The sequence below is a fragment of the Rana temporaria genome (assembly GCF_905171775.1).
Source record: "Rana temporaria chromosome 8 unlocalized genomic scaffold, aRanTem1.1 chr8a, whole genome shotgun sequence".
Classification (NCBI taxonomy): Eukaryota; Metazoa; Chordata; class Amphibia; order Anura; family Ranidae; genus Rana; species Rana temporaria.
In genome coordinates, this window is record NW_024404473.1 from 44,169 (window position 1) to 106,236 (window position 62,068).

Here is a 62,068-nt window from a genome sequence, read left to right on the forward strand (position 1 = left end):
AAGCCATTCCCTTGTTCCTTCTGTGAAAAGAGCTTTTCCACCGACAAAGGCCGCGAGATCCACGAACGGCGGCACACCGGCGATAAACCATTCATATGTTCTGAATGCGGGAAAAACTTTTTATTCAAGGCGCAGCTGGAGACCCACCAAATGATCCACACCGGGGAGCGATATTCGTGCCACGAGTGCGGCAGATGTTACCGGACCAAACCTGGCCTGGTCCTACACATGAGGATCCACCAAGGAGACGTCCCTTACTTCTGTCCCGAGTGCGGGAAGGGCTTTGTCCAGAAGAGCAACCTGAAGAACCATCTACACACCCACAGCAAGGAGAAGCCCTTCACCTGCCTAGAATGTGGCAAAGCTTTCCGCCAAAAGTACAACCTCAAGCAGCACATGAGCGTCCACGCCCCCAAGGAGCGCGAGAAATATTCCTGTCCCGAGTGCGGGAAAAGCTATAAGCGTAAAGCAGATTACAGGTGGCACATGCTGATCCACCTGGGAGAAAAGTCACCAAATGTCACCAAAATTGGACCGTCTGGACTTTGACCCAAAAAAGCCGGACATTTTCCTTCAACACTTTAATATCTCGCACACAAAACCCAATGATATTCCCAATAAATTGACTTTGTACCTTTTATAGTTTATGTCTGTAAATCTGTAGCAGTGTTTATGCAGCTTCCCGACACGTTAGGAAGTCTTTAGGAGAATGTTTGGCATTGTCTCTACTGGCCGCAGCAGAACTCTTCCCAATATCCTTCCATGGTGGTGATGGAGGCTGGCCGCAGGGGGGTTCTTCCCATTATCCTTCCAAAGAGGAGTCACTGGTGGGATCAACCAAAGAGAGGTCACTGGTGGGATCAACCAAAGAGAGGTCACTGGTGGGATCTTCCCATTATCCTTCCAAAGAGAGGTCACTGGTGGGTTCTTCCCATTATCCTTCCAAAGAGAGGTCACTGGTGGGATCAACCAAAGAGAGGTCACTGGTGGGATCAACCAAAGAGAGGTCACTGGTGGGATCAACCAAAGAGAGGTCACTGGTGGGTTCTTCCCATTATCCTTCCAAAGAGAGGTCACTGGTGGGATCAACCAAAGAGAGGTCACTGGTGGGTTCTTCCCATTATCCTTCCAAAGAGAGGTCACTGGTGGGATCAACCAAAGAGAGGTCACTGGTGGGATCAACCAAAGAGAGGTCACTGGTGGGTTCTTCCCATTATCCTTCCAAAGAGAGGTCACTGGTGGGATCAACCAAAGAGAGGTCACTGGTGGGTTCTTCCCATTATCCTTCCAAAGAGAGGTCACTGGTGGGATCAACCAAAGAGAGGTCACTGGTGGGATCAACCAAAGAGAGGTCACTGGTGGGATCAACCAAAGAGAGGTCACTGGTGGGTTCTTCCCATTATCCTTCCAAAGAGAGGTCACTGGTGGGATCAACCAAAGAGAGGTCACTGGTGGGTTCTTCCCATTATCCTTCCAAAGAGAGGTCACTGGTGGGATCAACCAAAGAGAGGTCACTGGTGGGATCAACCAAAAAGATGTCACTGGTGGGATCTGCAAAAGAGAGGTCACTGGTGGGATCTGCAAAAGAGAGGTCACTGGTGGGATCTGCAAAAGAGAGGTCACTGGTGGGATCTGCAGAAGAGAGGTCACTGGTGGAGTCTGCAGAAGAGAGGTCACTGGTGGGGTCTGCAGAAGAGAGGTCACTGGTGGGATCTGCAGAAGAGAGGTCACTGGTGGAGTCTGCAGAAAAGAGGTCACTGGTGGAGTCTGCAGAAGAGAGGTCACTGGTGGGGTCTGCAGAAGAGAGGTCACTGGTGGGATCTGCAGGAGAGAGGTCACTGGTGGGATCTGCAGGAGAGAGGTCACTGGTGGGGTCTGCAGAAGAGAGGTCACTGGTGGGATCTGCAGGAGAGAGGTCACTGGTGGGATCTGCAGGAGAGAGGTCACTGGTGGGATCTGCAGGAGAGGTCACTGGTGGGATCTGCAGGAGAGAGGTCACTGGTGGGATCTGCAGGAGAGGTCACTGGTGGGATCTGCAGGAGAGGTCACTGGTGGGATCTGCAGAAGAGAGGTCACTGGTGGGGTCTGCAGAAGAGAGGTCACTGGTGGGGTCATCCAAAGAGAGGTCACTGGTGGGATCATCCAAAGAGAGGTCACTGGTGGGATCATCCAAAGAGAGGTCACTGGTGGGATCATCCAAAGAGAGGTCACTGGTGGGTTCTGCAGGAGAGATCATTGAAAGACAAGTCAGTGACCTTCCTTTCTACCTCCAGGTGGGGTCAGACCACTACCCTAGGCGAATACTTAGACCTCCCCTTCTAAGCACCCCAAAGGGATTGTCCTCCATTGTCTGGACATTGTGAGAGTTCTATAGGGAAGACAGGTTCTCTTTTTGTCTGGTTTTCAGGTCCTCACAAAAGGGCATCTGGCTTCAAAAACACTATTTCCAGGTGGATAAGAACTGATTTGAAGCGCTAACACTCTAAAGTATAAGACCCAGTACACTGAGCAGATTGGTGGGTATTTGGGCATTGCCTCCTCTTTATAAGGCCACCATCTGACCTTCCCTTTGTATCTTCTCCACGTTCCACCAGCTGGAAAAGCCAATCCTCTGCTGATGACACAGGGTCACGCTGAGGTTGGCTCTGTTGCCCCTGGTTATTGTGGTGGTGGTTGTTGGTTGGTGTTGTTGTGGTGGTGGTTGGTGTGGTGGTGGTTGTTTGGTGGTGGTTGGTGTTGTTGGTTGGTAATGGTTTGTTGTTGTGGTGGTTGGTGTTGTGGTGTTGGTTGTTGTGGTGGTGGTTGTTGGTTGGTGTGGTGGTGGTTGTTTGTTGTGGTGGTTTGTTGGTGTTGTGGTGGTTGTTGGTTGGTGTTGTGGTGGTGGTTGTTGGTGGTTTGTGGTGGTGGTTGGTGTTGTGGTGGTGGTTGGTTTGTTGTTGTGGTGGTTGTTGGTTGGTGTTGTGGTGGTGGTTGGTTGTTGGTGTTGTTGGTGGTTTGTTGTGGTTGGTTGGTGTTGTGGTGGTGGTTGGTTGTTGGTGGTTTGTTGGTGTTGTGGTTGGTGTTGTGGTGTTGGTTGTTGTGGTGGTGGTTGGTGTTGTGGTGGTGGTTTGTTGTGGTTGGTTGGTTGGTGTTGTGGTGGTGGTTGTTGTGGTGGTGGTTGGTTGTTGGTGGTTTGTTGGTGTTGTGGTGGTGGTTGGTGTTGTGGTGTTGGTGTTGTGGTGGTGGTTGGTGTTGTGGTGGTGGTTGTTGTGGTGGTGGTTGGTGTTGTGGTGGTGGTTGTTGTGGTGGTGGTTGGTGTTGTGGTGGTGGTTGTTGTGGTGGTGGTTGGTGTTGTGGTGGTGGTTGGTGTTGTGGTGGTGGTTGGTTGTTGGTGGTTTGTTGGTGTTGTGGTGGTGGTTGGTGGTTGGTGTTGTGGTGGTGGTTGGTTGTTGGTGGTTTGTTGGTGTTGTGGTGGTGGTGGTTGTTGGTGGTTTGTTGGTTGGTGTTGTGGTTGGTTGGTGTTGTGGTGGTTTGTTGTTGTGGTGGTGGTTGGTGTTGTGGTGGTGGTTGTTGGTGGTTTGTTGTGGTTGGTTGGTTGGTGTTGTGGTGGTGGTTGGTTGGTGGTTTGTTGGTGTTGTGGTGGTGGTGTTGGTTGCCTCCCCATGAAGAACCTAGCCCCTCCCCATGAAGAACTTACTCCCCTCCCCCGTGAAGATACTACCCACCTCCCCATGAGGAACCTAGCCCCTCCCCATGAGGAACCTAGCCCCTCCCCATGAGGTACCTACCCACCTCCCCATGAGGAACCTACTCCACGCCCCATGAGGAACCTACTCCACGCCCCATGAGGAACCTACCCACCTCCACATGAGGAACCTAGCCCCTCCCCATGAAGTACCTACCCACCTCCCCATGAAGAACCTAGCCCCTCCCCATAAGGAACTTACTCCACTCCCCATAAGGAACCTAGTACCTCCCCATGAAGAACCTAGCCCCTCCCCATGAAGTACCTACCCACCTCCCCATGAAGTACCTACCCACCTCCCCATGAAGAACCTACCCACCTCCCCATGAAGAACCTACCCACCTCCCCATGAAGAACCTAGCCCCTCCCCATGAGGAACTTACTCCACTCCCCATGAAGAACCTAGCCCCTCCCCATGAAGAACCTAGCCCCTCCCCATGAGGTACCTACCCCCCTCCCCATGAAGATACTACCCACCTCCACATGAGGAACTTGCCCCTCCCCATGAGGTACCTACCCACCTCCCCATAAAGATACTACTCCCTGCCCCATGAGGAACCTAGCCCCTCCCCATGAAGTACCTACCCAACTCCCCATGAAGATACTACCCACCTCCCCATGAAGAACCTAGCCCCTCCCCATGAGGTACCTACCCACCTCCACATGAGGAACTTACTCCACGCCCCATGAGTAACCTAGCCCCTCCCCATGAGGTACCTACCCACCTCCACATGAGGAACCTACTCCACGCCCCATGAAGAACCTAGCCCCTCCCCATGAGGTACCTACCCACCTCCACATGAGGAACCTACTCCACGCCCCATGAGGAACCTAGCCCCTCCCCATGAGGTACCTACCCACCTCCACATGAGGAACCTACTCCACGCCCCATGAGGTACCTACCCACCTCCACATGAGGCACTTACTCCACGCCCCATGAGTAACCTAGCCCCTCCCCATGAGGTACCTACCCACCTCCACATGAGGAACCTACTCCACGCCCCATGAGGAACCTAGCCTCTCCCCATGAAGTACCTACCCACCTCCCCATGAAGAACCTAGCCCCTCCCCATGAGGTACCTACCCCCCTCCCCATGAAGATACTACCCACCTCCCCATGAGGAACCTAGCCCCTCCCCATGAGGAACCTACCCACCTCCCCATGAAGATACTACCCACCTCCACATGAGGAACCTAGCCCCTCCCCATGAAGATACTACCCACCTCCACATGAGGAACCTACCCACCTCCCAATGAAGATACTACCCACCTCCACATGAGGAACCTACCCACCTCCCCATGAAGATACTACCCACCTCCACATGAGGAACTTGCCCCTCCCCATGAAGTACCTCCCCATGAGGTACCTACCCACCTCCCCATAAAGATACTACTCCCTGCCCCATGAGGAACCTAGCCCCTCCCCATGAAGTACCTCCCCATGAAGTACCTACCCAACTCCCCATGAAGAACCTAGCCCCTCCCCATGAGGTACCTACCCACCTCCACATGAGGAACTTACTCCACTCCCCATAAGGAACCTAGCCCCTCCCCATGAAGTACCTACCCATCTCCCCATGAAGAACCTAGCCCCTCCCCATGAGGTACCTACCCCCCTCCCCATGAAGATATTACCCACCTCCCCATGAGGAACCTAGCCCCTCCCCATGAGGTACCTCCCCACGAAGATACTACCCACCTCCACATGAGGAACTTACTCCACGCCCCATGAGGAACCTAGCCCCTCCCCATGAGGTACCTACCCCCCTCCCCATGAAGATACTACCCACCTCCCCATGAGGAACCTAGCCCCTCCCCATGAGGTACCTCCCCACCTCCCCATGAAGATACTACCCACCTCCACATGAGGAACTTACTCCACGCCCCATGAGGAACCTAGCCCCTCCCCATGAGGTACCTACCCACCTCCACATGAAGATACTACCCACTTCCACATGAGGAACCTAGCCCCTCCCCATGAGGTACCTACCCACCTCCACATGAGGAACATACTCCATGCCCCATGAGGAACCTAGCCTCTCCCCATGAAGTACCTACCCACCTCCCCATGAGGAACCTAGCCCCTCCCCATGAGGTACCTCCCCACCTCCCCATGAAGATACTACCCACCTCCACATGAGGAACTTACTCCACGCCCCATGAGGAACCTAGCCCCTCCCCATGAGGTACCTACCCCCCTCCCCATGAAGATACTACCCACCTCCCCATGAGGAACCTAGCCCCTCCCCATGAGGTACCTCCCCACCTCCCCATGAAGATACTACCCACCTCCACATGAGGAACTTACTCCACGCCCCATGAGGAACCTAGCCCCTCCCCATGAGGTACCTACCCACCTCCACATGAAGATACTACCCACTTCCACATGAGGAACCTAGCCCCTCCCCATGAGGTACCTACCCACCTCCACATGAGGAACCTACTCCATGCCCCATGAGGAACCTAGCCTCTCCCCATGAAGTACCTACCCACCTCCCCATGAAGAACCTAGCCCCTCCCCATGAGGTACCTCCCCACCTCCCCATGAAGATACTACCCACCTCCCCATGAGAAACCTAGCCCCTCCCCATGAGGAACCTACCCACCTCCCCATGAAGATACTACCCACCTCCCCATGAAGTACCTCCCCATGAGGTACCTACCCACCTCCCCATGAGGTACCTACCCACCTCCCCATAAAGATACTACTCCCTGCCCCATGAGGAACCTAGCCCCTCCCCATGAAGTACCTCCCCACCTCCCCATGAAGAACCTAGCCCCTCCCCATGAGGTACCTCCCCATGAAGATACTACCCACCTCCCCATGAGGAACCTAGCCCCTCCCCATGAAGTACCTACCCACCTCCCCATGAATAACCTAGCCCCTCCCCATGAGGTACCTACCCACCTCCACATGAAGAACCTAGCCCCTCCCCATGAGGTACCTACCCACCTCCCCATGAAGAACCTAGCCCCTCCACATGAAGAACCTCCCCATGAAGAACCTAGCCCCTCCCCATGAAGTACCTCCCCATGAAGAACCTAGCCACCTCCCCATGAGGTACCTACCCACCTCCCCATGAATAACCTAGCCCCTCCCCATGAGGTACCTACCCACCTCCACATGAAGAACCTAGCCCCTGCCCATGAGGTACCTACCCACCTCCCCATGAAGAACCTAGCCCCTCCACATGAAGAACCTAGCCCCTCCCCATGAAGTACCTCCCCATGAAGAACCTAGCCCCTCCCCATGAAGTACCTCCCCATGAAGAACCTAGCCACCTCCCCATGAGGTACCTACCCACCTCCACATGAAGAAACTAGCCCCTCCCCATGAAGTACCTAGACACCTCCCCATGAAGTACCTATCCACCTTCCCATGAAGCACCTACCCACCTCCCCATGAGGAACCTAGCGCCTCCTCCCCATGAAGTACCTAGCCCCTCCCCATGAAGTCCCTAGCCCCTCCCCATGAGGAACTTGGCCCCCTCCCCATGAAGTCCCTAGCCCCTCCCCCGTATCCTGCCTGTCAGGAGGAATGGGGCTGACCGTAATGTCCTGGAGAGGGGACTGGAAGGAACAGGGGCAGTTTCCGGTTAGTGATGTCACAGGGGGCGGAGTCTTTCGGAACATGGCTGGGGTCAGATTTTTCGGGGGTGTCCGCAAAATTACAGAAACTGCAACACAAAAAATGTTCTAAAACGTCAGCATTTTTATTGTGGCTGAACCTCTTCCTGTACATTTCATCTCTTCTCACAACAAGGAACACTTGGAAGGCTCCGCCCAGCCGTCACACTTTCTGTCCAATAGGATTATTTCCCATCATCCTCACCTCCCTCTAGTGACCAGGATTCTCCTCAATCAGGAAAATACTGCATTGTGGCCACTAGATGGAGCCGAAGAGATTCTAGGATTGTGACATTCCTCCGAGGGATTGACCCCTTTGGGGGGGTTTGGATTTACTTTTTATAACAATTTACATATTGCTGACCGTCTTGGCTACAGGGAGGCCCCGCCCCCTACTGAACCTTAGGGGGGGGGGGCTTATCAGCAGAGACCAGGCTGCTGGAATACCCCCGCTCTCCATTGGCTAATGTGGCCCAGCAGTCATACCCTTCGTCAGGTTCCTACTGGTGTCCCCAACGGGAAGACGTCATTTCTGAGGGAAGAGTGGATGTGGGCGGCCATTTCTGGGAATGCTGGTCGCCTGGCTGCTCTGATCAGGAGGGTTTAACCATTTCTGCATTACTTGGCCTCAAAACCAATATGCAAACGAGTTCTCTGATGGGTCAGCCAATCAGAGCTGAAGACAGCCAGGGACCTCCGCATTTCTCCCAGCACCGGATCCCTGGCCAGACTGGCAGATCTATTGGGTGTAAGATCCGAGTATTCTCCTCGCTACAATGTTCCTTCAAAATGGACCGTACCATATTTATGGGCCGTACCAAATTCAGAAATGGACCGTACCATATTTATGGGCCGTGCCATATTCATGAATGGACCGTACCAAATTCAGAAATGGACCGTGCCATATTTATGGGCCATGCCAAATTCAGAAATGGACCGTACCATATTCATGAATGGACCGTACCATATTTATGGGCAGTGCCATATTCATGAATGGACCGTACCAAATTCAGAAATGGACCGTGCCATATTTATGGGCTGTGCCAAATTCAGAAATGGACCGTACCATATTTATGGGCCGTACCAAATTCAGAAATGGACCGTACCATATTTATGGGCCGTACCAAATTCAGAAATAGACCGTACCATATTTATGGGCCGTACCAAATTCAGAAATGGACAGTACCATATTCATGAATGGATTGTCCCATATATATTATTGGACTGAACCATTTTTATGTTTGAACTGTACCATAGCTATGAATGGACCATACCCTATTTATGGGCTGTGCAATATTCATGAATGGACCATACCATATTTATGGCCCGTGCCATATTCATGAATGGACTGTACCAAATTCATAAATGGACCCTACCAAATTCATAAATGGACCCTACCAAATTCATAAATGGATTGTCCCATATATATTATTGGACTGAACCATTTTTATGTTTGAACTGTACCATATTTAGGTTTGGACCATACCATAGCTACAAATGGATCATACCATATTCATGGGCTGTGCAATATTCATTAATGGACCATACCATATTTATGGGCTGTGCCATATTCATGAATGGACCATACCATTTTTTTATGTTTGGACCGTACCATAGCTATGAATGGATCATACCATATTCATGAATGGACCGTACCATAGCTATGAATGGATCATACCATATTCATGAATGGACCGTACCATAGCTATGAATGGATCATACCATATTCATGAATGGACCGTACCATAGCTATGAATGGATCATACCATATTCATGAATGGACCGTACCATAGCTATGAATGGATCATACCATATTCATGAAAGGACCGTACCATAGCTATGAATGGATCATACCATATTCATGAATGGACCGTACCATAGCTATGAATGGATCATACCATATTTATGACCATCAGTAGAGATTTCTGTGGCTATGTGCCGTCATTACCCGTCCATGTGGCGCCATATCAGGTACGTCCCGTATAATCACTACAGACTGTCCTAACTTCCCGGGGGGCTTTGTGCACCAAGACCAGCGATTGTCCATCTAGAAGCAGCCGGAGTCTCTCTTGTGAATTTTGACGTGGCGGTTGAAGTGACTTTTACTGCCGAAGCGTTTTCCGCATTTGGCGCAGGAATAGGGGCGTTCCCCGGTGTGGATGCGGTTGTGGGTGGTGAGGTTGGACTTCTTGGTGAAACATTTGCCGCAGTGGAAGCAGACGTAGGGGCGCTCTCCCGTATGGATCCTCTGATGGGTCACCAGGGTTGAGTTGTGGGCAAAGCGTTTCCCGCAATGGAAACAGGCGTAGGGCCGCTCTCCGGTGTGGATCCTCTGATGGGTCATGAGATGCGTGTAATAGGCAAAGCATTTCCCACAATAGGCGCAGACGTAAGAGGTGTCCTTGTTGGGCGCCCGCGGATGCACAAAGAGGGGCGGGGCCTCAGTGAAGTCACATGTGTACGGGGAAAGTTTTTCGGTTTTGACAGACTTGGTGCTGAAATAGAAGGGATTCCCGCATTGTCCTCCTTGTGTGCGATCCAAGACGCCATACACGTCCGGGAAATGGTCGTCTTCCCCGGACAGAGGCTCCTCCTTACACCCCGATAAGTAGTCTGCCGGAGTGTAGACCTCATTGTCCAAGGCCCCGATGTACATGGAGGAATATCGGCCCTGACTATACAGGTCCTCCTGCATCCCATCTGCAGGGATAGAACAATCGTTGTCCGTCAGATTTTCCTCCTCACACGAGACGGGTTCCTGCTTAATATACACCAACCGGCACGGCGTGTCTTCCGGAGACACGGAATTGTAGGCATCCGATAGGTTGTCCTCTTCACAGGCCTCGTCATATGTCATAGTGGAGGTATACAAGATGTGATTGGGAGGTGTGGGACCATCCCGGCCCATCGATTGTGTCTGAGATGAAGGCAAGTCCTTGACTGTCCCTCCAATCCGCGTGTCGTCCGCTCCTCCCTCATCCTCCGTCCTCCATACCTGAGATGAAGGCAAGTCCTTGACTGTCCCTCCAATCCTCGTGTCCTCCGCTCCTCCCTCATCCTCCGTCCTCCATACCTGAGATGAAGGCAAGTCCTTGACTGTCCCTCCAATCCGCGTTGTGTCCGCTCCTCCCTCATCCTCCGTCCTCCATACCTGAGATGAAGGCAAGTCCTTGACTGTCCCTCCAATCCGCGTGTCGTCCGCTCCTCCCTCATCCTCCGTCCTCCATACCTGAGATAGGACATCCCTTTCTGGTGTCGCCTCCCTCTGATATTTCTCGGTGACGGAGGAAGGCGATGCCGATGGTGTACTTCTGTACAGATATTTATCTGGAAGAGAGACGAGACTTGTGATATGTCTTTATATAGCATTTCCCAATTACCAGCACAATCCTTTCCTAGGAGTCCATCTTTACCCTTCAATCTCTGGGTACACCTACCTTCAGGACACTGGCAAATAAGGAAAGCTGCAGGGACGTTCCCTCTATAACCCCTCCCACTCCCAGCAGGGACACCCCCACCATAGCCACTGTGATGCAATTGCCTATATGCTTCAGTCTAATGCTCTCCCTGCTAACTTAATGCTGTGAGTTACAGGTAACAGGTGTTTCATGTGTGATTCATCTCTCTCTGTAAAGACTGTTCATATGTTAAATAAGGCTAGCTTTTGAAAGGCCTTTAATTGTGTGATAACCCTGTCTACAACCTAGTGATTCTCAGAGGTGTTAATAGGTGTCAAACTGGATGCAGACGAAACGTCTGCTTAGGAAACTCAAGTGTGTGAAGGTGGTTTGTTGTGTAAGGAATGTGCAGTGATTAGACATGATAATTGTCGGTCGGTGCCGACCTGTCTGGAATGTTTTAGTAATTAGCCTTAGTGTGTGATTAGGGGGGCGGAGATTTGTCATTGTAACAGTTTTGGAAATGACATATAAGCTGTGTGTGATTTAACATTAAAGTCTGTGTTGTTCTAGCAGTAAGCTTGGCATGTGTGGCTTTCTGGGCGATTCCAGGGATATCCCTCCTCGTGGAATATTGGGGTGATTTTCGTTATGGGAAGAAGGGAACGTTGACGGGGATATCATACGGATACCGTCACAATTGGTTGGTAGCAGTGGGATTTTCCCTTCTATTCCCCTTCACACCCGGATTCCAAGCAGACACTGGAAGAACTACTGGAAGTTCGTGGAAGGATTGCTAGCAACAAAACCAAGCGGGTCATCATAGCAGAATCAATGGAGATAGACCAGGAGGACGGGATTGCAGCAACGCCAGCAGTACAAGAGATGGAGACACCAGTGATTCAGGAGGAGGAATCGCCAGCCAACAAGCTAATGAGAGAGAAGCTAGCGTGGTTCGGCCCGAACCCAACGCCGGATGTGGTGCTGAAAGTGATGGACCTATTAGTAAACGCAGAACTACAGTTAAAACTGGCAGCAGTCCAACAAGCAGCCGCACCTTCTACGAACAGTGAGTACAGCACAGCAGACACAAGGAAGATTCCGTTTAGCGCTTTTAAAGCTTTTGATGAAAAGGACTGTGAAATTGATAACTACCTGGCGGATTTTGAGCGACAATGTAACCTGCACCGAATAGCTAGAAGAGAGTGGGTTGCAATATTGTCAGGCAAACTGTCAGGCAAAGCTTCTGATGCTTTCCGGACCGTGCCAGATCAGGATATCCATAGCTACGCCAGGGTTAAAGAAGCGCTCCTGGCTCGTTATGCAGTAACCCCAGAGTCCCACCGACAGAAGTTCAGGGACTCACGCAAAACCACGAAAGACTCTTACGCGGAATGGGCATGCCAGTTGTCCCGGTCGGCCTCTAACTGGGTTAACAGCAGCCAGGCCACCACCGCAGAGGACATTTTGCAACTAATGCTCCTGGAGCAATTTTACAATCACATCCAGACAGATGTCAAAGATTGGGTGAGAGATCGCAGGCCCATGACTCTACCAGAGGCCGCGATGTTGGCGGATGAATATGCGGATACTCGCAAGACGAACCAGGTCACACCACGGGTACAACCTCCACGACCAACGGCGCCCTCACACCCACCAGCCGCTAGATACCCACCTCCTAACAGACCGGTGACATCTAGCCCTCGCTATCCACGCCAGGAGGACAACGAACAACGCTGCTTCCGGTGCAAACAGTTGGGTCACTTCAAGCAGAATTGCCCCCTGAATGACAACACCAGATCAAATTGGTCTCAACCTGGGTACCGCCCACCAGCAGCAGCCCATTGTGTAGACTCGGCTTGGGATCCCCAGGAGCTGGGTCCGGAAGAACCATCGGACACCATTTACGAAGCCCTCATGGTACAATCTGTTATTACGGACAACAGGGAACACCATTGTCAGCTGGTCATGGGCGACAGCCATGAGCCGGAGGGGCCTTGGAGGGAGCAGGGCAGAAAGAGGCACCGCCTGCTACCCCCCAAGAAGAAGAGGTCCTGGAAGCCGTATAACAAGCTGACCTGGGAGGAGAAGAAGCGACTGGAGGAGAGGGAGTCGCAGCGGGCGTCCCAGATGCGGGCCGAGATGTTCGCCAAGGGCCCACCGGTGGCCCCTTACAACACCACCCAGTTCCTGATGATGAAGGACCACGTGGAAAGCCTGCAGGACATGAGCAAGCAGGAGCTGATCCGTGAGTACATGGAGCTGGAGGAGTGCATAAGCCGCATGGAGGAGGAGAACAACCACCTGAGGTCACAGCAGGCTGACCCCCCCAGGCTCCATGAACTGGAGATGGAGCTGGAGAAGCTCAAAGAGGAGAACTGGCGGCTGCGGAGGGAGCAGAGGGTGGCTGACCCTATGGGGCCCTGATCCCCCCCCCCGGACTCTGAGCACCAGTGCTACAGCATTTCAACAAATATAACTTTTTCTTTTTTATGAATCTCCTGTGATTGTCACTTCAGAGCCATAACCTGCCCCTCCCATAGCGGGACACCTAGATGGCGGCGCACAGACCCATTCGCCGTCTTCACACTGACTTCTGGTGACTCTGCAGATCGCACAAAGACTTGGGGACTGACCGGCGTGTGATCTGACGACCCGGTGACATACCTGAGTCTGAAGCAGTTGCCAAGGGAGGTCAGTCACGCCAAACGGAGTTAACCTCGGACTAAAAGCTCTGAACCCGTCAACCCTACTGGACCAGGGAAGGTCCAACCGGGTTTGCCGGAGCAGGGAGAAAAGGGGGGGCCATTGTGATGCAATTGCCTATATGCTTCAGTCTAATGCTCTCCCTGCTAACTTAATGCTGTGGGTTACAGGTAACAGGTGTTTCATGTGTGATTCATCTCTCTCTGTAAAGACTGTTCATATGTTAAATAAGGCTAGCTTGTGAAAGGCCTTTAATTGTGTGACAACGCTGTCTACAACCTAGTGATACTCAGAGGTGTTAATAGGTGTCAAACTGGATACAGACGAAACGTCTGCTTAGGAAACTCAGTGTGTGAAGGTGGTTTGTTGTTTAAGGAATGTGCAGTGATTAGACATGATAATTGTCGGTCGGTGCCGACCTGTCTAGAATGTTTTAGTAATTAGCCTTAGTGTGTGATTAGGGGGGTGGAGATTTGTCATTGTAACAGTTTTGGAAATGACATATAAGCTGTGTGTGATTTAACATTAAAGTCTGTGTTGTTCCAGCAGTAAGCTGGTCTCATGTGTGGCTTTCTGGGCGATTCCAGGGATATCCCTCCTCGTGGAATATTGGGGTGATTTTCGTTATGGGAAGAAGGGAACGTTGACGGGGATATCATACCGATACCGTCACAGCCACTCCCTGCAGGGACACCCCCACCATAGCCACTCCCAGCAGGGACAACCCCACCATAGCCACTCCCAGCAGGGACACCCCCACCAGAGCCACTCCCAGTAGGGACATCCACACCAGAGTCACTCCCAGCAGGGACATCCCCACCAGAGCCACTCCCAGCAGGGACATCCCCACCATAGCCACTCCCAGCAGGGACACCCCCACCATAGCCACTCCCAGCAGGGACACCCCCACCATAGCCACTCCCAGCAGGGACACCCCCACCAGAGCCACTCCCAGTAGGGACATCCACACCAGAGTCACTCCCAGCAGGGACATCCCCACCAGAGCCACTCCCAGCAGGGACATCCCCACCATAGCCACTCCCAGCAGGGACACCCCCACCATAGCCACTCCCAGCAGGGACACCCCCACCAGAGCCACTCCCAGTAGGGACACCCCCACCAGAGCCACTCCCAGCAGGGACATCCCCACCATAGCCACTCCCAGCAGGGACACCCCCACCATAGCCACTCCCAGCAGGGACACCCCCACCATAGCCACTCCCAGCAGGGACATCCCCACCATAGCCACTCCCAGCAGGGACATCCTCACCATAGCCACTCCCAGCAGGGACATCCCCACCATAGCCACTCCCAGCAGGGACACCCCCACCATAGCCACTCCCAGCAGGGACATCCCCTATATAGCCCCTCCCACTCCCAGCATGGGCATGCAGGGACATCCCCACCATAGCCACTCCCAGCAGGTAGGGGTTACAGAGGGAATGTCCCTGCTGGGAGTGGGAGGGGTTATAGAGGGGATGTCCCTGCTGGGAGTGGGGAGGGGATGACCCTGCTGTGACTGGGAGGGGGGAGGGGTTATAGAGGGGGTGTCCTCCTAACCCTCCCGCCCGTCCCGACATCTCCTCCTAACCCTCCCGCCCGTCCCGACATCTCCTCCTAACCCTCCCGCCCGTCCCGACATCTCCTCCTAACCCTCCCGCCCGTCCCGACATCTCCTCCTAACCCTCCCGCCCGTCCCGACATCTCCTCCTAACCCTCCCGCCCGTCCCGACATCTCCTAACCCTCCCGCCCGTCCCGACATCTCCTCCTAACCCTCCCGACATCTCCTCCTAACCCTCCCGCCTGTCCCGACATCTCCTCCTAACCCTCCCGCCATCTCCTCCTAACCCTCCCGCCTGTCCCGACATCTCCTCCTAACCCTCCCGCCATCTCCTCCTAACCCTCCCGCCTGTCCCGACATCTCCTCCTGACCCTCCCACATCTCCTCCTAACCCTCCCGCCATCTCCTCCTAACCCTCCCGCATCTCCTCCTAACCCTCCCGCCCGTCCCGACATCTCCTCCTAACCCTCCCGCATCTCCTCCTAACCCTCCCGCCCGTCCCGACATCTCCTCCTAACCCTCCCGCCCGTCCCGACATCTCCTCCTAACCCTCCCACATCTCCTCCTAACACTCCCGCCATCTCCTCCTAACCCGCCCGTCCCGACATCTCCTCCTAACCCTCCCGCCATCTCCTCCTAACCCTCCCGCCCGTCCCGACATCTCCTCCTAACCCTCCCGCCCGTCCCGACATCTCCTCCTAACCCTCCCGCCCATCCCGACATCTCCTCCTAACCCTCCCACATCTCCTCCTAACCCTCCCGCCTGTCCCGACATCTCCTCCTAACCCTCCCACATCTCCTCCTAACCCTCCCGCCTGTCCCGACATCTCCTCCTGACCCTCCCACATCTTCTCCTAACCCGCCCGTCCCGACATCTCCTCCTAACCCTCCCACATCTCCTCCTAACCCTCCCGCCCGTCTCGACATCTCCTCCTAACCCTCCCGCCCGTCCCGACATCTCCTCCTAATCCTCCCGCCCGTCCCGACATCTCCTCCTAACCCTCCCGCCCGTCCCGACATCTCCTCCTAACCCTCCCGCCCATCCCGACATCTCCTCCTAACCCTCCCGCCCATCCCGACATCTCCTAACCCTCCCGCCCGTCCCGACATCTCCTAACCCTCCCGCCCGTCCCGACATCTCCTCCTAACCCTCCCGCCTGTCCCGACATCTCCTCCTAACCCTCCCGCCTGTCCCGACATCTCCTCCTAACCCTCCCGCCATCTCCTCCTAACCCTCCCGCCCGTCCCGACATCTCCTAACCCTCCCGCCCGTCCCGACATCTCCTCCTAACCCTCCCGCCTGTCCCGACATCTCCTCCTAACCCTCCCGCCATCTCCTCCTAACCCTCCCGCCTGTCCCGACATCTCCTCCTGACCCTCCCGCCCGTCCCGACATCTCCTCCTAACCCTCCCGCCCGTCCCGACATCTCCTCCTAACCCGCCCGTCCCGACATCTCCTCCTAACCCTCCCGCCATCTACCCCTAACCCTCCCGCCCGTCCCGACATCTCCTCCTAACCCTCCCGCCCGTCCCGACATCTCCTCCTAACCCTCCCACATCTCCTCCTAACCCTCCCGCCATCTCCTCCTAACCCGCCCGTCCCGACATCTCCTCCTAACCCTCCCGCCCGTCCCGACATCTCCTCCTAACCCTCCCGCCCGTCCCGACATCTCCTCCTAACCCTCCCACATCTCCTCCTAACCCGCCCGTCCCGACATCTCCTCCTAACCCTCCCGCCATCTCCTCCTAACCCTCCCGCCCGTCCCGACATCTCCTCCTAACCCTCCCACATCTTCTCCTAACCCGCCCGTCCCGACATCTCCTCCTAACCCTCCCGCCCGTCTCGACATCTCCTCCTAACCCTCCCGCCTGTCCCGACATCTCCTCCTAACCCTCCCACATCTCCTCCTAACCCTCCCGCCCGTCCCGACATCTCCTCCTAACCCTCCCGCCCGTCCCGCCATCTCCTCCTAACCCTCCCGCCCGTCCCGACATCTCCTCCTAACCCTCCCGCCCGTCCCGACATCTCCTAACCCTCCCGCCCGTCCCGACATCTCCTCCTAACCCTCCCGCCTGTCCCGACATCTCCTCCTAACCCTCCCGCCCGTCCCGACATCTCCTCCTAACCCTCCCGCCCGTCCCGACATCTCCTCCTAACCCTCCCGCCCATCCCGACATCTCCTCCTAACCCTCCCACATCTCCTCCTAACCCTCCCGCCCGTCCCGACATCTCCTCCTAACCCTCCCGCCCGTCCCGACATCTCATCCTAACCCTCCCGCCATCTCTTCCTAACCCTCCCGCCCGTCCCGACATCTCCTCCTAACCCTCCCGCCATCTCCTCCTAACCCTCCCGCCTGTCCCGACATCTCCTCCTAACCCTCCCGCCCGTCCCGACATCTCCTCCTAACCCTCCCGCCCGTCCCGACATCTCCTCCTAACCCTCCCGCCCATCCCGACATCTCCTCTTAACCCTCCCACCCATCCCGACATCTCCTCCTAACCCTCCCGCCCATCCCGACATCTCCTCCTAACCCTCCCGCCATCTCCTCCTAACCCTCCCGCCTGTCCCGACATCTCCTCCTAACCCTCCCGCCTGTCCCGACATCTCCTCCTAACCCGCCCGTCCCGACATCTCCTCCTAACCCTCCCACATCTCCTCCTAACCCTCCCGCCCGTCCCGACATCTCCTCCTAACCCTCCCGCCCGTCCCGACATCTCCTCCTAACCCTCCCGCCCGTCCCGACATCTCCTCCTAACCCTCCCGCCCGTCCCGACATCTCCTCCTAACCCTCCCGCCCGTCCCGACATCTCCTCCTAACCCTCCCGCCCGTCCCGACATCTCCTCCTAACCCTCCCACATCTCCTCCTAACCCGCCCGTCCCGACATCTCCTCCTAACCCTCCCGCCATCTCCTCCTAACCCTCCCGCCCGTCCCGACATCTCCTCCTAACCCTCCCACATCTTCTCCTAACCCGCCCGTCCCGACATCTCCTCCTAACCCTCCCGCCCGTCCCGCCATCTCCTCCTAACCCTCCCGCCCGTCTCGACATCTCCTCCTAACCCTCCCGCCTGTCCCGACATCTCCTCCTAACCCTCCCACATCTCCTCCTAACCCTCCCGCCCGTCCCGACATCTCCTCCTAACCCTCCCGCCCGTCCCGACATCTCCTCCTAACCCTCCCGCCCGTCCCGCCATCTCCTCCTAACCCTCCCGCCCGTCCCGACATCTCCTCCTAACCCTCCCGCCCGTCCCGACATCTCCTCCTAACCCTCCCGCCCGTCCCGCCATCTCCTCCTAACCCTCCCGCCCGTCCCGACATCTCCTCCTAACCCTCCCGCCTGTCCCGACATCTCCTCCTAACCCTCCCGCCCGTCCCGACATCTCCTCCTAACCCTCCCGCCCGTCCCGACATCTCCTCCTAACCCTCCCGCCCATCCCGACATCTCCTCCTAACCCTCCCACATCTCCTCCTAACCCTCCCGCCCGTCCCGACATCTCCTCCTAACCCTCCCGCCCGTCCCGACATCTCATTCTAACCCTCCCGCCATCTCTTCCTAACCCTCCCGCCCGTCCCGACATCTCCTCCTAACCCTCCCGCCATCTCCTCCTAACCCTCCCGCCCGTCCCGACATCTCCTCCTAACCCTCCCACATCTCCTCCTAACCCTCCCGCCCGTCCCGACATCTCCTCCTAACCCTCCCACCCGTCCCGCCATCTCCTCCTAACCCTCCCACCCGTCCCGCCATCTCCTCCTAACCCTCCCACCCGTCCCGCCATCTCCTCCTAACCCTCCCGCCCGTCCCGACATCTCCTAACCCTCCCGCCCGTCCAGACATCTCCTCCTAACCCTCCCGCCATCTCCTCCTAACCCTCCCGCCATCTCCTCCTAACCCTCCCGCCCGTCCCGACATCTCCTCCTAACCCTCCCGCCCGTCCCGACATCTCCTCCTAACCCTCCCGCCCGTCCCGACATCTCCTCCTAACCCTCCCGCCCATCCCGACATCTCCTCCTAACCCTCCCACATCTCCTCCTAACCCTCCCGCCCGTCCCGACATCTCCTCCTAACCCTCCCGCCCATCCCGACATCTCCTCCTAACCCTCCCGCCCGTCCCGACATCTCCTCCTAACCCTCCCGCCATCTCCTCCTAACCCTCCCGCCTGTCCCGACATCTCCTCCTAACCCTCCCGCCTGTCCCGACATCTCCTCCTAACCCTCCCACATCTCCTCCTAACCCTCCCGCCCGTCCCGACATCTCCTCCTAACCCTCCCGCCCGTCCCGACATCTCCTCCTAACCCTCCCGCCCGTCCCGACATCTCCTCCTAACCCTCCCGCCCGTCCCGACATCTCCTCCTAACCCTCCCACATCTCCTCCTAACCCTCCCGCCCGTCCCGACATCTCCTCCTAACCCTCCCGCCTGTCCCGACATCTCCTCCTAACCCTCCCACATCTCCTCCTAACCCTCCCGCCCGTCCCGACATCTCCTCCTAACCCTCCCGCCCGTCCCGACATCTCCTCCTAACCCTCCCGACATCTCCTCCTAACCCTCCCGCCATCTCCTCCTAACCCTCCCGCCCGTCCCGACATCTCCTCCTAACCCTCCCGCCCGTCCCGACATCTCCTCCTAACCCTCCCGACATCTCCTCCTAACCCTCCCGCCATCTCCTCCTAACCCTCCCGCCATCTCCTCCTAACCCTCCCGCCCGTCCCGACATCTCCTCCTAACCCTCCCGCCCGTCCCGACATCTCCTCCTAACCCTCCCGACATCTCCTCCTAACCCTCCCGCCATCTCCTCCTAACCCTCCCGCCATCTCCTCCTAACCCTCCCGCCCGTCCCGACATCTCCTCCTAACCCTCCCGCCCGTCCCGACATCTCCTCCTAACCCTCCCGCCATCTCCTCCTAACCCTCCCGCCCGTCCCGACATCTCCTCCTAACCCTCCCACATCTTCTCCTAACCCGCCCGTCCCGACATCTCCTCCTAACCCTCCCGCCCGTCCCGCCATCTCCTCCTAACCCTCCCGCCCGTCTCGACATCTCCTCCTAACCCTCCCGCCTGTCCCGACATCTCCTCCTAACCCTCCCACATCTCCTCCTAACCCTCCCGCCCGTCCCGACATCTCCTCCTAACCCTCCCGCCCGTCCCGACATCTCCTCCTAACACTCCCGCCCGTCCCGACATCTCCTCCTAACCCTCCCGCCCGTCCCGACATCTCCTCCTAACCCTCCCGCCCGTCCCGCCATCTCCTCCTAACCCTCCCGCCCGTCCCGACATCTCCTAACCCTCCCGCCCGTCCCGACTCCTCCTAACCCTCCCGCCCGTCCCGACATCTCCTCCTAACCCTCCCGCCCGTCCCGACATCTCCTCCTAACCCTCCCGCCCGTCCCGCCATCTCCTCCTAACCCTCCCGCCCGTCCCGACATCTCCTCCTAACCCTCCCGCCTGTCCCGACATCTCCTCCTAACCCTCCCGCCCATCCCGACATCTCCTCCTAACCCTCCCGCCCGTCCCGACATCTCCTCCTAACCCTCCCGCCCATCCCGACATCTCCTCCTAACCCTCCCACATCTCCTCCTAACCCTCCCGCCCGTCCCGACATCTCCTCCTAACCCTCCCGCCCGTCCCGACATCTCATCCTAACCCTCCCGCCATCTCCTCCTAACCCTCCCGCCCGTCCCGACATCTCCTCCTAACCCTCCCACATCTCCTCCTAACCCTCCCGCCATCTCCTCCTAACCCTCCCGCCCGTCCCGACATCTCCTCCTAACCCTCCCGCCCGTCCCGACATCTCCTCCTAACCCTCCCGCCCGTCCCGACATCTCCTCCTAACCCTCCCGCCCGTCCCGACATCTCCTCCTAACCCTCCCGCCCATCCCGACATCTCCTCTTAACCCTCCCACCCATCCCGACATCTCCTCCTAACCCTCCCGCCCATCCCGACATCTCCTCCTAACCCTCCCGCCCGTCCCGACATCTCCTCCTAACCCTCCCACATCTCCTCCTAACCCTCCCGCCATCTCCTCCTAACCCTCCCGCCTGTCCCGACATCTCCTCCTAACCCTCCCGCCTGTCCCGACATCTCCTCCTAACCCTCCCACATCTCCTCCTAACCCTCCCGCCCGTCCCGACATCTCCTCCTAACCCTCCCGCCCGTCCCGACATCTCCTCCTAACCCTCCCGCCCGTCCCGACATCTCCTCCTAACCCTCCCACATCTCCTCCTAACCCTCCCGCCCGTCCCGACATCTCCTCCTAACCCTCCCGCCCGTCCCGACATCTCCTCCTAACCCTCCCGCCCGTCCCGACATCTCCTCCTAACCCTCCCGCCCGTCCCGACATCTCCTCCTAACCCTCCCGCCTGTCCCGACATCTCCTCCTAACCCTCCCGCCCGTCCCGACATCTCCTAACCCTCCCGCCCGTCCCGACATCTCCTCCTAACCCTCCCGCCCGTCCCGACATCTCCTCCTAACCCTCCCGCCCGTCCCGACATCTCTTAACCCTCCCGCCATCTCCTCCTAACCCTCCCGCCATCTCCTCCTAACCCTCCCGCCCGTCCCGACATCTCCTAACCCTCCCGCCCGTCCCGACATCTCCTCCTAACCCTCCCGCCATCTCCTCCTAACCCTCCCGCCATCTCCTCCTAACCCTCCCGCCATCTCCTCCTAACCCTCCCGCCCGTCCCGACATCTCCTCCTAACCCTCCCGCCCGTCCCGACATCTCTTAACCCTCCCGCCATCTCCTCCTAACCCTCCCGCCTGTCCCGACATCTCCTCCTAACCCTCCCACATCTCCTCCTAACCCTCCCGCCCGTCCCAACATCTCCTCCTAACCCTCCCGCCCGTCCCGACATCTCCCCCTAACCCTCCCGCCCGTCCCGACATCTCCTCCTAACCCTCCCACATCTCCTCCTAACCCTCCCGCCCGTCCCGACATCTCTTAACCCTCCCGCCATCTCCTCCTAACCCTCCCGCCTGTCCCGACATCTCCTCCTAACCCTCCCACATCTCCTCCTAACCCTCCCGCCCGTCCCAACATCTCCTCCTAACCCTCCCGCCCGTCCCGACATCTCCCCCTAACCCTCCCGCCCGTCCCGACATCTCCTCCTAAAGACATCTCCCCCTAACCCTCCCGCCCGTCCCGACATCTCCTCCTAACCCTCCCGCCTGTCCCGACATCTCCTCCTAACCCTCCCGCCCGTCCCGACATCTCCCCCTAACCCTCCCACATCTCCTCCTAACCCTCCCGCCCGTCCCGACATCTCCTCCTAACCCTCCCGCCCGTCCCGACATCTCCTCCTAACCCTCCCGCCTGTCCCGACATCTCCTCCTAACCCTCCCGCCTGTCCCGACATCTCCTCCTAACCCTCCCACATCTCCTCCTAACCCTCCCGCCCGTCCCGACATCTCCCCCTAACCCTCCCACATCTCCTCCTAACCCTCCCGCCCGTCCCGACATCTCTTAACCCTCCCACATCTCCTCCTAACCCTCCCGCCCGTCCTGACATCTCTTAACCCTCCCGCCCGTCCCGACATCTCCTAACCCTCCCGCCATCTCCTCCTAACCCTCCCGCCCGTCCCGACATCTCCTCCTAACCCTCCCACATCTCCTCCTAACCCTCCCACATCTCCTCCTAACCCTCCCGCCCGTCCAGACATCTCCTCCTAACCCTCCCGCCCGTCCCGACATCTCCTAACCCTCCCGCCTTCTCCTAACCCTCCCGCCCGTCCCGACATCTCCTCCTAACCCTCCCGCCCGTCCCGACATCTCCTCCTAACCCTCCCGCCCGTCCCGCCATCTCCTCCTAACCCTCCCGCCCGTCCCGACATCTCCTCCTAACCCTCCCACATCTCCTCCTAACCCTCCCACATCTCCTCCTAACCCTCCCGCCCGTCCCGACATCTCCTAACCCTCCCGCCCGTCCCGACATCTCCTCCTAACCCTCCCGCCCGTCCCGACATCTCCTCCTAACCCTCCCGCCATCTCTTCCTAACCCTCCCACATCTCCTCCTAACCCTCCCGCCTGTCCCGACATCTCCTCCTAACCCTCCCGCCTGTCCCGACATCTCCTCCTAACCCTCCCGCCTGTCCCGACATCTCCTAACCCTCCCGCCCGTCCCGACATCTCCTCCTAACCCTCCCGCCCGTCCCGACATCTCTTAACCCTCCCACCAAGGAAAACAATCTCTTACCCGGATCCGGGAGGGTGTGGGGATCCTCCATCATGACGTCCTTGTAGAGATCCTTGTGTCCTTCTAAATACTCCCACTCCTCCATGGAGAAATAGACAGTGACATCCTGACACCTTATAGGAACCTGACACACACAATGATACAGTCACCATCCAGACACACCCCTTGTCTGTTACTGGATAATGTCCCAGAATCCTCCTCACCTCTCCTGTCAGCAGCTCAGTGATCTTATTGGTCAGTTCCAGGATCTTCTGCTGGTTCTTTCCTTTAGCCGTCGCCGGGCTCCGAGTTCTGCAGGATCCTCCGGATACAGGCGGACGGGTTCTGTTGGAGTCGAGCTTCTTTACAACGACATAGTCCTGAAAATAGAAGAAAGAGTCGAGTTCTTGTTGCTCATCATAAAAAGAGTCCATTGAGGGAAACCTTTTCCCTTCATTACGGGAGGCCCGTCCAGGAAAATCCCTCCCGCTACCAGCGTGCCAAAACAGTACAGAGAGTGGGATGATAAACACGGGGGGGGAGGGGGCCCGGGGTCAGGGAGGGGCCCGGGTCCTTCCATGGACTTCAGGAAAAGCATTTATTGAGTACAACCCCTTTTCATTTCTCATCCAATGAGAGACATGCAAGTCTTTCACATTCGGGAAATCCAAAAGCAGTCCAATGAAGGGTGAGGGCAGGGCGGCTGATAGGGCAGGACCACCAATCGTCCTGTAGGGGGCCCAGGAAAAACAGAGGGGCCCCATGGCAGGGGGAATCAGTTTAGTCGGGCAGAGGAGAAATGACAGAAGGACGCCCTGTGTGCCTCTCTGCAGCAGCTGAAAGCTGGTTTCTCTCCCTCCCAGTGGCTTTCAGCTGCTGCAGGGAGAGACACAGACACGTGGCATTGTTCCTGCACTGATCCCCTCCCTGTCCTGCCTGCTTCTGATCCATCCCCCCCCCGTGTGCCCTCCTGCCACTGTGACGCCCCCCTCCCCCTCCATGTTCTGCCTGCTTCTGATCCCCCCCCCCCCCCCCGTGTGCCCTCCTGCCACTGTGACGCCCCCCCTCCCCCTCCATGTTCTGCCTGCTTCTGATCCATCCCCCCCCCGTGTGCCCTCCTGCCACTGTGACGCCCCCCTCCCCCTCCATGTTCTGCCTGCTTCTGATCCCCCCCCCGCCCGTGTGCCCTCCTGCCACTGTGACGCCCCCCTCCCCCTCCATGTTCTGCCTGCTTCTGATCCCCCCCCCCCCGTGTGCCCTCCTGCCACTGTGACGCCCCCCCTCCCCCTCCATGTTCTGCCTGCTTCTGATCCCCCCCCCCGCCCGTGTGCCCTCCTGCCACTGTGACGCCCCCCTCCCCCTCCATGTTCTGCCTGCTTCTGATCCCCCCCCCCGCCCGTGTGCCCTCCTGCCACTGACGCCCCCCTCCCCCTCCATGTTCTGCCTGCTTCTGATCCCCGCCCGTGTGCCCTCCTGCCACTGTGACGCCCCCCTCCCCCTCCATGTTCTGCCTGCTTCTGATCCCCGCCCGTGTGCCCTCCTGCCACTGTGACGCCCCCCTCCCCCTCCATGTTCTGCCTGCTTCTGATCCCCCCCCGCCCGTGTGCCCTCCTGCCACTGTGACGCTCCCCTCCCCCTCCATGTTCTGCCTGCTTCTGATCCCCCCCCGCCCGTGTGCCCTCCTGCCACTGTGACGCTCCCCTCCCCCTCCATGTTCTGCCTGCTTCTGATCCCCCCCCCGCCCGTGTGCCCTCCTGCCACTGTGACGCCCCCCTCCCCCTCCATGTTCTGCCTGCTTCTGATCCCCCCCCCCCGTGTGCCCTCCTGCCACTGTGACGCCCCCCTCCCCCTCCATGTTCTGCCTGCTTCTGATCCCCCCCCCCCGTGTGCCCTCCTGCCATTGTGACGCCCCCCTCCCATATCACTGCCAGCTTCCCTGTACTGTAAAAGAAGACATTTTATAAAAACAGATCATTTGTAAACATTGTAACTAATAATAAAAAATAAAAAAAAATGTAAAATAAAATTATTTGAAAAGTGTAAACATTTAACAGTAAAGAAATGTAAAAAACAATTTAAAAAGGTCTCCGTTATCTTTGTGTCCCTAATAACGACTTTAGTGCATTTTATGTGAAAATATTGTTTTTCATATGGGGGGGGGGGGGGGCCTGTCAGGTAGGCTGTATAGGGGCCCCATGATTTCTAACAGCAGCCCTGGTTGAGAGGCGAGAGGCAAAGGGTGAGAGGTGAGGGGCGAGAGGGGAGAGATGAGAGGCAAGGGGTAAGGGGTGAGAGGGGTAAGGGGCGAGAGGCGAGAGACAAGGGGTGAGAGGTGAGGGGCGAGAGGTGAGAGGCGAGAGGCAAGGGGCGAGAGGCAAGGGGTGAGAGGTGAGGGGCGAGAGGTGAGAGGCAAGGGGTGAGAGGTGAGGGGCGAGAGACAAGGGGTGAGAGGTGAGGGGCGAGAGGTGAGAGGCGAGAGGCAAGGGGCGAGAGGCAAGGGGTGAGAGGTGAGGGGCGAGAGGTGAGAGGCAAGGGGTGAGAGGTGAGGGGTGAGAGGCGAGAGGGGAGAGATGAGAGGCAAGGGGTAAGGGGTGAGAGGGGTAAGGGGCGAGAGACAAGGGGTGAGAGGTGAGGGGCGAGAGGGGAGAGGTGAGGGGCGAGAGGTGAGAGGCGAGAGGCAAGGGGTGAGAGGCGAGAGGCAAGGGGTGAGAGGTGAGGGGCGAGAGGTGAGAGGCAAGGGGTGAGAGGTGAGGGGCGAGAGGTGAGAGGTGAGAGGTGAGGGGTAAGGGGTGAGAGGTGAGGGGCGAGAGGTGAGAGGCAAGGGGTGAGAGGTGAGGGGCGAGAGGTGAGAGGTGAGAGGTGAGGGGTAAGGGGTGAGAGGTGAGGGGCGAGAGGTGAGAGGTGAGGGGTAAGGGGCGAGAGGCAAAGGGTGAGAGGTGAGGGGCGAGAGGTGAGAGGCGAGAGGCAAGGGGTAAGGGGCGAGAGGGGAGAGGTGAGGGGCGAGAGGCAAGGGGTGAGAGGTGAGGGGTAAGGGGTGAGAGGTGAGGGGTAGGGGGCGAGAGGTGAGGGGTAAGTGGAGAGAGGTGAGGGGCGAGAGGGGAGGGGCGAGAGGGGAGGGGTGAGAGGGGAGGGGCAAGAGGGGAGGGGTGAGAGGGGAGGGGCGAGAGGGGAGAGGCGGGAGGCAGGGCATGGGGCAAGAGGATCGTGTATCTCCTCACAGGGATCAGAACAGACGGGTACGAGGTTAGAGTGTCATGTGACCTCCCAGAATCCTCCTCACCTCTCCGGTCAGGTCTGTATTACTAATAGAGATAAGAGTGATGTCATGTGACCTCCCAGAATCCTCCTCACCTCTCCGGTCAGGTCTGTATTATTAATAGAGATAAGAGTGATGTCATGTGACCTCCCAGAATCCTCCTCACCTCTCCGGTCAGGTCTGTGTATTATTAATAGAGATAAGAGTGATATCATGTGACCTCCCAGAATCCTCCTCACCTCTCCGGTCAGGTCTGTATTATTATTAATAGAGATAAGAGTGATGTCATGTGACCTCCCAGAATCCTCCTCACCTTTCCGGTCAGGTCTGTGTATTATTAATAGAGATAAGAGTGATGTCATGTGACCTCCCAGAATCCTCCTCACCTCTCCGGTCAGGTCTGTGTATTATTAATAGAGATAAGAGTGATGTCATGTGACCTCCCAGAATCCTCCTCACCTCTCCGGTCAGGTCTGTATTATTATTAATAGAGATAAGAGTGATGTCATGTGACCTCCCAGAATCCTCCTCACCTCTCCGGTCAGGTCTGTATTATTAATAGAGATAAGAGTGATGTCATGTGACCTCCCAGAATCCTCCTCACCTCTCCGGTCAGGTCTGTGTATTATTAATAGAGATAAGAGTGATGTCATGTGACCTCCCAGAATCCTCCTCACCTCTCCGGTCAGGTCTGTGTATTATTAATAGAGATAAGAGTGATGTCATGTGACCTCCCAGAATCCTCCTCACCTCTCCGGTCAGGTCTGTATTATTAATAGAGATAAGAGCGATGTCATGTGACCTCCCAGAATCCTCCTCACCTCTCCGGTCAGGTCTGTGTATTATTAATAGAGATAAGAGTGATGTCATGTGACCTCCCAGAATCTTCCTCACCTCTCCGGTCAGGTCTGTATTATTAATAGAGATAAGAGTGATGTCATGTGACCTCCCAGAATCCTCCTCACCTCTCCGGTCAGGTCTGTATTATTAATAGAGATAAGAGTGATGTCATGTGACCTCCCAGAATCCTCCTCACCTCTCCGGTCAGGTCTGTGTATTATTAATAGAGATAAGAGTGATGTCATGTGACCTCCCAGAATCCTCCTCACCTCTCCGGTCAGGTCTGTGTATTATTAATAGAGATAAGAGTGATGTCATGTGACCTCCCAGAATCCCCCTCACCTCTCCGGTCAGGTCTGTGTATTATTAATAGAGATAAGAGTGATGTCATGTGACCTCCCAGAATCCTCCTCACCTCTCCGGTCAGGTCTGTATTAGTAATAGAGATAAGAGTGATGTCATGTGACCTCCCAGAATCCTCCTCACCTCTCCGGTCAGGTCTGTATTATTAATAGAGATAAGAGTGATGTCATGTGACCTCCCAGAATCCTCCTCACCTCTCCGGTCAGGTCTGTATTATTAATAGAGATAAGAGTGATGTCATGTGACCTCCCAGAATCCTCCTCACCTCTCCGGTCAGGTCTGTATTATTAATAGAGATAAGAGTGATGTCATGTGACCTCCCAGAATCCTCCTCACCTCTCCGGTCAGGTCTGTGTATTATTAATAGAGATAAGAGTGATGTCATGTGACCTCCCAGAATCCTCCTCACCTCTCCGGTCAGGTCTGTGTATTATTAATAGAGATAAGAGTGATGTCATGTGACCTCCCAGAATCCTCCTCACCTCTCCGGTCAGGTCTGTGTATTATTAATAGAGATAAGAGTGATGTCATGTGACCTCCCAGAATCCTCCTCACCTCTCCGGTCAGGTCTGTATTATTAATAGAGATAAGAGTGATGTCATGTGACCTCCCAGAATCCTCCTCACCTCTCCGGTCAGGTCTGTGTATTATTAATAGAGATAAGAGTGATGTCATGTGACCTCCCAGACTCCTCCTCACCTCTCCGGTCTGTATTATTAATAGAGATAAGAGTGATGTCATGTGACCTCCCAGAATCCTCCTCACCTCTCCGGTCAGGTCTGTATTATTAATAGAGATAAGAGTGATGTCATGTGACCTCCCAGAATCCTCCTCACCTCTCCGGTCAGGTCTGTATTATTAATAGAGATAAGAGTGATGTCATGTGACCTCCCAGAATCCTCCTCACCTCTCCGGTCAGGTCTGTGTATTATTAATAGAGATAAGAGTGATGTCATGTGACCTCCCAGAATCCTCCTCACCTCTCCGGTCAGGTCTGTGTATTATTAATAGAGATAAGAGTGATGTCATGTGACCTCCCAGAATCCTCCTCACCCCTCCGGTCAGGTCTGTGTATTATTAATAGAGATAAGAGTAATGTCATGTGACCTCCCAGAATCCTCCTCACCTCTCCGGTCAGGTCTGTATTATTAATAGAGATAAGAGTGATGTCATGTGACCTCCCAGAATCCTCCTCACCTCTCCGGTCAGGTCTGTGTATTATTAATAGAGATAAGAGTGATGTCATGTGACCTCCCAGAATCCTCCTCACCTCTCCGGTCAGGTCTGTATTATTAATAGAGATAAGAGTGATGTCATGTGACCTCCCAGAATCCTCCTCACCTCTCCGGTCAGGTCTGTATTATTATTAATAGAGATAAGAGTGATGTCATGTGACCTAACAGAATCCTCCTCACCTCTCCGGTCAGGTCTGTGTATTATTAATAGAGATAAGAGTGATGTCATGTGACCTCCCAGAATCCTCCTCACCTCTCCGGTCAGGTCTGTATTATTAATAGAGATAAGAGTGATGTCATGTGACCTCCCAGAATCCTCCTCACCTCTCCGGTCAGGTCTGTGTATTATTAATAGAGATAAGAGTGATGTCATGTGACCTCCCAGAATCCTCCTCACCTCTCCGGTCAGGTCTGTATTATTAATAGAGATAAGAGTGATGTCATGTGACCTCCCAGAATCCTCCTCACCTCTCCGGTCAGGTCTGTATTATTAATAGAGATAAGAGTGATGTCATGTGACCTCCCAGAATCCTCCTCACCTCTCCGGTCAGGTCTGTGTATTATTAATAGAGATAAAAGTGATGTCATGTGACCTCCCAGAATCCTCCTCACCTCTCCGGTCAGGTCTGTATTATTAATAGAGATAAGAGTGATGTCATGTGACCTCCCAGAATCCTCCTCACCTCTCCGGTCAGGTCTGTGTATTATTAATAGAGATAAGAGTGATGTCATGTGACCTCCCAGAATCCTCCTCACCTCTCCGGTCAGGTCTGTGTATTATTAATAGAGATAAGTGTGATGTCATGTGACCTCCCAGAATCCTCCTCACCTCTCCGGTCAGGTCTGTGTATTATTAATAGAGATAAGAGTGATGTCATGTGACCTCCCAGAATCCTCCTCACCTCTCCGGTCAGGTCTGTATTATTAATAGAGATAAGAGTGATGTCATGTGACCTCCCAGAATCCTCCTCACCTCTCCGGTCAGGTCTGTATTATTAATAGAGATAAGAGTGATGTCACATGACCTCCCAGAATCCTCCTCACCTCTCCGGTCAGGTCTGTATTATTAATAGAGATAAGAGTGATGTCATGTGACCTCCCAGAATCCTCCTCACCTCTCCGGTCAGGTCTGTATTATTAATAGAGATAAGAGTGATGTCATGTGACCTCCCAGAATCCTCCTCACCTCTCCGGTCAGGTCTGTGTATTATTAATAGAGATAAGAGTGATGTCATGTGACCTCCCAGAATCCTCCTCACCTCTCCGGTCAGGTCTGTATTATTAATAGAGATAAGAGTCATGTCATGTGACCTCCCAGAATCCTCCTCACCTCTCCGGTCAGCAGGTAGAGGATCTCCAGGGTGAGATCTATGACGGTCCCGTGATCCATGCTGATGTGGGGGGATGGGCTGTCGTCTCTGAGATGTACTCCGGGTGTTGCAGGGAAGCTGTATGAAGAAATAATGGAGGAGAAGGTCAGAGGTCAGGAACAGAAGAATATATATATATATATAGTATGTGACAGAAGTAAGTACACCCCTTGTATCTTGTCATGTGACAACACTTTGTATCTCCAATGTAGTGATGAGAGTTCAGCTTGTATAACACAATGACGGCGGTAAGGTGGCTCTATAAATCCCAGCCGCCGTCATTTGACGTCTTTGCGTCCTCCGGACACTGGGGGGCGCGTCCCCGAGGTGCCTGGCGGCCGCGATGTCCGCGATCAGCAATGACACAGCAGGGACGTGGAGCTCTGTGTAATGATGGGGTGTAAACACAGAGTGTGACGGTATCGGTATGATATCCCCGTCAAGCATTCCCTCCTCTCCATACAAGAACATCACAGGATTCCCCACACATGAGTCAAGACTGAATGCTGGAACCAAGACTGATTTATTGACACAAAAACTCAGCTTATATGTGGTTACAGCCTGTTAGGAACGCCCCCCTCACACAGTGGGGTTTCCCATACAGATTATAGGAGACAAGTCGGAGCCGACCCTGCAGACACGTTTCTTTAGATAAAGACATCAGTGGAGTTAATTACTACACTGAAGCAATCAGAATAATTAACATACTACTTCTCTAATCATTTAGCCTGATGATACAATACACATCTTTTAAGGGTAAACACAGATCTTCTTCACACAACACAATAGATCAATTAACCTTTAGAATAGTGAGGGGACATTAGCACGTCAATAACCTGTCAGAGGAATGAATCACACATGAAATTCCTTTCTACCTCTACCCATGGCTAGCAGGGAGCAGTACACTGAGACATATAGGCAAATGTATCACACAGAGCTCCACGTGCTGTCAGAGGAGAGGAGACAGATCTGTGTCCCTTGTACATAGGAACACCGATCAGTCCCCTCCCCCAGTCACCCCCTCCCCCCACACAGCATCGGTCTCCTCCCCCAGTCACCCCCCTCCCCCCACAGTTAGAACACACCCAGGGCATACATTTAACCCCTTCCTCGCCCCCTAGTGTTAACCCCTTCCCTGCCAGTCACATTTATACAGTAATCAGTGCGTTTTTATAGCGCTGTTCGCTGTATTAATGTCAGGAACCCGCTCGCCAGAACACCTGAGACCTTGTAACACTAACATGTCACATGACACCGGGGGAGGGGAAAGGGCTAATTGGGGCCCAATTTGGAGATTTTCTCTTAAGGGTGTCCTGACTTTTGTCAGACACTGTATACAAATCATAGAGGGGTGTATATAGAGATATATGAGGAGTATACTGTCAGTATATAGAGATATATGAGGAGTATACTGTCAGTATATAGAGATATATGGGGAGTATACTGTCAGTATATATAGAGATATATGAGGAGTATACTGTCAGTATATATAGAGATATATGAGGAGTATACTGTCAGTATATAGAGATATATGAGGAGTATACTGTCAGTATATAGAGATATATGAGGAGTATACTGTCAGTATATATAGAGATATATGAGGAGTATACTGTCAGTATATATAGAGATATATGAGGAGTATACTGTCAGTATATATAGAGATATATGAGGAGTATACTGTCAGTATATATAGAGATATATGAGGAGTATACTGTCAGTATATATAGAGATATATGAGGAGTATACTGTCAGTATATATAGAGATATATGAGGAGTATACTGTCAGTATATATAGAGATATATGGAGGAGTATACTGTCAGTATATATAGAGATATATGAGGAGTATACTGTCAGTATATATAGAGATATATGAGGAGTATACTGTCAGTATATATAGAGATATATGAGGAGTATACTGTCAGTATATATAGAGATATATGAGGAGTATACTGTCAGTATATATAGAGATATATGAGGAGTATACTGTCAGTATATATAGAGATATATGAGGAGTATACTGTCAGTATATATAGAGATATATGAGGAGTATACTGTCAGTATATATAGAGATATATGAGGAGTATACTGTCAGTATATATAGAGATATATGAGGAGTATACTGTCAGTATATATAGAGATATATGAGGAGTATACTGTCAGTATATAGAGATATATGAGGAGTATACTGTCAGTATATATAGAGATATATGAGGAGTATACTGTCAGTATATAGAGATATATGAGGAGTATACTGTCAGTATATATAGAGATATATGAGGAGTATACTGTCAGTATATAGAGATATATGAGGAGTATACTGTCAGTATATATAGAGATATATGAGGAGTATACTGTCAGTATATATAGAGATATATGAGGAGTATACTGTCAGTATATATAGAGATATATGGGGAGTATACTGTCAGTATATATAGAGATATATGAGGAGTATACTGTCAGTATATATAGAGATATATGGGGAGTATACTGTCAGTATATATAGAGATATATGAGGAGTATACTGTCAGTATATATAGAGATATATGAGGAGTATACTGTCAGTATATATAGAGATATATGAGGAGTATACTGTCAGTATATATAGAGATATATGAGGAGTATACTGTCAGTATATATAGAGATATATGAGGAGTATACTGTCAGTATATAGAGATATATGAGGAGTATACTGTCAGTATATATAGAGATATATGAGGAGTATACTGTCAGTATATATAGAGATATATGGGGAGTATACTGTCAGTATATATAGAGATATATGAGGAGTATACTGTCAGTATATATAGAGATATATGAGGAGTATACTGTCAGTATATATAGAGATATATGAGGAGTATACTGTCAGTATATATAGAGATATATGGGGAGTATACTGTCAGTATATAGAGATATATGAGGAGTATACTGTCAGTATATATAGAGATATATGAGGAGTATACTGTCAGTATATATAGAGATATATGAGGAGTATACTGTCAGTATATAGAGATATATGGGGAGTATACTGTCAGTATATATAGAGATATATGAGGAGTATACTGTCAGTATATATAGAGATATATGAGGAGTATACTGTCAGTATATAGAGATATATGAGGAGTATACTGTCAGTATATATAGAGATATATGAGGAGTATACTGTCAGTATATATAGAGATATATGAGGAGTATACTGTCAGTATATAGAGATATATGAGGAGTATACTGTCAGTATATATATAGATATATGAGGAGTATACTGTCAGTATATATATAGATATATGAGGAGTATACTGTCAGTATATATAGAGATATATGAGGAGTATACTGTCAGTATATATAGAGATATATGAGGAGTATACTGTCAGTATATAGAGATATATGAGGAGTATACTGTCAGTATATATAGAGATATATGAGGAGTATACTGTCAGTATATAGAGATATATGAGGAGTATACTGTCAGTATATATAGAGATATATGAGGAGTATACTGTCAGTATATATAGAGATATATGAGGAGTATACTGTCAGTATATATAGAGATATATGGGGAGTATACTGTCAGTATATATAGAGATATATGAGGAGTATACTGTCAGTATATATAGAGATATATGGGGAGTATACTGTCAGTATATATAGAGATATATGAGGAGTATACTGTCAGTATATATAGAGATATATGGGGAGTATACTGTCAGTATATATAGAGATATATGAGGAGTATACTGTCAGTATATAGAGATATATGAGGAGTATACTGTCAGTATATATAGAGATATATGGGGAGTATACTGTCAGTATATATAGAGATATATGAGGAGTATACTGTCAGTATATATAGAGATATATGAGGAGTATACTGTCAGTATATATAGAGATATATGAGGAGTATACTGTCAGTATATATAGAGATATATGAGGAGTATACTGTCAGTATATAGAGATATATGAGGAGTATACTGTCAGTATATATAGAGATATATGAGGAGTATACTGTCAGTATATAGAGATATATGGGGAGTATACTGTCAGTATATATAGAGATATATGAGGAGTATACTGTCAGTATATATAGAGATATATGAGGAGTATACTGTCAGTATATAGAGATATATGAGGAGTATACTGTCAGTATATATAGAGATATATGAGGAGTATACTGTCAGTATATAGAGATATATGAGGAGTATACTGTCAGTATATATAGAGATATATGAGGAGTATACTGTCAGTATATATAGAGATATATGAGGAGTATACTGTCAGTATATATAGAGATATATGAGGAGTATACTGTCAGTATATATAGAGATATATGAGGAGTATACTGTCAGTATATATAGAGATATATGGGGAGTATACTGTCAGTATATATAGAGATATATGAGGAGTATACTGTCAGTATATATAGAGATATATGGGAGTATACTGTCAGTATATATAGAGATATATGAGGAGTATACTGTCAGTATATATAGAGATATATGAGGAGTATACTGTCAGTATATAGAGATATATGGGAGTATACTGTCAGTATATATAGAGATATATGAGGAGTATACTGTCAGTATATATAGAGATATATGAGGAGTATACTGTCAGTATATATAGAGATATATGAGGAGTATACTGTCAGTATATATAGAGATATATGGGGAGTATACTGTCAGTATATATAGAGATATATGAGGAGTATACTGTCAGTATATATAGAGATATATGAGGAGTATACTGTCAGTATATAGAGATATATGAGGAGTATACTGTCAGTATATATAGAGATATATGGGGAGTATACTGTCAGTATATATAGAGATATATGAGGAGTATACTGTCAGTATATATAGAGATATATGAGGAGTATACTGTCAGTATATATAGAGATATATGAGGAGTATACTGTCAGTATATATAGAGATATATGAGGAGTATACTGTCAGTATATATAGAGATATATGAGGAGTATACTGTCAGTATATAGAGATATATGAGGAGTATACTGTCAGTATATATAGAGATATATGAGGAGTATACTGTCAGTATATATAGAGATATATGGGGAGTATACTGTCAGTATATATAGAGATATATGGGGAGTATACTGTCAGTATATATAGAGATATATGGGAGTATACTGTCAGTATATATAGAGATATATGAGGAGTATACTGTCAGTATATATAGAGATATATGAGGAGTATACTGTCAGTATATATAGAGATATATGAGGAGTATACTGTCAGTATATATAGAGATATATGAGGAGTATACTGTCAGTATATATAGAGATATATGAGGAGTATACTGTCAGTATATATAGAGATATATGAGGAGTATACTGTCAGTATATATAGAGATATATGAGGAGTATACTGTCAGTATATATAGAGATATATGAGGAGTATACTGTCAGTATATATAGAGATATATGGGGAGTATACTGTCAGTATATATAGAGATATATGAGGAGTATACTGTCAGTATATATAGAGATATATGAGGAGTATACTGTCAGTATATATAGAGATATATGAGGAGTATACTGTCAGTATATATAGAGATATATGAGGAGTATACTGTCAGTATATAGAGATATATGAGGAGTATACTGTCAGTATATAGAGATATATGGGGAGTATACTGTCAGTATATAGAGATATATGAGGAGTATACTGTCAGTATATATAGAGATATATGAGGAGTATACTGTCAGTATATATAGAGATATATGAGGAGTATACTGTCAGTATATAGAGATATATGAGGAGTATACTGTCAGTATATATAGAGATATATGGGGAGTATACTGTCAGTATATATAGAGATATATGAGGAGTATACTGTCAGTATATATAGAGATATATGAGGAGTATACTGTCAGTATATATAGAGATATATGAGGAGTATACTGTCAGTATATATAGAGATATATGAGGAGTATACTGTCAGTATATATAGAGATATATGAGGAGTATACTGTCAGTATATATAGAGATATATGGGGAGTATACTGTCAGTATATAGAGATATATGAGGAGTATACTGTCAGTATATAGAGATATATGAGGAGTATACTGTCAGTATATAGAGATATATGAGGAGTATACTGTCAGTATATATAGAGATATATGAGGAGTATACTGTCAGTATATAGAGATATATGAGGAGTATACTGTCAGTATATATAGAGATATATGAGGAGTATACTGTCAGTATATATAGAGATATATGAGGAGTATACTGTCAGTATATATAGAGATATATGAGGAGTATACTGTCAGTATATATAGAGATATATGAGGAGTATACTGTCAGTATATATAGAGATATATGAGGAGTATACTGTCAGTATATATAGAGATATATGAGGAGTATACTGTCAGTATATATAGAGATATATGAGGAGTATACTGTCAGTATATATAGAGATATATGAGGAGTATACTGTCAGTATATAGAGATATATGAGGAGTATACTGTCAGTATATAGAGATATATGGGGAGTATACTGTCAGTATATATAGAGATATATGAGGAGTATACTGTCAGTATATAGAGATATATGAGGAGTATACTGTCAGTATATATAGAGATATATGAGGAGTATACTGTCAGTATATAGAGATATATGAGGGAGTATACTGTCAGTATATATAGAGATATATGAGGAGTATACTGTCAGTATATAGAGATATATGAGGAGTATACTGTCAGTATATAGAGATATATGAGGAGTATACTGTCAGTATATAGAGATATATGGGGAGTATACTGTCAGTATATATAGAGATATATGAGGAGTATACTGTCAGTATATAGAGATATATGAGGAGTATACTGTCAGTATATAGAGATATATGAGGAGTATACTGTCAGTATATAGAGATATATGAGGAGTATACTGTCAGTATATATATAGATATATGAGGAGTATACTGTCAGTATATAGAGATATATGAGGAGTATACTGTCAGTATATAGAGATATATGAGGAGTATACTGTCAGTATATAGAGATATATGAGGAGTATACTGTCAGTATATATAGAGATATATGAGGAGTATACTGTCAGTATATATAGAGATATATGGGGAGTATACTGTCAGTATATAGAGATATATGAGGAGTATACTGTCAGTATATATAGATATATGAGGAGTATACTGTCAGTATATATAGAGATATATGGGGAGTATACTGTCAGTATATAGAGATATATGAGGAGTATACTGTCAGTATATATAGAGATATATGAGGAGTATACTGTCAGTATATAGAGATATATGAGGAGTATACTGTCAGTATATATAGAGATATATGGGGAGTATACTGTCAGTATATATAGAGATATATGAGGAGTATACTGTCAGTATATAGAGATATATGGGGAGTATACTGTCAGTATATATAGAGATATATGAGGAGTATACTGTCAGTATATATAGAGATATATGAGGAGTATACTGTCAGTATATATAGAGATATATGAGGAGTATACTGTCAGTATATATAGAGATATATGAGGAGTATACTGTCAGTATATATAGAGATATATGAGGAGTATACTGTCAGTATATATAGAGATATATGAGGAGTATACTGTCAGTATATATAGAGATATATGAGGAGTATACTGTCAGTATATATAGAGATATATGAGGAGTATACTGTCAGTATATATAGAGATATATGAGGAGTATACTGTCAGTATATATAGAGATATATGAGGAGTATACTGTCAGTATATAGAGAGATATATGAGGAGTATACTGTCAGTATATAGAGATATATGAGGAGTATACTGTCAGTATATAGAGATATATGAGGAGTATACTGTCAGTATATAGAGATATATGGGGAGTATACTGTCAGTATATATAGAGATATATGAGGAGTATACTGTCAGTATATATAGAGATATATGAGGAGTATACTGTCAGTATATATAGAGATATATGAGGAGTATACTGTCAGTATATATAGAGATATATGAGGAGTATACTGTCAGTATATATAGAGATATATGAGGAGTATACTGTCAGTATATATAGAGATATATGAGGAGTATACTGTCAGTATATATAGAGATATATGAGGAGTATACTGTCAGTATATATAGAGATATATGAGGAGTATACTGTCAGTATATATAGAGATATATGAGGAGTATACTGTCAGTATATAGAGATATATGAGGAGTATACTGTCAGTATATATAGAGATATATGAGGAGTATACTGTCAGTATATATAGAGATATATGGGGAGTATACTGTCAGTATATATAGAGATATATGGGGAGTATACTGTCAGTATATAGAGATATATGAGGAGTATACTGTCAGTATATAGAGATATATGAGGAGTATACTGTCAGTATATAGAGATATATGAGGAGTATACTGTCAGTATATAGAGAGATATATGGGGAGTATACTGTCAGTATATAGAGAGATATATGGGGAGTATACTGTCAGTATATAGAGATATATGAGGAGTATACTGTCAGTATATAGAGATATATGAGGAGTATACTGTCAGTATATATAGAGATATATGAGGAGTATACTGTCAGTATATATAGAGATATATGAGGAGTATACTGTCAGTATATATAGAGATATATGAGGAGTATACTGTCAGTATATATAGAGATATATGAGGAGTATACTGTCAGTATATATAGAGATATATGGGGAGTATACTGTCAGTATATATAGAGATATATGAGGAGTATACTGTCAGTATATAGAGAGATATATGGGGAGTATACTGTCAGTATATATAGAGATATATGGGGAGTATACTGTCAGTATATATAGAGATATATGAGGAGTATACTGTCAGTATATATAGAGATATATGGGGAGTATACTGTCAGTATATATAGAGATATATGAGGAGTATACTGTCAGTATATAGAGATATATGGGGAGTATACTGTCAGTATATATAGAGATATATGAGGAGTATACTGTCAGTATATATAGAGATATATGGGGAGTATACTGTCAGTATATATAGAGATATATGAGGAGTATACTGTCAGTATATATAGAGATATATGAGGAGTATACTGTCAGTATATAGAGATATATGAGGAGTATACTGTCAGTATATATATAGAGATATATGAGGAGTATACTGTCAGTATATATAGAGATATATGAGGAGTATACTGTCAGTATATATAGAGATATATGAGGAGTATACTGTCAGTATATATAGAGATATATGAGGAGTATACTGTCAGTATATATAGAGATATATGGGGAGTATACTGTCAGTATATATAGAGATATATGGGGAGTATACTGTCAGTATATATAGAGATATATGAGGAGTATACTGTCAGTATATATAGAGATATATGGGGAGTATACTGTCAGTATATAGAGATATATGGGGAGTATACTGTCAGTATATAGAGATATATGGGGAGTATACTGTCAGTATATAGAGATATATGAGGAGTATACTGTCAGTATATAGAGATATATGAGGAGTATACTGTCAGTATATATAGAGATATATGGGGAGTATACTGTCAGTATATAGAGATATATGAGGAGTATACTGTCAGTATATAGAGATATATGAGGAGTATACTGTCAGTATATATAGAGATATATGGGGAGTATACTGTCAGTATATATAGAGATATATGAGGAGTATACTGTCAGTATATAGAGATATATGAGGAGTATACTGTCAGTATATATAGAGATATATGAGGAGTATACTGTCAGTATATATAGAGATATATGAGGAGTATACTGTCAGTATATAGAGATATATGAGGAGTATACTGTCAGTATATATAGAGATATATGAGGAGTATACTGTCAGTATATATAGAGATATATGGGGAGTATACTGTCAGTATATATAGAGATATATGGGGAGTATACTGTCAGTATATATAGAGATATATGAGGAGTATACTGTCAGTATATATAGAGATATATGAGGAGTATACTGTCAGTATATAGAGATATATGAGGAGTATACTGTCAGTATATATAGAGATATATGAGGAGTATACTGTCAGTATATATAGAGATATATGAGGAGTATACTGTCAGTATATAGAGATATATGAGGAGTATACTGTCAGTATATATAGAGATATATGAGGAGTATACTGTCAGTATATATAGAGATATATGGGGAGTATACTGTCAGTATATAGAGATATATGGGGAGTATACTGTCAGTATATATAGAGATATATGAGGAGTATACTGTCAGTATATATAGAGATATATGAGGAGTATACTGTCAGTATATATAGAGATATATGAGGAGTATACTGTCAGTATATAGAGATATATGAGGAGTATACTGTCAGTATATATAGAGATATATGAGGAGTATACTGTCAGTATATAGAGATATATGGGGAGTATACTGTCAGTATATATAGAGATATATGGGGAGTATACTGTCAGTATATATAGAGATATATGAGGAGTATACTGTCAGTATATATAGAGATATATGAGGAGTATACTGTCAGTATATATATAGATATATGAGGAGTATACTGTCAGTATATAGAGATATATGAGGAGTATACTGTCAGTATATATAGAGATATATGGGGAGTATACTGTCAGTATATATAGAGATATATGAGGAGTATACTGTCAGTATATATAGAGATATATGAGGAGTATACTGTCAGTATATAGAGATATATGAGGAGTATACTGTCAGTATATATAGAGATATATGGGGAGTATACTGTCAGTATATATAGAGATATATGAGGAGTATACTGTCAGTATATATAGAGATATATGAGGAGTATACTGTCAGTATATAGAGATATATGAGGAGTATACTGTCAGTATATAGAGATATATGAGGAGTATACTGTCAGTATATAGAGATATATGAGGAGTATACTGTCAGTATATATAGAGATATATGAGGAGTATACTGTCAGTATATAGAGATATATGAGGAGTATACTGTCAGTATATATAGAGATATATGAGGAGTATACTGTCAGTATATATAGAGATATATGAGGAGTATACTGTCAGTATATATAGAGATATATGAGGAGTATACTGTCAGTATATATAGAGATATATGAGGAGTATACTGTCAGTATATATAGAGATATATGAGGAGTATACTGTCAGTATATATAGAGATATATGAGGAGTATACTGTCAGTATATATAGAGATATATGAGGAGTATACTGTCAGTATATAGAGATATATGAGGAGTATACTGTCAGTATATAGAGATATATGAGGAGTATACTGTCAGTATATATAGAGATATATGAGGAGTATACTGTCAGTATATATAGAGATATATGAGGAGTATACTGTCAGTATATAGAGATATATGAGGAGTATACTGTCAGTATATAGAGATATATGAGGAGTATACTGTCAGTATATAGAGATATATGAGGAGTATACTGTCAGTATATATAGAGATATATGGGGAGTATACTGTCAGTATATATAGAGATATATGAGGAGTATACTGTCAGTATATAGAGATATATGAGGAGTATACTGTCAGTATATATAGAGATATATGAGGAGTATACTGTCAGTATATATAGAGATATATGAGGAGTATACTGTCAGTATATAGAGATATATGAGGAGTATACTGTCAGTATATATAGAGATATATGAGGAGTATACTGTCAGTATATAGAGAGATATATGGGGAGTATACTGTCAGTATATATAGAGATATATGAGGAGTATACTGTCAGTATATATAGAGATATATGAGGAGTATACTGTCAGTATATAGAGATATATGAGGAGTATACTGTCAGTATATAGAGATATATGAGGAGTATACTGTCAGTATATATAGAGATATATGAGGAGTATACTGTCAGTATATATAGAGATATATGGGGAGTATACTGTCAGTATATATAGAGATATATGAGGAGTATACTGTCAGTATATAGAGATATATGAGGAGTATACTGTCAGTATATAGAGATATATGAGGAGTATACTGTCAGTATATATAGAGATATATGGGGAGTATACTGTCAGTATATATAGAGATATATGGGGAGTATACTGTCAGTATATAGAGATATATGGGGAGTATACTGTCAGTATATATAGAGATATATGGGGAGTATACTGTCAGTATATAGAGATATATGGGGAGTATACTGTCAGTATATATAGAGATATATGAGGAGTATACTGTCAGTATATAGAGATATATGAGGAGTATACTGTCAGTATATATAGAGATATATGAGGAGTATACTGTCAGTATATAGAGATATATGAGGAGTATACTGTCAGTATATATAGAGATATATGAGGAGTATACTGTCAGTATATATAGAGATATATGGGGAGTATACTGTCAGTATATATAGAGATATATGAGGAGTATACTGTCAGTATATATAGAGATATATGGGGAGTATACTGTCAGTATATAGAGATATATGGGGAGTATACTGTCAGTATATATAGAGATATATGAGGAGTATACTGTCAGTATATAGAGATATATGAGGAGTATACTGTCAGTATATATAGAGATATATGAGGAGTATACTGTCAGTATATAGAGATATATGGGGAGTATACTGTCAGTATATATAGAGATATATGAGGAGTATACTGTCAGTATATAGAGATATATGGGGAGTATACTGTCAGTATATATAGAGATATATGAGGAGTATACTGTCAGTATATATAGAGATATATGGGGAGTATACTGTCAGTATATATAGAGATATATGAGGAGTATACTGTCAGTATATATAGAGATATATGAGGAGTATACTGTCAGTATATATAGAGATATATGGGGAGTATACTGTCAGTATATAGAGATATATGAGGAGTATACTGTCAGTATATATAGAGATATATGAGGAGTATACTGTCAGTATATAGAGATATATGGGGAGTATACTGTCAGTATATATAGAGATATATGAGGAGTATACTGTCAGTATATAGAGATATATGAGGAGTATACTGTCAGTATATATAGAGATATATGAGGAGTATACTGTCAGTATATAGAGATATATGAGGAGTATACTGTCAGTATATATAGAGATATATGGGGAGTATACTGTCAGTATATAGAGATATATGGGGAGTATACTGTCAGTATATAGAGATATATGGGGAGTATACTGTCAGTATATATAGAGATATATGAGGAGTATACTGTCAGTATATAGAGATATATGAGGAGTATACTGTCAGTATATAGAGATATATGGGGAGTATACTGTCAGTATATATAGAGATATATGGGGAGTATACTGTCAGTATATATAGAGATATATGGGGAGTATACTGTCAGTATATATAGAGATATATGAGGAGTATACTGTCAGTATATATAGAGATATATGAGGAGTATACTGTCAGTATATATAGAGATATATGAGGAGTATACTGTCAGTATATAAAGATATATGGGGAGTATACTGTCAGTATATATAGAGATATATGAGGAGTATACTGTCAGTATATAGAGATATATGAGGAGTATACTGTCAGTATATAGAGATATATGGGGAGTATACTGTCAGTATATATAGAGATATATGAGGAGTATACTGTCAGTATATAGAGATATATGGGGAGTATACTGTCAGTATATATAGAGATATATGGGGAGTATACTGTCAGTATATAGAGATATATGAGGAGTATACTGTCAGTATATAGAGATATATGGGGAGTATACTGTCAGTATATATAGAGATATATGAGGAGTATACTGTCAGTATATATAGAGATATATGGGGAGTATACTGTCAGTATATAGATATATGGGGAGTATACTGTCAGTATATAGAGATATATGAGGAGTATACTGTCAGTATATATAGAGATATATGGGGAGTATACTGTCAGTATATATAGAGATATATGAGGAGTATACTGTCAGTATATAGAGATATATGGGGAGTATACTGTCAGTATATAGAGATATATGAGGAGTATACTGTCAGTATATATAGAGATATATGAGGAGTATACTGTCAGTATATATAGAGATATATGGGGAGTATACTGTCAGTATATATAGAGATATATGGGGAGTATACTGTCAGTATATATAGAGATATATGAGGAGTATACTGTCAGTATATATAGAGATATATGGGGAGTATACTGTCAGTATATAGAGATATATGAGGAGTATACTGTCAGTATATATAGAGATATATGAGGAGTATACTGTCAGTATATATAGAGATATATGGGGAGTATACTGTCAGTATATAGAGATATATGAGGAGTATACTGTCAGTATATAGAGATATATGAGGAGTATACTGTCAGTATATATAGAGATATATGAGGAGTATACTGTCAGTATATATAGAGATATATGAGGAGTATACTGTCAGTATATATAGAGATATATGAGGAGTATACTGTCAGTATATAGAGATATATGAGGAGTATACTGTCAGTATATATAGAGATATATGGGGAGTATACTGTCAGTATATATAGAGATATATGGGGAGTATACTGTCAGTATATAGAGATATATGAGGAGTATACTGTCAGTATATATAGAGATATATGAGGAGTATACTGTCAGTATATAGATATATGAGGAGTATACTGTCAGTATATATAGAGATATATGAGGAGTATACTGTCAGTATATAGATATATGGGGAGTATACTGTCAGTATATATAGAGATATATGAGGAGTATACTGTCAGTATATAGATATATGAGGAGTATACTGTCAGTATATAGATATATGAGGAGTATACTGTCAGTATATAGATATATGAGGAGTATACTGTCAGTATATATAGAGATATATGAGGAGTATACTGTCAGTATATATAGAGATATATGGGGAGTATACTGTCAGTATATATAGAGATATATGAGGAGTATACTGTCAGTATATATAGAGATATATGAGGAGTATACTGTCAGTATATATAGAGATATATGAGGAGTATACTGTCAGTATATATAGAGATATATGAGGAGTATACTGTCAGTATATAGAGATATATGAGGAGTATACTGTCAGTATATATAGAGATATATGGGGAGTATACTGTCAGTATATAGAGATATATGAGGAGTATACTGTCAGTATATATAGAGATATATGAGGAGTATACTGTCAGTATATATAGAGATATATGAGGAGTATACTGTCAGTATATAGAGATATATGAGGAGTATACTGTCAGTATATATAGAGATATATGAGGAGTATACTGTCAGTATATAGAGATATATGAGGAGTATACTGTCAGTATATAGAGATATATGAGGAGTATACTGTCAGTATATAGAGATATATGAGGAGTATACTGTCAGTATATAGAGATATATGAGGAGTATACTGTCAGTATATATATAGAGATATATGAGGAGTATACTGTCAGTATATAGAGATATATGAGGAGTATACTGTCAGTATATAGAGATATATGGGGAGTATACTGTCAGTATATATAGAGATATATGAGGAGTATACTGTCAGTATATATAGAGATATATGGGGAGTATACTGTCAGTATATATAGAGATATATGGGGAGTATACTGTCAGTATATATAGAGATATATGAGGAGTATACTGTCAGTATATAGAGATATATGAGGAGTATACTGTCAGTATATATAGAGATATATGAGGAGTATACTGTCAGTATATAGAGATATATGGGGAGTATACTGTCAGTATATATAGAGATATATGAGGAGTATACTGTCAGTATATAGATATATGAGGAGTATACTGTCAGTATATAGATATATGAGGAGTATACTGTCAGTATATAGAGATATATGAGGAGTATACTGTCAGTATATATAGAGATATATGAGGAGTATACTGTCAGTATATATAGAGATATATGAGGAGTATACTGTCAGTATATAGAGATATATGAGGAGTATACTGTCAGTATATATAGAGATATATGGGGAGTATACTGTCAGTATATAGAGATATATGAGGAGTATACTGTCAGTATATATAGAGATATATGGGGAGTATACTGTCAGTATATAGAGATATATGAGGAGTATACTGTCAGTATATAGAGATATATGAGGAGTATACTGTCAGTATATATAGAGATATATGAGGAGTATACTGTCAGTATATATATAGAGATATATGAGGAGTATACTGTCAGTATATAGAGATATATGAGGAGTATACTGTCAGTATATAGAGATATATGGGGAGTATACTGTCAGTATATATAGAGATATATGAGGAGTATACTGTCAGTATATAGAGATATATGGGGAGTATACTGTCAGTATATATATAGAGATATATGAGGAGTATACTGTCAGTATATAGAGATATATGAGGAGTATACTGTCAGTATATAGAGATATATGGGGAGTATACTGTCAGTATATATAGAGATATATGAGGAGTATACTGTCAGTATATAGAGATATATGAGGAGTATACTGTCAGTATATAGAGATATATGGGGAGTATACTGTCAGTATATATAGAGATATATGAGGAGTATACTGTCAGTATATATAGAGATATATGAGGAGTATACTGTCAGTATATATAGAGATATATGGGGAGTATACTGTCAGTATATAGAGATATATGGGGAGTATACTGTCAGTATATATAGAGATATATGAGGAGTATACTGTCAGTATATATAGAGATATATGAGGAGTATACTGTCAGTATATATAGAGATATATGAGGAGTATACTGTCAGTATATAGAGATATATGAGGAGTATACTGTCAGTATATATAGAGATATATGGGGAGTATACTGTCAGTATATAGAGATATATGAGGAGTATACTGTCAGTATATATAGAGATATATGAGGAGTATACTGTCAGTATATATAGAGATATATGAGGAGTATACTGTCAGTATATAGAGATATATGAGGAGTATACTGTCAGTATATATAGAGATATATGAGGAGTATACTGTCAGTATATATAGAGATATATGAGGAGTATACTGTCAGTATATATAGAGATATATGGGGAGTATACTGTCAGTATATAGAGATATATGAGGAGTATACTGTCAGTATATATAGAGATATATGAGGAGTATACTGTCAGTATATAGAGATATATGAGGAGTATACTGTCAGTATATAGAGATATATGGGGAGTATACTGTCAGTATATATAGAGATATATGAGGAGTATACTGTCAGTATATATAGAGATATATGGGGAGTATACTGTCAGTATATATAGAGATATATGGGGAGTATACTGTCAGTATATATAGAGATATATGGGGAGTATACTGTCAGTATATATAGAGATATATGGGGAGTATACTGTCAGTATATATAGAGATATATGGGGAGTATACTGTCAGTATATATAGAGATATATGAGGAGTATACTGTCAGTATATATAGAGATATATGAGGAGTATACTGTCAGTATATAGAGATATATGAGGAGTATACTGTCAGTATATAGAGATATATGAGGAGTATACTGTCAGTATATATAGAGATATATGAGGAGTATACTGTCAGTATATATAGAGATATATGAGGAGTATACTGTCAGTATATAGAGATATATGAGGAGTATACTGTCAGTATATAGAGATATATGAGGAGTATACTGTCAGTATATATAGAGATATATGAGGAGTATACTGTCAGTATATATAGAGATATATGAGGAGTATACTGTCAGTATATAGAGATATATGGGGAGTATACTGTCAGTATATATAGAGATATATGAGGAGTATACTGTCAGTATATATAGAGATATATGGGGAGTATACTGTCAGTATATATAGAGATATATGAGGAGTATACTGTCAGTATATAGAGATATATGGGGAGTATACTGTCAGTATATAGAGATATATGGGGAGTATACTGTCAGTATATATAGAGATATATGAGGAGTATACTGTCAGTATATAGAGATATATGAGGAGTATACTGTCAGTATATATAGAGATATATGAGGAGTATACTGTCAGTATATATAGAGATATATGAGGAGTATACTGTCAGTATATAGAGATATATGAGGAGTATACTGTCAGTATATAGAGATATATGAGGAGTATACTGTCAGTATATAGAGATATATGAGGAGTATACTGTCAGTATATATAGAGATATATGAGGAGTATACTGTCAGTATATATAGAGATATATGAGGAGTATACTGTCAGTATATAGAGATATATGAGGAGTATACTGTCAGTATATATAGAGATATATGAGGAGTATACTGTCAGTATATATAGAGATATATGAGGAGTATACTGTCAGTATATATAGAGATATATGGGGAGTATACTGTCAGTATATATAGAGATATATGAGGAGTATACTGTCAGTATATATAGAGATATATGAGGAGTATACTGTCAGTATATAGAGATATATGGGGAGTATACTGTCAGTATATATAGAGATATATGGGGAGTATACTGTCAGTATATAGAGATATATGAGGAGTATACTGTCAGTATATATAGAGATATATGGGGAGTATACTGTCAGTATATATAGAGATATATGAGGAGTATACTGTCAGTATATATAGAGATATATGAGGAGTATACTGTCAGTATATAGAGATATATGGGGAGTATACTGTCAGTATATATAGAGATATATGGGGAGTATACTGTCAGTATATATAGAGATATATGAGGAGTATACTGTCAGTATATATAGAGATATATGAGGAGTATACTGTCAGTATATAAAGATATATGGGGAGTATACTGTCAGTATATATAGAGATATATGAGGAGTATACTGTCAGTATATAGAGATATATGGGGAGTATACTGTCAGTATATATAGAGATATATGAGGAGTATACTGTCAGTATATATAGAGATATATGAGGAGTATACTGTCAGTATATATAGAGATATATGAGGAGTATACTGTCAGTATATAGAGATATATGAGGAGTATACTGTCAGTATATATAGAGATATATGGGGAGTATACTGTCAGTATATATAGAGATATATGAGGAGTATACTGTCAGTATATATAGAGATATATGGGGAGTATACTGTCAGTATATAGAGATATATGGGGAGTATACTGTCAGTATATATAGAGATATATGAGGAGTATACTGTCAGTATATAGAGATATATGGGGAGTATACTGTCAGTATATATAGAGATATATGGGGAGTATACTGTCAGTATATAGAGATATATGAGGAGTATACTGTCAGTATATAGAGATATATGAGGAGTATACTGTCAGTATATATAGAGATATATGAGGAGTATACTGTCAGTATATATAGAGATATATGAGGAGTATACTGTCAGTATATATAGAGATATATGAGGAGTATACTGTCAGTATATAGAGATATATGAGGAGTATACTGTCAGTATATATAGAGATATATGAGGAGTATACTGTCAGTATATATAGAGATATATGAGGAGTATACTGTCAGTATATATAGAGATATATGGGGAGTATACTGTCAGTATATATAGAGATATATGAGGAGTATACTGTCAGTATATAGAGATATATGAGGAGTATACTGTCAGTATATATAGAGATATATGGGGAGTATACTGTCAGTATATAGAGATATATGAGGAGTATACTGTCAGTATATATAGAGATATATGAGGAGTATACTGTCAGTGTATATAGAGATATATGAGGAGTATACTGTCAGTATATATAGAGATATATGAGGAGTATACTGTCAGTATATATAGAGATATATGAGGAGTATACTGTCAGTATATATAGAGATATATGGGGAGTATACTGTCAGTATATATAGAGATATATGAGGAGTATACTGTCAGTATATATAGAGATATATGAGGAGTATACTGTCAGTATATAGAGATATATGGGGAGTATACTGTCAGTATATATAGAGATATATGAGGAGTATACTGTCAGTATATAGAGAGATATATGGGGAGTATACTGTCAGTATATATAGAGATATATGAGGAGTATACTGTCAGTATATAGAGATATATGAGGAGTATACTGTCAGTATATATAGAGATATATGAGGAGTATACTGTCAGTATATATAGAGATATATGAGGAGTATACTGTCAGTATATATAGAGATATATGAGGAGTATACTGTCAGTATATATAGAGATATATGGGGAGTATACTGTCAGTATATATAGAGATATATGGGGAGTATACTGTCAGTATATATAGAGATATATGAGGAGTATACTGTCAGTATATATAGAGATATATGAGGAGTATACTGTCAGTATATAAAGATATATGGGGAGTATACTGTCAGTATATATAGAGATATATGAGGAGTATACTGTCAGTATATAGAGATATATGAGGAGTATACTGTCAGTATATAGAGATATATGGGGAGTATACTGTCAGTATATATAGAGATATATGAGGAGTATACTGTCAGTATATAGAGATATATGGGGAGTATACTGTCAGTATATATAGAGATATATGAGGAGTATACTGTCAGTATATATAGAGATATATGGGGAGTATACTGTCAGTATATATAGAGATATATGGGGAGTATACTGTCAGTATATAGAGATATATGAGGAGTATACTGTCAGTATATAGAGATATATGGGGAGTATACTGTCAGTATATATAGAGATATATGAGGAGTATACTGTCAGTATATATAGAGATATATGGGGAGTATACTGTCAGTATATATAGAGATATATGGGGAGTATACTGTCAGTATATAGAGATATATGAGGAGTATACTGTCAGTATATAGAGATATATGGGGAGTATACTGTCAGTATATATAGAGATATATGAGGAGTATACTGTCAGTATATATAGAGATATATGAGGAGTATACTGTCAGTATATATAGAGATATATGAGGAGTATACTGTCAGTATATATAGAGATATATGAGGAGTATACTGTCAGTATATAGAGATATATGAGGAGTATACTGTCAGTATATATAGAGATATATGAGGAGTATACTGTCAGTATATATAGAGATATATGGGGAGTATACTGTCAGTATATATAGAGATATATGAGGAGTATACTGTCAGTATATATAGAGATATATGAGGAGTATACTGTCAGTATATATAGAGATATATGGGGAGTATACTGTCAGTATATAGAGATATATGAGGAGTATACTGTCAGTATATATAGAGATATATGAGGAGTATACTGTCAGTATATATAGAGATATATGAGGAGTATACTGTCAGTATATATAGAGATATATGAGGAGTATACTGTCAGTATATATAGAGATATATGAGGAGTATACTGTCAGTATATATAGAGATATATGGGGAGTATACTGTCAGTATATATAGAGATATATGAGGAGTATACTGTCAGTATATATATAGATATATGGGGAGTATACTGTCAGTATATATAGAGATATATGAGGAGTATACTGTCAGTATATAGAGATATATGAGGAGTATACTGTCAGTATATATAGAGATATATGGGGAGTATACTGTCAGTATATATAGAGATATATGAGGAGTATACTGTCAGTATATATAGAGATATATGAGGAGTATACTGTCAGTATATATAGAGATATATGGGGAGTATACTGTCAGTATATATAGAGATATATGAGGAGTATACTGTCAGTATATAGAGATATATGAGGAGTATACTGTCAGTATATATAGAGATATATGAGGAGTATACTGTCAGTATATATAGAGATATATGAGGAGTATACTGTCAGTATATAGAGATATATGAGGAGTATACTGTCAGTATATAGAGATATATGAGGAGTATACTGTCAGTATATAGAGAGATATATGAGGAGTATACTGTCAGTATATATAGAGATATATGGGGAGTATACTGTCAGTATATATAGAGATATATGAGGAGTATACTGTCAGTATATAGAGATATATGGGGAGTATACTGTCAGTATATATAGAGATATATGGGGAGTATACTGTCAGTATATATAGAGATATATGAGGAGTATACTGTCGGTAATAGAGATATATGAGGAGTATACTGTCAGTATATATAGAGATATATGAGGAGTATACTGTCAGTATATAGAGATATATGAGGAGTATACTGTCAGTATATATAGAGATATATGGGGAGTATACTGTCAGTATATATAGAGATATATGGGGAGTATACTGTCAGTATATATAGAGATATATGAGGAGTATACTGTCAGTATATATAGAGATATATGAGGAGTATACTGTCAGTATATAGAGATATATGAGGAGTATACTGTCAGTATATATAGAGATATATGAGGAGTATACTGTCAGTATATATAGAGATATATGAGGAGTATACTGTCAGTATATATAGAGATATATGAGGAGTATACTGTCAGTATATATAGAGATATATGGGGAGTATACTGTCAGTATATAGAGATATATGAGGAGTATACTGTCAGTATATATAGAGATATATGAGGAGTATACTGTCAGTATATAGAGATATATGAGGAGTATACTGTCAGTATATATAGAGATATATGAGGAGTATACTGTCAGTATATATAGAGATATATGAGGAGTATACTGTCAGTATATAGAGATATATGAGGAGTATACTGTCAGTATATAGAGATATATGAGGAGTATACTGTCAGTATATATAGAGATATATGGGGAGTATACTGTCAGTATATATAGAGATATATGGGGAGTATACTGTCGGTAATAGAGATATATGAGGAGTATACTGTCAGTATATATAGAGATATATGAGGAGTATACTGTCAGTATATAGAGATATATGAGGAGTATACTGTCAGTATATATAGAGATATATGGGGAGTATACTGTCAGTATATATAGAGATATATGAGGAGTATACTGTCAGTATATAGAGATATATGAGGAGTATACTGTCAGTATATATAGAGATATATGAGGAGTATACTGTCAGTATATATAGAGATATATGAGGAGTATACTGTCAGTATATATAGAGATATATGAGGAGTATACTGTCAGTATATATAGAGATATATGAGGAGTATACTGTCAGTATATATATAGAGATATATGAGGAGTATACTGTCAGTATATATAGAGATATATGGGGAGTATACTGTCAGTATATATAGAGATATATGAGGAGTATACTGTCAGTATATATAGAGATATATGGGGAGTATACTGTCAGTATATATAGAGATATATGAGGAGTATACTGTCAGTATATAGAGATATATGAGGAGTATACTGTCAGTATATAGAGATATATGAGGAGTATACTGTCAGTATATAGAGATATATGAGGAGTATACTGTCAGTATATATATAGAGATATATGAGGAGTATACTGTCAGTATATAGAGATATATGAGGAGTATACTGTCAGTATATATAGAGATATATGGGGAGTATACTGTCGGTAATAGAGATATATGAGGAGTATACTGTCAGTATATAGAGATATATGAGGAGTATACTGTCAGTATATAGAGATATATGAGGAGTATACTGTCAGTATATATAGAGATATATGGGGAGTATACTGTCGGTAATAGAGATATATGAGGAGTATACTGTCAGTATATAGAGATATATGAGGAGTATACTGTCGGTATATAGAGATATATGGGGAGTATACTGTCGGTAATAGAAATTCTCACCATTTACCTTCCTCTCATCTGTTTTACTGCCTCTCCCCGCAGCCGGAAATGACTTGCGTCTCAGCACTGTCAGCTCTGCGTTCCAGCCGCCGGAAGTGATGTCACGATAAGAGAGAAGTGTGTGGAAATGCGCCACCTGGTGTCTGGCGGTGTGAAGTGCGGATTGCTTTTTGTGTATAGAAATCAGAAGAGATTGCCGGGGATGAGAATCCTCTGATCGGTGTGTTATCGCGGCCCCCCCCCCCCCCTATCCGATCACCGGAATTCACACGGGACTCTCATTCTCCATAATGTTGGTCTTCAAGAAAATGGCGACTAAAGACCCAGAACTCCTAGCACCTCTCCCAGAATTCCCTGCTGGGGGGGGGGACGCTGTAAGATGTGAAGTCACCTGAGCTACAGGAAGAGGTAATTGTACTGTGTGTCCCAGAATCCCCATCCCCCCATAGTCTGATCCCTGTGTCCCCCCCCCATAGTCTGATCCCTGTGTGTCCCCCCCCCCATAGTCTGATCCCTGTGTGCCCCCCCCCCCATAGTCTGATCCCTGTGTGTCCCAGAATCCCCCCCATAGTCTGATCCCTGTGTGTCCCCCAATCCCCATAGTCTGATCCCTGTGTGTCCCCCCAATCCCCATCCCCCCATAGTCTGATCCCTGTGTGTCCCCCATCCCCCCATAGTCTGATCCCTGTGTCCCCCCCCATAGTCTGATCCCTGTGTCCCCCCCCCATAGTCTGATCCCTGTGTCCCCCCCCCATAGTCTGATCCCTGTGCCCCCCCCCATAGTCTGATCCCTGTGTCCCCCCCCCATAGTCTGATCCCTGTGTCCCCCCCCCATAGTCTGATCCCTGTGTGTCCCCCCCCCCCATAGTCTGATCCTTGTGTCCCCCATAGTGTTATCTGTGTCCCCCCCCCCATAGTCTGATCCCTGTGTGTCCCCCCCCCCATAGTCTGATCCCTGTGTCCCCCCCCATAGTCTGATCCCTGTGTGTCCCCCCCCCCCCATAGTCTGATCCCTGTGTCCCCCCCCATAGTCTGATCCCTGTGTGTCCCCCCCCCCATAGTCTGATCCTTGTGTCCCCCATAGTGTGATCTGTGTCCCCCCCCCATAGTCTGATCCCTGTATGTCCCCCAATCCCCATCCCCCCATAGTCTGATCTCTGTGTGTCCCCCCCCCCCCCATAGTCTGATCCCTGTGTGTCCCCCCAATCCCCATCCCCCCATAGTCTGATCCTTGTGTCCCCCATAGTGTGATCTGTGTCCCCCCCCCCCATAGTCTGATCCCTGTATGTCCCCCAATCCCCATCCCCCCATAGTCTGATCTCTGTGTGTCCCCCCCCCCCCATAGTCTGATCCCTGTGTGTCCCCCCCCCCCCATAGTCTGATCCCTGTGTGTCCCCCCAATCCCCCCCCCCCCATAGTCTGATCCTTGTGTCCCCCATAGTGTGATCTGTGTCCCCCCCCCCATAGTCTGATCCCTGTGTCCCCCCCCATAGTCTGATCCCTGTGTGTCCCCCCCCCCCATAGTCTGATCCTTGTGTCCCCCATAGTGTGATCTGTGTCCCCCCCCCCCATAGTCTGATCCCTGTGTGTCCCCCCAATCCCCATCCCCCCATAGTCTGATCCTTGTGTCCCCCATAGTGTGATCTGTCCCCCCCCCATAGTCTGATCCCTGTGCCCCCCCCCCCATAGTCTGATCCTTGTGTCCCCCATAGTGTGATCTGTCCCCCCCCCCCCATAGTCTGATCCCTGTATGTCCCCCAATCCCCATCCCCCCATAGTCTGATCCCTGTGTGCCCCCCCCCCCATAGTCTGATCCCTGTGTGCCCCCCCCCCATAGTCTGATCCCTGTGTCCCCCATAGTGTTATCTGTGTCCCCCCCCATAGTCTGATCCCTGTGTCCCCCCCCCATAGTGTGATCCCTGTGTGTCCCCCAATCCCCATAGTCTGATCCCTGTGTCCCCCCCCATAGTCTGATCCCTGTGTGTCCCCCCCCCCCATAGTCTGATCCTTGTGTCCCCCATAGTGTGATCTGTGTCCCCCCCCATAGTCTGATCCCTGTATGTCCCCCAATCCCCATCCCCCCATAGTCTGATCTCTGTGTGTCCCCCCCCCCATAGTCTGATCCCTGTGTGTCCCCCCAATCCCCATCCCCCCATAGTCTGATCCTTGTGTCCCCCATAGTGTGATCTGCCCCCCCCCCCCATAGTCTGATCCCTGTGTCCCCCATAGTGTGATCTGTCCCCCCCCCCCCCCCATAGTCTGATCCCTGTATGTCCCCCAATCCCCATCCCCCCATAGTCTGATCCCTGTGTGTCCCCCAATCCCCATAGTCTGATCCTTGTGTCCCCCATAGTGTGATCTGTCCCCCCCCCCCATAGTCTGATCCCTGTGTCCCCCATAGTGTGATCTGTGTCCCCCCCCCCATAGAGCCTGACCTCTCCCCCAACTCTGTGTGTACCACAATCCCCATCTGTGTGTCCCTCATCCCCCCCATCTCTGTCTTCCCCCCCCCCCCCCATAGTCTGATCCCTGTGTGTCCCCCATCTCTGTGTGTCTCCCACCCCCTATAGAGCCTGACCTCTCCCTGATCTCTGTGTGTCCCCCATCCCTCCCATCTCTGTGTGTCCCTCATCCCCCCCATCTCTGTCCCCCCCCTCCATAGTCTGATCTCTGTGTGTCCCCCATCCCCCCCATCTCTGTGTGTCTCCCACCCCCTATATAGCCTGACCTCTCCCTAATCTCTGTGTGTCCCCCCCATCCCTATATAGAGCCTGATCTGTATATCCCTATTCACTTCTATCTCCTCTACAGACTACCAACCCCCACCGTCCAACACCGACCATCACAGCATGGACCCCGACAGCAAGAAGATCCTTCACCTCACACTGGAGATCCTCTACCTGCTGACCGGAGAGGTGAGGAGGATTCTGGGAGGTCACATGACATCACTCTTATCTCTATTAATAATACAGACCTGACCGGAGAGGTGAGGAGGATTCTGGGAGGTCACATGACATCACTCTTATCTCTATTAGTAATACAGACCTGACTGGAGAGGTGAGGAGGATTCTGGGAGGTCACATGACATCACTCTTATCTCTATTAATAATATACAGACCTGACCGGAGAGGTGAGGAGGATTCTGGGAGGTCACATGACATCACTCTTATCTCTATTAATAATACAGACCTGACCGGAGAGGTGAGGAGGATTCTGGGAGGTCACATGACATCACTCTTATCTCTATTAATAATACACAGACCTGACCGGAGAGGTGAGGAGGATTCTGGGAGGTCACATGACAGCACTCTTATCTCTATTAATAATACAGACCTGACCGGAGAGGTGAGGAGGATTCTGGGAGGTCACATGACATCACTCTTATCTCTATTAATAATACACAGACCTGACCGGAGAGGTGAGGAGGATTCTGGGAGGTCACATGACATCACTCTTATCTCTATTAATAATACAGACCTGACCGGAGAGGTGAGGAGGATTCTGGGAGGTCACATGACATCACTCTTATCTCTATTAATAATACAGACCTGACCGGAGAGGTGAGGAGGATTCTGGGAGGTCACATGACATCACTCTTATCTCTATTAATAATACACAGACCTGACCGGAGAGGTGAGGAGGATTCTGGGAGGTCACATGACATCACTCTTATCTCTATTAATAATACAGACCTGACCGGAGAGGTGAGGAGGATTCTGGGAGGTCACATGACATCACTCTTATCTCTATTAATAATACACAGACCTGACCGGAGAGGTGAGGAGGATTCTGGGAGGTCACATGACATGACTCTTATCTCTATTAATAATACACAGACCTGACCGGAGAGGTGAGGAGGATTCTGGGAGGTCACATGACATCACTCTTATCTCTATTAATAATACACAGACCTGACCGGAGAGGTGAGGAGGATTCTGGGAGGTCACATGACATCACTCTTATCTCTATTAATAATACAGACCTGACCAGAGAGGTGAGGAGGACTCTGGGAGGTCACATGACATCACTCTTATCTCTATTAATAATACACAGACCTGACCGGAGAGGTGAGGAGGATTCTGGGAGGTCACATGACATCACTCTTATCTCTATTAATAATACACAGACCTGACAGGAGAGGTGAGGAGGATTCTGGGAGGTCACATGACATCACTCTTATCTCTATTAATAATACAGACCTGACCGGAGAGGTGAGGAGGATTCTGGGAGGTCACATGACATCACTCTTATCTCTATTAATAATACACAGACCTGACCGGAGAGGTGAGGAGGATTCTGGGAGGTCACATGACATCACTCTTATCTCTATTAATAATACAGACCTGACCGGAGAGGTGAGGAGGATTCTGGGAGGTCACATGACATCACTCTTATCTCTATTAATAATACACAGACCTGACCGGAGAGGTGAGGAGGATTCTGGGAGGTCACATGACATCACTCTTATCTCTATTAATAATACACAGACCTGACCGGAGAGGTGAGGAGGATTCTGGGAGGTCACATGACATCACTCTTATCTCTATTAATAAAACAGACCTGACCGGAGAGGTGAGGAGGATTCTGGGAGGTCACATGACATCACTCTTATCTCTATTAATAATACAGACCTGACCGGAGAGGTGAGGAGGATTCTGGGAGGTCACATGACATCACTCTTATCTCTATTAATAATACACAGACCTGACCGGAGAGGTGAGGAGGATTCTGGGAGGTCACATGACATCACTCTTATCTCTATTAATAATACAGACCTGACCGGAGAGGTGAGGAGGATTCTGGGAGGTCACATGACATCACTCTTATCTCTATTAATAATACAGACCTGACCGGAGAGGTGAGGAGGATTCTGGGAGGTCACATGACATCACTCTTATCTCTATTAATAACACAGACCTGACCGGAGAGGTGAGGAGGATTCTGGGAGGTCACATGACATCACTCTTATCTCTATTAATAATACACAGACCTGACCGGAGAGGTGAGGAGGATTCTGGGAGGTCACATGACATCACTCTTATCTCTATTAATAATACAGACCTGACCGGAGAGGTGAGGAGGATTCTGGGAGGTCACATGACATCACTCTTATCTCTATTAATAATACACAGACCTGACCGGAGAGGTGAGGAGGATTCTGGGAGGTCACATGACATCACTCCTATCTCTATTAATAATACACAGACCTGACCGGAGAGATGAGGAGGATTCTGGGAGGTCACATGACATCACTCTTATCTCTATTAATAATACAGACCTGACCGGAGAGGTGAGGAGGATTCTGGGAGGTCACATGACATCACTCTTATCTCTATTAATAATACAGACCTGACCGGAGAGGTGAGGAGGATTCTGGGAGGTCACATGACATCACTCTTATCTCTATTAATAACACAGACCTGACCGGAGAGGTGAGGAGGATTCTGGGAGGTCACATGACATCACTCTTATCTCTATTAATAATACACAGACCTGACCGGAGAGGTGAGGAGGATTCTGGGAGGTCACATGACATCACTCTTATCTCTATTAATAATACAGACCTGACCGGAGAGGTGAGGAGGATTCTGGGAGGTCACATGACATCACTCTTATCTCTATTAATAATACAGACCTGACCGGAGAGGTGAGGAGGATTCTGGGAGGTCACATGACATCACTCTTATCTCTATTAATAATACACAGACCTGACCGGAGAGGTGAGGAGGATTCTGGGAGGTCACATGACATCACTCTTATCTCTATTAATAATACACAGACCTGACCGGAGAGGGGAGGAGGATTCTGGGAGGTCACATGACATCACTCTTATCTCTATTAATAATACACAGACCTGACCGGAGAGGTGAGGAGGATTCTGGGAGGTCACATGACATCACTCTTATCTCTATTAATAATACACAGACCTGACCGGAGAGGGGAGGAGGATTCTGGGAGGTCACATGACATCACTCTTATCTCTATTAATAATACAGACCTGACCAGAGAGGTGAGGAGGATTCTGGGAGGTCACATGACATCACTCTTATCTCTATTAATAATACAGACCTGACCGGAGAGGTGAGGAGGATTCTGGGAGGTCACATGACATCACTCTTATCTCTATTAATAATACAGACCTGACCGGAGAGGTGAGGAGGATTCTGGGAGGTCACATGACATCACTCTTATCTCTATTAATAATACAGACCTGACCGGAGAGGTGAGGAGGATTCTGGGAGGTCACATGACATCACTCTTATCTCTATTAATAATACACAGACCTGACCGGAGAGGTGAGGAGGATTCTGGGAGGTCACATGACATCACTCTTATCTCTATTAATAATACACAGACCTGACCGGAGAGGTGAGGAGGATTCTGGGAGGTCACATGACATGACTGTGGGAGGAGTTTGGGGTGTGATCTATATAAAGGGGTTCGGTCTCTGGGATGTTCTGTATTGATCCGTAGGATTACATTATTGTGAAGAGGTCAGGTGATCATGTCCCACCAATCAGGAAGACTCGTATCTCGGCCTCCAATCCTCTGTCAGAGCAGAAAATCCTGGAACTGATTCAGCAAATCACAGAGCTGCTGACTGGACGGGTGAGTGACATCATTGTGTGTGATGGATGGAGGAGTGACCTCACTGTGATGTCATCAGATTTATGACTCTGTTTATGTTTCTAGGGATCTTTAGAAGACGAAAAGGAAATGACTTGTCCCCGCCCCCTTGTGTCACATGGTATGATGGGTATTGTCGTCTTTATCTTTTTGGAGTGTCAGTTACATAGAGCCCATACTGTATCAGAGCTCTAATCCTAGGGGGTCCGGCCCATAGAGCCCATACTGTATCACATCTCTAATCCTAGGGGGTCCGGCCCATAGAGCCCATACTGTATCACATCTCTAATCCTAGGGGGTCCGGCCCATAGAGCCCATACTGTATCAGAGCTCTAATCCTAGGGGGTCCGGCCCATAGAGCCCATACTGTATCACATCTCTAATCCTAGGGGGTCCGGCCCATAGAGCCCATACTGTATCACATCTCTAATCCTAGGGGGTCCGGCCCATAGAGCCCATACTGTATCAGAGCTCTAATCCTAGGGGGTCCGGCCCATAGAGCCCATACTGTATCACATCTCTAATCCTAGGGGGTCCGGCCCATAGAGCCCATACTGTATCAGAGCTCTAATCCTAGGTGGTCCGGCCCATAGATCCCATACTGTATCAGAGCTCTAATCCTAGGTGGTCCGACCCATAGAGCCCATACTGTATCACATCTCTAATCCTAGGGGGTCCGGCCCATAGAACCCATACTGTATCAGAGCTCTAATCCTAGGGGGTCCGGCCCATAGAGCCCATACTGTATCAGAGCTCTAATCCTAGGGGGTCCGGCCCATAGAGCCCATACTGTATCAGAGCTCTAATCCTAGGGGGTCCGGCCCATAGAGCCCATACTGTATCAGAGCTCTAATCCTAGGGGGTCCGGCCCATAGAGCCCATACTGTATCACATCTCTAATCCTAGGGGGTCCGGCCCATAGAGCCCATACTGTATCACATCTAATCCTAGGGGGTCCGGCCCATAGAGCCCATACTGTATCACATCTCTAATCCTAGGGGGTCCGGCCCATAGAGCCCATACTGTATCACATCTCTAATCCTAGGGGGTCCGGCCCATAGAGCCCATACTGTATCAGAGCTCTAATCCTAGGGGGTCCGGCCCATAGAGCCCATACTGTATCACATCTCTAATCCTAGGTGGTCCGGCCCATAGAGCCCATACTGTATCAGAGCTCTAATCCTAGGGGGTCCGGCCCATAGAGCCCATACTGTATCAGAGATCTAATCCTAGGGGGTCCGGCCCATAGAGCCCATACTGTATCACATCTCTAATCCTAGGGGGTCCGGCCCATAGAGCCCATACTGTATCACATCTCTAATCCTAGGGGGTCCGGCCCATAGAGCCCATACTGTATCAGAGCTCTAATCCTAGGGGGTCCGGCCCATAGAGCCCATACTGTATCACATCTCTAATCCTAGGGGGTCCGGCCCATAGAGCCCATACTGTATCAGAGCTCTAATCCTAGGGGGTCCGGCCCATAGAGCCCATACTGTATCACATCTCTAATCCTAGGGGGTC

At 46.1% G+C, this 62,068-nt stretch overlaps 3 protein-coding genes across 6 annotated transcripts in view; 2 read left to right on the forward strand and 1 right to left on the reverse strand.

Moving 5' to 3' along the window:
- LOC120921887 (zinc finger protein 629-like) overlaps nt 1-638 on the forward strand; it is an 8,639-nt gene extending 8,001 nt beyond the window's left edge. For both annotated transcript variants that reach the window (XM_040334383.1, XM_040334384.1), the window contains exon 2: nt 1-638. This exon is cut by the window's left edge and continues 1,712 nt beyond it. In XM_040334383.1, coding sequence (XP_040190317.1) covers nt 1-549 — 549 coding nt within the window. In that variant the 3' untranslated portion in view covers nt 550-638.
- Nucleotides 639-9,161: 8,523 nt separating this feature from the next.
- LOC120921891 (oocyte zinc finger protein XlCOF7.1-like) lies at nt 9,162-54,023 on the reverse strand. 3 transcript variants are annotated; one of them, XM_040334390.1, is made up of 6 exons: nt 53,928-54,023; nt 30,214-30,331; nt 23,414-23,569; nt 23,211-23,334; nt 10,347-10,678; nt 9,162-10,268 (listed from the first exon to the last, which is right to left on the reverse strand). In XM_040334390.1, the coding sequence occupies exons 1-6, from the start codon at nt 53,936-53,938 to the stop codon at nt 9,399-9,401; spliced, it is 1,611 nt and encodes a 536-aa protein (XP_040190324.1). In that variant the 5' UTR covers nt 53,939-54,023; the 3' UTR covers nt 9,162-9,398. The 3 variants fall into 3 exon arrangements, with proteins under 3 accessions (XP_040190324.1, XP_040190321.1, XP_040190323.1); XM_040334387.1 differs by having other exon boundaries at nt 9,162-10,678; nt 53,928-54,022; XM_040334389.1 differs by having other exon boundaries at nt 9,162-10,678; nt 53,921-54,011.
- A 135-nt stretch (nt 54,024-54,158) lies between these two features.
- On the forward strand, nt 54,159-60,704 carry LOC120921892 (gastrula zinc finger protein XlCGF53.1-like; the record flags this gene model as incomplete). The annotated part of the gene is made up of 4 exons (XM_040334391.1): nt 54,159-54,328; nt 56,732-56,835; nt 60,395-60,529; nt 60,614-60,704. Coding segments are annotated over exons 2-4 (292 nt in total), but the record flags the coding sequence as incomplete, so codon positions are not given.
- Nucleotides 60,705-62,068: the final 1,364 nt, after the last annotated feature.

Coding starts and splice junctions, on each gene's coding strand:
- LOC120921891 (XM_040334387.1), bottom strand. Junction 23,335..23,413: donor CTGAGCTGCTGACAGGAGAG/GTGAGGAGGATT, acceptor TGTGTGTGTCAG/GTTCCTATAAGGTGTCAGGA. Junction 10,679..23,210: donor CCACACCCTCCCGGATCCGG/GTAAGAGATTGT, acceptor TCTCTCTTCCAG/ATAAATATCTGTACAGAAGT.